This window comes from Oryctolagus cuniculus, chromosome X (genome assembly GCF_964237555.1).
Source record: "Oryctolagus cuniculus chromosome X, mOryCun1.1, whole genome shotgun sequence".
NCBI lineage: Eukaryota > Metazoa > Chordata > Mammalia > Lagomorpha > Leporidae > Oryctolagus > Oryctolagus cuniculus.
In genome coordinates, this window is record NC_091453.1 from 90069008 (window position 1) to 90134919 (window position 65912).

Genomic DNA, 65912 nt, shown 5'->3' on the forward strand with positions numbered 1-65912 from the left:
CACTGCTTTCCCAGGCCATAGCAGAGAGCTGGATCAGAAGTGGAGCAGTCAGGACACAAACTAGCACTCACATGAGATGCTGGCATTGCAAGTGGTGACTTTACCTACTACATTACAATGCTATCCCCGCAATGACATTTTTTTAAAGAAAAATTATTTTATTTATTTGAGAGGCAGAGCTTCAATGGCCAGGGCTGGGCCAGGCTGAATCCAGGAGCCCAAAACTCTATCGCAGTCTCCCATATGGGTGGCAGGGACCCAAGCACTTGAGGCATCCACTGTTGGTTTCCCAGGTGATTAGCATGGAGCTGGATTAGAAGTGGAATAGCCAGGACTTGGACCAACACTCCGATGCCTTAACCTGCTATACCACAACTCCGGCTGAGGAAATCACTTTTTGAGAGACTAATTACACAATGTTACAATAATTTTATAGACTGAATTTAGGGAATAATCCCTTTCTTGCAGGGTTCCTTTGGAAAATGTAAGTTAAAGTTTCTAAATAAGTAGAGTTATTGCCAATTTTATGTTATCTGAAGTACATCTAGGCACTAGAATTCTAAGTAAACATTTATTAAGTACTTACTATATGTTAATTGCTTTACAAATTAATAAAATATAATGAAGAAATATAACATTGTCTTTACTTTGAAATGCAAAATGTAGAAAGTCCAGTTAGGAAATAATGTTTAACATGTATACATACGTATATGTACACATATTAGTCTTCATATATATATCAACATATATATTAGTCTTATAAAGCACATATATGGATATGTATATATGAGTGTGCATTGATTTATATATGTATATGCATATATAAATTCCCACACACACATACACAATGTAATTTAGCCTTACAAAGCATTTTTTATGTATGTTACAGGAAGGAACAGATTGACAGCAGAAGACTATATTCCCTTACATCTGTTCCTGTGTCACTTTTTTGCAATTTTCTCGTCCCCTGAAAGACTTCTGAACCAGTAAGGCAGGTCTTGCAGGAGCTCTCAGGCACAGATCATCTCACTAGTGGAAAAACCTTATTTCCTAGGTGTAAAGCAGCGACTCTGACTAGAGTTATGATGTTTTTTACTCAAATTTGAATTCCAGTCCAACTCCCAAATGAGTCATGTCTGACTTCTATGGGGAGAGAGGGTCTTGTGATTGAAAATACAGGGGGCTGCTTTACTAAAGCCTGTGCAAGACATGTGACCCAAGCTATCCTAGGACAGTCCCACCTGTGTTAAGTGTCACCATCAAGCAGAGACAGGCTTTCAGAGTGGGACTTCAACCCACCGGGAACTCCAGGAAACTCAGTGGGGTCTTGGCACTCAAGGCCTCAAATGTGATGGTGGAGGCAGTGGGAGTGGTGGTGGTAGTAGGAGAGGGAGTGGTGGTGATGGGAGGAGGAGATGGCAGAGGGCAAAGGACCCAGAAGAAGAAGCAGATGTGCCCATTAGGCATGGCAGGACCCAGGAGAGGAGACAGGGAAGGGCTCAGCAGCTGAGGATTGGCATAAAAGTTCCCACCTCTGCTCCGAGACTTGTTCCTGAGCACAGGGTGAGTCATGCCAGGGCAGATTGGGTTTCTATATGCACAGGCAGGAACAAGATCCGATCAAGCACAGCTCAGAGTTACTGTCTCATTTCTTTCCAATAACAGCCCTCTGTGCCAAATATTTTCCCCATGAAAAGATTGAGTCTTAAACGTTTGTGTATCTTATAATAACTGCCAGTTTATTCCCCTGGCTAAGCGATCCAGAGGCAATTTGAAATTTACATTTCTTTCTTATATTTCTGCTATTAAGAGTTGATTGTTTCACTGCCTTCCAAAAAGTGATTGACAAATTCTTCCATTGTGTCTATTTTAGTTTTGTTTGTGTCAAAAGTAATATACACACAGAGATGTATTCATCTTTTTTTTTCTTGGAAAATGAGAAGATGCAGGTAGGCAAAAAAGAAATGAAATACTGATCACACAGATTCACTGTTCACCTTTGGTGTATAATAATGCCATGCAAATGAATGAGATTTTTTGCTTTGCATTGTCATTATAAATATACATATATGGCATACACACACACACACACACACACATATATATATGCAACGTATTTTCACTTTACACTATACAATGTGCATCTTCCCATGCAAATGAGACTCCTTATTAAATGGGGTTGGGTCAAAAGATGAGATGTTGAGAAGAGTCATATGTAAATTAAGCAGCGCTGAAGGATCAGAACAAAATGACAGGAAATACCTAGCAAGAAAATGCAGACAGAAAGAAAGCAGTGGCAATGTTAATAACAGAAAAGAACTGTTTCAGGGGAGAATGCATTAAATGGGGTAAGGACGGTCTCCAGAATGCCTATGGTTAGAATGCAGAGCCCTGAATTTCTTTCTCAGACCTCTTATCTCTTCCAAACACCTTTCCATTTCATCTGCCTCTCTTGTCATTTCTTCATCCTTAAAATGCCTATAATCTATATCCTCCTTAAATTCTTCAAGAGATTGAAGCAGCCTCTGTCTAAAATTCCCTTCCGTTTGCTGGCGTTCAAATTCTCCATAGGGGCGTTCTTCCTCTCTCTTTGGTACTCTGCACTTGGGCTTTCCGTCATTTTCTTTGCAGGGTTTTTGCATGATGTTCTTTCCTGCTTTACTCCAGGGAGAAAATGTAGAGAGGGATAGCTTAGTTACTTTCGAATCCGGATTGTCAGTTCCTCTTTGCGACAAGATATTCACCCAGTCTCCTAACCGTGCCCGACAGGTCCCAGCCCTCAGCAGTTGGACATGCAGCTGCTTCTTCCACCCTTTCCTTTCCACACTCCGTCCCCATCTGCTTCCCCTCCTCCCCGACCCACCATTTCCCCCAGCAGGAGGCTCCTGGCCTCTCCAACCGGTGGGAGAAGGGGAGCAGATGCGGAGGTGGACGGTGAAGCCACAAACTGCAGTCAGCTTTCTCTCTTGCCAACTCCCGACCTCAGAACTCTCAGTCTAAGTGCCTCCCTCACACTGACCTGTGCTGATGCGAGGTAGTTTCCTGCTCTTTTTTTGCCTTGAGAACACAAGAGTGCTGGATCTGCAAGCAGAGAGGAAGACGGCGGGGAGGAGGGGGTTCTCTGTGAATCAACCAGCTCTACAGACAAGACACACACGATTGTCTTGAATCTGGGCACCTCATCGCTATCGTCACCCCACATTTGCTACTACCTAGTTCGTTTCCTGGCTTCCCTTCGGCCAGTATTTCTGTCCCCACCACCCACGGCAGGCCCCTTCCATACGCCCCACCCCCCACCAACCCCGGCCCCGCCTCGCCTCGCCCCGCCCCACCTTGGCCCGCAGGCACTGAGGCGAACTCCTTACAAATTATCTCTAAATCTCTCTTGCCCTCAGTTTAGGCTTTCAGCATTCATCACCCTCCAGCCCACACCCCTGGCCTACCGTTGTCTCCAAGGAATTGGAGAAAGGGAGAAGAATAAAGAGAAAGCTTTCCAGATGCAAGAAACTGATTATCTCTAAAGTATCACCAAATCTCAGAGTGGCCCTCAGCAGACTTCCACCTACCCCGCCAGCTTTCCCCCTTCAAAAGATGTAAATTTCTTCAACGAATTAGCGGGGGTCTGGGGAAACAATCCTGGACCCCTTGCAGTCCCTGGGTTGAGCCACTACCGCCCCAGGGATCCCAGCGGCTCCTTCACACCAACCTGCTGGGATTTCCGGAATTTACCTCTTCCTTCCCTTGGCCACAGGCAGGCAGGTCTGCAGGTCAGTGAGAAGCTGCTACCCAGAGGAGAAAGAAGCCCGGGAATATAAGGACTTCGGTTCTCTTCAGTTCTTGATCACGTGAGGATTATGTCATCCTCCAACTCTGGTCGTTACTTCTCCCTCCCACCAGCAGTGCCGCAGAAGTGGACGGGCTTCCGACCTCCCACCTCCTACCCCCTCCCAGCACACCAGGCTCTGTCACTCATGTTTGTCATTGCTAATTCCAGAGGTCAAAAGTGGCCCCTTCTCCTGGTAGTTGGTATTTGCCTTTCTCTGATTACCAGGGAGGGGCTGCATCTTTCCAAAATTATAGTGACCACTGTTATTGTTTCATAGTTGTGTGTGAGAGGATTTCTAGTCTTTCTCTAGGTTACAAGAACCGAAAAATAGAGGGCTTTCCTCCATCCGCCCTCCTCTCAGCCACTAAGAGCCACCATTCCGCTTGAAGTCCAATCCTTGAAACCAAATTGCAGAGATCGGGGTGAGTTAGGAAAGAAGATAATGACTTGACTTGTGGTTTTCACTTTTGCCCCGATAATTTGCTTTTTTCACATTTCCTATAAATTAATTATGCCTCTATTAATAAAAAATACAATTTTTTAAATGCACATTTGGAAAACCATTCAAGATAGAAGGATAAAGAGACCCAGCCACCTGTTTGTGCTGCTGAAGTCATTATATATATTTAGAACCTTCATGCAGATACATTTTTGGAAGGTTAAAATTTACAGGACAGCTGGCACTTACCCTTGAGAGGGGCTCCTGGGCATGTGAAATTCTTCCATTAGGTAACCCACTGAAGCTGCAGTCCCACGGCCTCTTGCTCTTCGATTTTCAAGTCTCAAAAAGTCAGTCACACATCTTTCCCAGTTTGATCTCAGTATCATGCCCTTTCCCTCCCAGTGTGTATCATGCCCATATCCTTTCATTCTCTTCATGGTGTCCCCAAAGTTCCAGCTTTTCTCAACACCCTTACTCAGAATCACATAAGTTTTCATTTCTCCCACACATCTCCATGTTATTTATGTTTTCTTAGACCTTATTAAGCCGTACTGTGGAATTAGAAGTTACTTACAGCACTAGCAGAAACTGGCAAATTTACAGCACACCAAGCTTTTTGATGGCAAGGATTCTGGTAATCATCTAAAGTGGATTTGTTACCTTGAAGAACATGCAATGCAGAGGAGATATGCAAAGTGTATAAAACTGTCCTTACGAAGATAGTGATGCATTATGGATGTTGTCACTAATCAGTTTTATGTAAATGATTCCAGGATAAAGTTAAATGATCCAAAAGAAAAAGAAGTCTTTTAAAAAAAGTGTAGGCCGGCGCCGCGGCTCACTAGGCTAATCCTCCACCTAGCGGCGCCGGCACACCGGGTTCTAGTCCCGGTCAGGGCGCCGGATTCTGTCCCGGTTGCCCCTCTTCCAGGCCAGCTCTCTGCTGTGGCCAGGGAGTGCAGTGGAGGATGGCCCAAGTGCTTGGGCCCTGCACCCCATGGGAGACCAGGAAAAGCACCTGGCTCCTGGCTCCTGCCATCGGATCAGCGCGGTGCGCCGGCCGCAGCGCGCCGGCCGCGGCGGCCATTGGAGGGTGAACCAACGGCAAAGGAAGACCTTTCTCTGTGTCTCTCTCTCTCACTGTCCACTCTGCCTGTCAAAAAATAAAAATAAAAAAAAAATAATAAAAAAAGTGTAGCATTGTTGCCACAGTTCCTAAGGAATGATTGGAGGGTGAACCAACGGCAAAGGAAGACCTTTCTCTCTGTCTCTCTCTCTCACTGTCCACTCTGCCTGTCAAAAAAAAAAAAAAAAAGGAATGATTAACTGTGGTACATGCAAAAGATTCGTGGGTGAGGTGAAGAATTTCTAAATCCTTTGTGAACAGTGTTTCGTGCAGATGTTATGCTCACAGTGACCAAGTGACTGGAAGGATCCAGATGATGAAGACTTGCATCTTAGTAAGAAGCATGGCAATGGACAACTCCTAGTTTGAATTTATTAAATTATATATTGCATAGCCTTGGATGTTAAGCCTGGGTAACTAAAACTTCTCTGTGTCTTATCTACAAAATGTGCACAATATTTTTAAGTATATCACAGAGTTATTATAATAACTAAATGACAGGCCTGTGCCGCGGCTCACTAGGCTAATCCTCCACCTGCAGCGCCGGCACCCCGGGTTCTAGCCCCGGTTGGGGCACCGGATTCTGTCCCGGTTGTTCCTCTTCCAGTCCAGCTCTCTGCTGTGGTTCCGGGGAAGGCAGTGGAGGATGGCCCAAGTACTTGGGCCCTGCACCTGCATGGGAGACCAGGAGGAGGTGCCTGGCTCCTGGCTTCAGATCGGCACAGCAAGCCGGCTGTAGCGGCCATTTGGGGAGTGAACCAACAGAAGGAGGACCTTTCTCACTGTCTCTCTCTCTCTCTCTCTCGCTGACTAACTCTGTCTGTAAAAAAAAATAACCAAATGACAGAAGTGCTTAGTACATGACTGACAAATTCCCTGTACTCCCATCAGAAAAAAGTACATCCTTCTTTGATGGTCCCTTTTTTCCACTGGGTATCACTCACAGAGATCCTTCATGTAGAATATTTTTTGCCACAGTGTCTTGGCTTTTCATGCCTGAAATGCTTTCGTGAGCTTTTCAGCCAGATCTGAATGCCTTAAGGGCTGATTCTGAGGTCAGAGTGTTGTTTAAGGCATTTGTCTTTCTATGAGTCTGTTGTGTGGACTGCTTCCTATATTCTCTCCTTTTTAACTCTATCTATTCATATTACCAGACAGTCTTATTTATGTGATCCCTTGACACTTAATCCTATCTATAGGATCAGTTACACACTTAATGTGATACTTTGACAGTAAGATGGCATTAGTACCACCCTGGACATTGCCTTCTTAACTGCTAGGCTGAATGCTCACTTCTAAGTCATCTTTTTTTAATCCATTCATCCACTTTATGTCCTTTGGCTGGAGAATTTAATAAATTTAAGTGGAGGGTAATTATTGATAGATAATTATTTACTACTGCCGTTTTGTTCATTGTTTTCTGGTTGTTTTGTAGAGCCTTTGTTACTTTCCTTCTGTCTTGCTGTATATCTTTGTGATAAGATCAATTTCTCCAGTGGTGTGCTTTCACACCTGTAATAGTATAACACTGGATTTAATGTGGAGAAGCCAGGATTTGAACTAGCACTATGATAGTGGGATGCAGACATTCCAAGCAAGAGGTTAACACACTGCACTCCAATGCCTGTACCTCCTTAGAATGTCTTGTAAGACCAATCTGGGGGGGGGGGCAGTGCTATGGCGCAGCAGGTTAAACTGCTGCCTGCAGCACTCAGCACTGGCATCCCATATGGGTGCTGGTTCAATTCCCAGGTGCCCCACTTCTGATCCAACTCCTTGCTAAAGCACCTAGGAAAGTAGCAGAGGATGGCCCAAGTCCTTGGGCCCCTGCTACCCACATAGGAGACCCAGATGAAGCACCTGGCTGCTGGCTTTGGCCTGGCCCAGCCCCAGCTGATTGGACCATTTGGAGAGTTAATTGGTAGATGGAAGGTTCTCTCTCTCAGTCTCTGTCTCTCCCTCTCTTTCTGTAACCCTGCCTTTCGAATAAAATAAATAAATCTTTATATTTTTAAAAGACCAATCTGGTGGTGATAAACTCCTTCAGCTTTTATTTGGGAAAGTCCTTATCTTTCCTTTATTTTTGAAGGACAGCTTTGCCTGGTAACGTGTTCTTCATTGACAGGTTCTTTTCCCTTCAGCACTTTTTCTTTCCTGGCCTGGAAGGTTTGTGTTGAGAAATCCACTGCTAGCCTTATTGAAACTACTTTATATTTTATTTTATTTTCTCCTACTATTGTTATTTTATTTTAAACATTTATTTATTTATTTATTTGAAAGGCACAGTTAAAGAGAAAGAGGGAAAGACACACACACACACACACACACAGAGATTTTTCCATCCACTGGTTTATCCCCCAATTGGCCACAACAGCTATGCCTGAGCCAGGTGGAAGCCAGGAGCCTGGAACTCAATTCCTGTCTCCTACTTGGGAAGCAGGGGCCCAAGCCCTTAGGCTATCTTCTGCTGCTTTCCCAGGCACATTCGCAGGGAACAGGATCAGAAATAGTGCAGCTTGGACTCAGAAACTCAAACCCACACTCATATGGGATGCCAGCATTGCAGGCCTTGGTCTAATCTTCAGTGCCACAATGCTCTCCTACTGCTTATAGAATTTTCTGTTTGTACTTGATTTTTGACAGTTTGATTATAATAAGTCCTAGTATATATAGCCCTGTTTGGATTTACTCCTTTTTTTAAGATTTATTTATTTGAAAGGCAGAGTTACAGAGAGGCAGAGGCACAGAGAGAGTGATCTCCCATCATCTAGTTCATTCCCCAAATGCCCACAATGACCGGATCTGAGCCGATCTGAAGCTAGGAGCCAGGAGCTTCTTCCTGGTCTCCCGTATGGGTGCAGGGCCCCAAGCACTTGGACTATCTTTTGCTGCTTTCCCAGGCTGTAGCAGAGAGCTGGATTGGAGTGGAGCAGCCTGGATATGAACCTGTGCCCATATGGGATGACGGCACTACAGGCGGCGGCTTTACCCACTATGCCACAGAGCTGGCCCCTGGATTTAGTCCTATTGGAGACATTTGACTTTCCTATACTCAGATATTTGTATCTTGCCCACATTTGGACACTTTTCTTATTTATTTAAATATGCTTTCTATTATTTGTCCTTTGTATTCTCCTTCATGACATCTTAACATTTGTTCTTTTGATTCTGTTCTTGAACATCATGTACTTTTTTTCTTTCCTTTCTATTCTTTTTCTTTTTCTCCTCTGGCTGAATATATTCAAATAATCTGTCTTCAAGTTCAGATTCTTTCTTCTTCTTGATTAATTCTGGTGCTGATTCTTTCTATTATATTTTCATTTCATTCATTGTACTCATCAGCTGCAGAATTAAAAAGATAATTATCTCTGCTAAATTTTCATTTTGATAATTTATGTTTCTGCATTTTGGTGAATATTTTCTGTGCATTTTCTTCTTTTTTAAAGATTTATTTTATTTGAGAGAGTGATGAGATAGAGAGAGAGGGAGAGAGAATATCTTTCATCCACTGGGTCACCCCCAGAATGGCCACAATAGCTGGGGCTGACACAGGTTAAAGCCTGGATCTGAAACTCCATCCAGGTCTCTCATGTGGGTGACAGGGCCCAAGCTCTTGGGCATCTTCCACTGCTTTTCCAGGAGCATTAACAGGAAGCTGGGTCACAACTAGAGCAGTCAGGACTTGAACTGGCACTCTGATATGGGATGCTGGTGTTTTAGGTGGTGGCTTAATCCACTGCACCGCAACACTGGCCTTTGCATTTTCTTGAAGTTTGCTGAGCTTCCTTAAGGCAATTGTTTTGATTTTTTTTGCCAGGAAATTCATAAATCTACATTTCTATAGGTTTGACTATTGATACTTTATTATTTTTCCCTTTAGTGGCATCACTTTTCCCTGTTTTTCTTGATCCTTCTTACTGTGTACTGGTACCTATACTATTGAAGTTGGATCTTATTTTATTCTTTATAGACTTTTCAGGCTTACCCCTGATAACCAAGGATCCACCGTGCCCCAGGTGCCAAGACAGCAAGCCCTCCAGGCTTGCCCAAGTGGATCCATGTGTCAGTCCATCCCAGTGCCTACTCATCCCCTGTAGACTAAAGCTGAAGACCGATCCCAGCACCAGGTCAGTCCTTATAGACATAGATTTCAGGCTGACCCTGTGGATGAAGAATCCAGGCCCACCATTGTGGACTAAGATCCCAAGTACATTCTCCATAGACCCAGTCAACAAGTCCAGCCTAATGGATCCAGCTTCTGAGCATACCCCTGTGGACCCAGAAGTCAGGCCTAATCACATGCTGACACAGCCACAAGGCCAGCCTACCTTCAAATTCCAGCATCAAGCTAGCCAATGCACCATGCCATTGTGGGTGATGGTCTAGAATCTTAGGTCTTCTGGGGCAGGCCTGGAGCCTATGACTGCAGTATCTAGTCTAGGCTTGGAGGCTCAGTCTTCAGGTAGTAGCAGTGGGGGTTTACCCAGTACTTAGTGTTACTGAGGTGGGCCCAGTGTTGAAGTGCAAGGCAATCTAATGCTCACTTCAGTCTCCTTCCCCCAGATAGATGATTCTCCTTTTCTGCTATGCTGTCTGGTATTGGGAAGGGGTGACATAGGTAATATGAAACTCTGCTTTCCCCCTTTTCATTATGTCTTTTCTTACTTTTCTTATTTCTGTGCTGTACCCAAGTGTTGTAATCCCTTGCCCGTTTTCCTTAGCCCATGTGAAGTTATTGTCATTTGTGGGTATTTGATCAAATTGATGTTTCTGTGGGGGACAAATACTGGAAAGTACTGCACTGCCTTCTCATTAACAACCAACTCCTCACACGTTAATTAATTTTAAAAAGGCAGATAAAGAAGGGGGTAAAAAGGAAATGAAAATTTGATACATGAAAGCAAATATCAAGATACAAGGTCTAAACTAATTTATATTACTAATTACATCAAGCATTCCTTTCTTAAGCAAGCCAAGTAAAAAGAAGACTGTGATCATTGATTCTGGAAGTCAATTTGACTGGATCCAGGGCTACCTATATAGCTGGTAAGGCATTCTTCATGCTCAATGCTTTAATAGCACTGAGCCCACCCTTCATCTGCTGAAAGGAAAACCAGGTAGTTTTTTTTTTTTAAATAAAATGATTTGGCTGCCCGGGGTGTCTGTGAGAATGTTTCCAGGGGCGATTGGCAGGTGATTTGTTGAACTGAGTGGGCAAGATCTGTCGTTAATATGGGCATGCACCATCCAATCCTCTGGAGGCCAGGATAAAACAAAAAAAAAAAAAAAAGGAGGAAGAAAGTCAAATTCTTGCCATCTCTTTTCTGGAGGTAGGATATCTCTTGCAACAACAAAATTCCAGGTTCTCCAGTCTTTGGACTAAGGGGCTCTCGCAATAGCCTCATAGGCTCTCAGATCTTTGGCCCAAAACTGAGAATAGCACTAACTGCTTCATTGGCTCTGAGACCTTCAGATTTTTACTGATCCACAATACTGGTTTTCCTTAATCTCTAGCTTGCAGAGGACCTATCATGGGACCTCTCAGACCCATAATTAAGTGATTCAATTCCTCTTAAAAATCTCTTTTCCTTTATTTATCATCTACTTATCTACACATCTATCTTTTTTATCTACCTCTTCCCAGTTCTGTATCTCTGGAGAACCCTGACTAAAATAGGGAGATTTACAGGTTAGACAAAAATGCTAAACCACTTATGTCCTTTCTATGAGGAATTTACTGTAAATCTAAAGGCGTAGATTGGTTAATAGTAAAAGAATGAAAAGAGGAAATAGTATGTAAACACTAAATTCATGTTTCAGGACAAGAAATACCCTTAGATAGATTAATGTGGTATACACACCAATGGGGGAGGGAATTTTAAAAAAGAATTAAATTCTGATACATAATACAATATGGAGGAATCTTGAAACACTATGCTAAGTGAAATAAACCAGACACAAAAGGACAGATAGAGCATGTTTTCATATATATACATATACAAATGATATATATGTGATACAATTTAAAAGTATATATGATACAATTTAAGTCATATATATACTATATGTGTGTGTGTGTGTGTGTGTGTGTATAGTACCTAGAATACTTAAACTCATAGACAGGAAGTAGAATAATGGTTTCCAGAGGTTGAAGAAAATAGGAAATGTGGTTAATGTTTAATGGGTACAGAATTTCAATTTGGAAACATCAAAGAGTTCTGAAGATGGGTGTTGGCAATGGTTGCACAACAATGTGAATGTACTTAATGCCACTGAACTGTACACTTAAAATGGTTACAATGATATAATTTAAGTTATATATATTTTACCTTAATAAAATATATTTTGAAATATGAATGAGAAACCTTTGGGTTAAAAGCTATTTAAGAGATATATCAAGAAAATCTATGATGTTACTGGATCCTCATTCAAGCAATTGGAAAATGAAAATATATTATACTCATAGGACAAATTAAAACTTTAACCCTAAATAGATTTTTAAAATTAAAGAGCTATTTTGAAATATAATAAAGATACTGTAATTAGGTTAAAATATTTTATCTTTTACATATACATACTGGCATATCAACAAATGAAATTATATGTTATCTGCATAATTAGTTAGCTTTTTGTCACTATAATAAACCACTTGAGGCAGGCTGCATTACAAAGAAAAATAATTTATTCTGGCTCACAGTACTAGGGGTGCAAGGTCTAGGGGCCTAATCTGGTGATGGCTTTCTTTCTGGCAAGGTCCAAGGCAGTGTGGAGCATCATGTGACAAGAGATAGGGAGTGAGTGTATGTTTCTATCTGTGTCTGCATGATCTCTTGCTCCCACCTTAAAAAGCCACCAGGACTCATAGGGGTTCCCCCCTTATGATCTAATCCAATGTAATCACTTCCCAAATGTCCAGCCTCTAAATACCACATCAGATTAGGTTTCCATTGTCTTAATGTTATCAACATAAGCTTTTGTGTATTAAATTCATGTATAAGTTTGAGGAGGACAGTCAAACTATAGCATTGGAATTTGCTTCAAAACAGTGTGGTAGGAAAGGAGTAGGTGGGGGATACAAACAGACTGACCATAAATTGAAAAGTATTATATGTAGTGGGGATATCTGAGATTTAATTTTTATTTTTCCAATTTACTTTTAATATATTTGAAATACTGCACAATAAGAAGTTCTTAAATACCCTGATACTATTTAAAAGTCAAGCCATATAATCAGTGAGGTATTTGCCACATATAAAACTCACAAAGAACAAGAACTGGGGCTGGCGTTGTGGTGTAGTGGGTAAAGTCATGGCCTGCATTGTGGGCATCCAATATGGGTGCTGGTTCAAGTCCAAACTGCTCCATTTCTGATTCAGCTCTCTACTAACAGCCTGGGAAGAGCAGCAGAACATGGCCCAAGTGTTTGGGCCCCTGCTATCCTATGTGGGAGACTCAGGTGAAGTTCCTAGCTCCTGGTTCCTGGCTATGACCTGGGCAGCTGGGGAGCAAACCAGAAGATGAAAGATCTTTCTCTGTCTCTCCCTCTTTCTCTGTAACTCTGACTTTCAAATAAATAAATCTTTTTTTTAAAAAAGAACAAAGGCCGGTGCCGTGGCTCAATAGGCTAATCCTCCGCCTTGCGGCGCTGGCACACCAGGTTCTACTCCCGGTCAGGGTGCCGGATTCTGTCCTGGTTGCCCCTCTTCCAGGCCAGCCCTCTGCTGTGGCCCGGGAGTGCAGTGGAGGATGGCCTAAGTACTTGGGCCCTGAACCTCATGGGAGACCAGGAGAAGTACCTGGCTCCTGGCTTCGGATCAGCGCGGTGCGCCGGCCACAGCGCGCTGGCCGCGGTGGCCACTGGAGGGTGAACCAAGGGCAAAGGAAGACCTTCTCTCCGTCTTTCTCTCTCACTGTCCACTCTGCCTGTCAAAAAAAAAAAAAAAAAAGAACAAAATGTAGCATTTAGAAAAAATTATAAAGGAAGTATAAATGATGCATCCTTTTCAAAAATATTTTGATACAATCGGTTAAAGATGAAGATATGGATGTCCATGACCCAGGAATTCCACTCATAATATATACTGATTAGATATTTACAAGGATGATGTTAATAGAAACACATTTTTGTAAATAGACAAAAATTGGGAAAATTTTCCAAGAAGATGAAAATTAATATGCTATATTCCTGCAATAAGATAAAATATTTCATACCTGCAATAAAATCCAAACATGGATGGAGTTAGCTAACTTGTACAAGCAAGACCAAATGAGTAAAATCAGTATGATTACATTTATATAAAGTTAAACTTCAGGCAAAAGTAAATAGTTAGAGTGCCCATATAGGTGATAAAACTCTGAAAAGAAGCAAGGAAATAGTAACTGTAAAATTTAAGATAGTGTTTATTTCTGGGAATAAGGTAGGTTTTTTTATAAATATTTATTTTATTTATTTGAATGGCAGAGTTACAGAAAGAGACAGGGAGAGACAGAGAGAGATAGATCTTCCATTCGCTGGTTCACCCCCAAAATGGAAAACAGTGGCCAGGGCTGGGCCAGGCCGATGCCAGGAGCCAGGAGCTTCATCTGGTCTTCCACTTGGGTGCAGGGGCCCAAGGACTTGGGCCATTTTCTGCTGCTTTTCCAGGTGCATTATCAAGGAGCTAGACCAGAAGTGGAGCAGCTAGGACTCGAATTGGCGCCCACATGGGATACTGGCATTGCAGGTGGCAGCTTAAACCATTATATCACAACACTGGCAGGATCTTATGATTGGTAAAAAAAAAAAAAATCACCCAAGGGAATATAGGTGTTGCAAAGTTCTATTTCTTGACCTGAGTGGTTTCATTCTATAATGTAAAAGAAAGAAATGTTATTGAGTTAATGGTTAATATTTCAGGATAATATTAATATTATTATTAATATCAATTATTATTAATAGTTATGGTAATATTAATTTTTAAACTTAACAAAAGCCAAATGGATAAAGTGTTTACATGTAAACAAGTAAAACAATAAAAGTGTAGTATTAACTTGTGTATTAAGGAAAATATTTAATAACACATCAATAAAGACTGATAGGACAGGGCTAGTGCTGTGGTACAGTGGGTTAAAGCCCTGGCCTGCAGCACCGGCATCCCATATAGGTGCTGGTTTGAAGTCCCTGCTACTCCACTTCTAATCTAACTCTCTGCTATGGCCTGAGAAAGCAGTAGAAGGTGGCCTTCTGGGGAGTGAACCAGCGGATGGAAGACCTCTCTCTCTCTCTCTCTCTGTAACTCTGCCTTTCAAATAAACAAATAAATCTGTAAAAATAAAAGTATATTCACTGTGTTCCTAAATTTGTAAAAAAAAAAAGAAATAACATTACATAAAGTCTTTTAAAAATTAGAAGGCACAAAAAACTACAATTCATTTTATTGTTTAGTAAGATTTATTTATTTATTTAAAAGGCAGAGTGACTGAGAGGGAGGGAGGGAGACAGAGAGTGATCTTCCATCTGCTATTTCACTCCCCAAATGGCTTACAATGACCAGGGCTGGGCCAAGGCAAATCCAGGATCCTGGAACTCCTTCCTGGTCTCCCCCATGAGTGACAGGGTCCCAGTTACTTGGGCCATGTTCTGCTGCTTTCCCAGACACATTAGCAGGGAGCTGGATCAGAAACAGAGCACTTGGGGCAAGACTTCTGATAAGCGATGCTGGCATTGCAGGCGGCGGCTTAACCCACTGTGCCAAAACGCTGGCTCCCAGAAATTTACTCTCCATATGTTTATAGTTTATTGTATATAAATCGCGTCTGTTACAGTTATTCAAAAAATCAAAACAAGTTGAGCCAAATGCCTCTGTAAAGCAAAAAACCACTTTAGATTTTGAAAAGTTAAACAGAAATCCCTCCATTGTCATAATTCTGTAGTTTATTCTAGATGAACATCCCCTGTTGACTGAGTTAAAACTGGAATGAAAGCTTGAATGACTGCATGTACCTGAAGAAAAAGAACTGCAGGACTAGTTATTATCAACCAGGAAGTCACTGAGCTAATCCAAATGATAGAATTTTTACCAACTCTGCTCTTATTTATTATGGAGGCCCTGAGGTCTCACTATCACTGCCTATGCTATCAGGTTATGATTCTTAAAAAGGTGTCTTAGGGCTGGCGCCCCGGCTCATTAGGCTAATCCTCTGCCTTGCGGCACCGGCACACCAGGTTCCAGTCCCGGTCGGGGCGCCGGATTCTGTCCTGGTTGCCCCTCTTCCAGGCCAGCTCTCTGCTATGGCCCGGGAGTGCAGTGGAGGATGGCCCAAGTCCTTGGGCCCTGCACCCCATGGGAGACCAGGATAAGTACCTGGCTCCTACCATCGGATCAGCGCGGTGCGTCTGCCGCAGCGCGCCTGCCGTGGCAGCCATTGGAGGGTGAACCAACGGCAAAGGAAGACCTTTCTCTCTGTCTCTCTCTCTCTCTCACTGTCCACTCTGCCTGTCAAAAAAAAAAAAGGTATCTTAGATCACAATCATTTTTAAAGATTTCTTTATTTATTTGAAAGGCAGAGTTACAGAGAGAAAGAGGTCTTCCGCCCACTGGTTCACTCCGCAAATGGCCACAATGGCTGGAGCTGTGCCAATCCAAAGCCAAGAGCCAGGAGCTTCATCTGGGTCTCCCACATAGGTGCAGGGGTCCAAGGACTTGGGCCATCTTCCATTGCTTTCCCAGGCTACAGCAGAAAGCTGGATTGGAAGTGGAATAGCCGGGACTTGAACCAGCACCAATATGGGATGCCAGCACCACAGGTGCCAGCCAAGTAAACATTTTTAAAAATTTGAATTTCTTTTTTTTTCTGCCAGGCAGAGTTAGACAGTGAGAGAGAGAGAGAGAGAGAGAGACAGAGAGAGAGTTATAGACAGAGAGAGAGACAGAGAGAAAGGTCTTCCTTCCGTTGGTTCACTTACCTAATGGCCATTACGGCTGGCACTGTGCTGATCTGAAGCTAGGAGCCGGGTACTTCCTCCTGGTCTCCCATGCGGGTGCAGGGACCCAAGCACTTAGGCCATCCTTCTCTGCCCTCCCGGGCCACCGCAGAGAGCTGGACTGGAAGAGGAGCAACCGGGACTAGTACCCAGCACCCAGACCGGGACTAGAACCCGGGGTGCCAGCATGGCAGGTGGAGGATTAGCCAAGTGAGCAACAGCACCGGCCTAAAAATTTGAATTTTACAAAGTATGAGGAGAGGGGCTCACTAAGTGGTTGCTGGAGACAGCCACACTACAGTTTGTTAAGCACATTGAAGTTATAGGCCTTCCTTCTATAGCATTAAGCATCAATGTTTAATCACACCCAAAAAGAGCAAAGCCCAGGTGTCATTATGTGCCTCTTTATAATAGAAAACAACAGTGCCTCTGATCCAAAGGGATGAAACAAAAATCTCATCGACCCCCTGGATGTGGTTGCCAATTTTTAGGAAATAGTGGAAAGACCATCAGGTTGACCTACACTATAATGCAGGCAGTCAGCAAAACCCAGTCTGTAGGAAACTCTACAAGTCAAACAGCCCAGGTTCTTCCACAAGTAGGTGTAAGGAAAAAGAAAAATATGACTTGAAAACCTGTATATAAGTAGCAACTTTAAATACATATAAAATTTTAATGGGGCCAGCACTGTGGCATAGCGGGTAAAGTCGCTGCCTGAAGTGCCAGCTTCGCATATGGGCATATGGAGGCAGTGGTGATGACTTAAGTGCTTGTATCCCTGCCACTCATGAGGGAGTCCCAGATTGAGTTCCTGGCTCCTGGCTTTGGCTTGGCCCAGCCCTGGCTGTTGTGGGCATTGGCGGGGCGGGGGGTGGGGTGGGGTGGAGTTAATCATCAGATGGAAGATCTCTCTTTCTCTCTCTCTTTCAAATTAAAGAAAAATAATTAAATAAATAAGTTTTTAAATGCACTAAAGTATAGTGTCCAGCTATGCACACTAGAGAGATAAAACCACACACACACGCAAATGAAAGAATAAGATTACTAAAAAAATCAGAATAATTTGGTGGAAAAGAAGAGACTTCAATAAGAATAAAGTATGTGGAAGGGTTTCTGGAGTGGCTGAAAAGTTCTATTGTTTGATCTGGGTAATAATCACAAGAGTATTCATTTTATTCTATTTCACAAACTTACCCTTTTTTTTAATGCTTATGGGTTATACTTTATAAGACTGCTTTAAAACTTTGTTTTCTTAAAAACCCTGAGTATGGGGGATGGCACTGTGGTGTAGCGGGTAAAGCGGCTCCCTGCAGCGCCAGCATCCCACCCCAAATGACAACAATAGCCAGGGCTTGGCCAGGCTGAATCCACTATCCTGAAACTCCATCCAGGTCTCCCAGTAGGTGCTAGGGTCCCAAGCACATGACACATCATCTGCTGCCTCCTAAGGGTGAGCTTTAGCAGGAAGCTGAACCAGAAACAAAGTAAGTGGGACTCAAACCCGCACTCCTATGTGGGATGATGATTTTCCAAGCGGCAGCTCAACCTGCTGTGTACGACATCTGCCCCCAATTTAGGCTTTATAACTTCATAATTATGAAAGACTTACTTTTAAAACTATATTTATGGCCGGCACCGCGGCTCACTAGACTAATCCTCTGCCTTGCGGCACCGGCACACCAGGTTCCAGTCCCGGTCGGGGTGCCGGATTCTGTCCCGGTTGCCCCTCTTCCAGGCCAGCTCTCTGCTGTGGCCAGGGAGTGCAGTGGAGGATGGCCCAGGTGCTTGGACCCTGCACCCCATGGGAGACCAGAATAAGTACCTGGCTCCTGCCTTCGGATCAGCGCAGTGCGCCGGCCGTAGCACGCTGGCCGTGGCGGCCATTGGAGGGTGAACCAACAGCAAAAGGAAGACCTTTCTCTCTGTCTCTCTCTCTCACTGTCCACTCTGCCTGTCACAAAAAAACACTATATTTATATATACATACACATATGTATCCATATGTCCATATAAGTGCTAACATTTATTTATACACACATGCATGTATACACACATATAATTTTTAAACTGTGATACACATGCAGAGATAACAATGTAAAAGGATTTAAATATTGACTACAACAATGAGTTTGCCCTTGTCCAGTTGATATCATTTGCTAATTACTGGTCTATGGAACTAATTTTACTTTTTAGTTCTCTGATACTATTTTACATCTTTGAATGTGGTCTTACGACCTTAACATTAATTAACCCAACCAGCCTTATTAATTTTTCTGAGCACACTGTCTTGAAGTCTCAGAGTCTTCCATAACCAGCAAGACCCTGTCTTTCTACACTGTGACAGCTGGATCTATCACTGTTCTGGCTTAAGCCCTTATCATCTTACATTTGAACTATTAGGGCAGGCCACTCTCTGGTGTCCCTCCCTCCATTCTCTCCTTCTTCTCTTCAGAGAGGTTTCAGTAAAATGTCCAAGGTTCCATAGCTGATTAGCGCCAAGCCTGGGAACTAATCCAAGTTTTAGAACGAGGACTGTCTCAATAGGACTTTATGTTCTCTGCCATCTTGTCCATTCAACTTTTTTCCCTCTATTCACTGAAGAGTCAATAGTTACTCTGGGGGCTCTCCTGATTGCCCAGGACTTCCTATGTGTTTTGAGTGAAAAGGACTGCATCTCTGAGAAAGGAACTACATTAGTGAGAAATGTACTCTCTCTGGGTAGGTCAAATACCCCTTCACATGAGGTCATTCGGAGTAAAAACTAAAAGGAGGTGAGGACTGTCAGGCCAAAAGTTTTCAGGGGAAGGCAATGGCTAAGTTGGCCAGAAAGAGAGAAAACCTCGAGGAAGAAAATTACTTTGACCTAGGTCTTGGAGGATGGGTAGGATGTAGAATTAAGATGGAAAGGAGAAAGGAGAACTTTCTGAAAGAACTCAGGCCCCGTGTCCTTACCACTAATTACCCTGGCCTTTCTCATGCTGCTTTATGTGTAGAAGTCCACTTGCTCCTTTTTTTTAAGATTTATTTATTTACTATTTATTTATTTATTAAGCAGAGTTACAGAGAGAGGGAGAGACAGAAAGAGAGAGAGAGAGGGAGATATCTTCCATCCACGGGTTCACTCCCCAAATGGCTGTACAGCTGAAGCTGGGCCAATCCAAAGCCAGGAGCCAGGAGCTTCTTCCGGGTCTCCCACGTGAGTGCAGGGGCCCAAGGACTTGGGCCATCTTCTGCTGCTTTTGCAGGTGCATTTGCAAGGAGCTACATCAGAAGTGGAACAGCTGAGACTCGAACCTTCGCCCATTTGGGATGCTAGTTGTGCAGGCGGAAGCTTAACCTACAACCCCACAGCACCGGCCCCAAATTGTTCCTTCTTTAGAGATGTCAATCAGTATGTCTACTGACTGAAAGTAGTTTAGTGTAAGCACTGTATGACACAAACTCAGGAAATTTGTGCTCAGCAGTTATAAAAACTTTCTTGCTTATTTCCAGCCATGGACTCTGGATATGTCAAACTTTCTGTACAGACAGAGCTTAGATAGTTGCGTTAAAATATGCATCCCCCTTGAGCTCTCAAACCCATTCCTAGACATCCACAATAATGAAATAATCAATGACACAAAAATGTAACCATGACAGAATTATAGTAAATACAGATGATACATATCACTTTAAAATTATTTTTATTTGAGAGAGAGAGAGATCTTCTATCCACTCCATAATTTCTTGAAACAGCCAAGGCTGGGTCAGACCAAAGCAGGAGCTGCGAACTCAATCAGGTGGGCAGGGACTGAAGCACTTAAGCCTTCACATGCTACCTCCCAGTGTGTGCATTAGCAAGAAGTTGGGATCAGCAGCTGAGCTGATACGGAAATCTATGCACTCTCAAGTGGGATGCAGGCATCCCAAGCCATGTCTTAACCTCTTTGCCAAATGCCTGTGCTGCTCCAGTTCACTTTGCTTTTCTTTTAGATTTATTTATTTGAAAGGCAGAATTACAGAGAGGGAAGGAGACACACACACACACACACACACACACACAGAGAGAGAGAGAGAGAGAGAGAGAGAGAGAGAGAGAAGAAAGAGGTATCTTCCATCTGCTGGTTCACTTGCAGTCTAGTATATCTAGTATATCTGTGTCCAAATAAGTTTCATTGGAATGGGAGCAGATGTGGAGTATGTAAGCTCTATGTTATTTTCTTGAAAAGGGAATTCTTTGCTTTCCACTTTCTTTTTCCTCCTTGCTGTGTTCTAGAATTCAGATGTAGTGTAAGAACAACAGCCTAGAAAGTGATGGAGCAACAAGGTAGAAGACACCTGACCCAACATAGCAGACAAGTTCCTTTGTCTAAAGCTCCCTTCCTACCTTTGGACTATTTTGTGTGATAGAAATATACTCGTGTTTGAGAAAGGAAATTCTCTTCTATTTGAGCCATCATATTTTTGGGATCTCTGAATTAGAGTAGCTTACATTTTATCCTAAATACACTTGTGTTCAAGGAAGTGATAGGAATTGATCATCAGAAAGTGATCATCACTTTTTTTTCCAACATGGAAAAATGAGATTAAAATGAACATATAATATATGTTGTGCATGGTTTTCCTAGTTTTATTTGCTTGCATTTATATTTCTGGTGTTTTTTTTGTATAGAAATCATTTTATTATCTAATTACATAGGTGTTTATTACATTTTATTTATTACTTTCCATGCTTATACTTTACATGCATATATATTAGAATTTCATTGAACATGTTGATACTTTTTTAAAAAATGCTTCTTTTTTGAAACTACTTATTTATTTATATGAAAGACAGAGAATGTTCCCTTGCATCCCCTCATGCAAGAGAGAGAGAGAGAGAAAGAGAGAGAAAAAAATAATTTTCCATTTGCTCTTTCACCTGCTAAATGCCAGCAACAACCGGAATTGAGCCAGGCCAAGCCAGGAGCCTGGTACTCTATCTGGTCTTCCATGTGGGTAGCAAGGACCCAAGCACGTGGGCCATCAGGATACATCCCAGGGTGTACATTAGCAGGAAGCTGGATTAGAAGCAAAGAAGTCAGATCTTAAAGCAGGCATTCCAATTTGTGATGTGGGAGACCCAAGTGGTGGCTTAACCATTGTTCCACAATACCTATCCCAGAGCATGTCATGTTATTTCTCATACATTTTCCATTTTTAAAAGTATAAATCACAAAACGTTTGCTTTATCATAAAATACTCCTTTGTAGTATGTTTTTATTGTTTTATACAAATCAATTATATGAATATGCAATAATTCATTTAATCTGCATAATGTGTATTTGAGTTTTGCTTTCTCAATTATTTCACTTATTTTTGTCTTACTACCATAATTATCTTTATGCATAAATCTTTCTACATATTTGCATTTTTTTCTGTAGAATAGAATGCAAAAAGTTAAATAGCTAATTCAAGTACTGTGAATTTTCTTAGAATTTTAACTTTTACTATCACATTGCCCTCTAGAAACAAGGTATCAAATTATATACCCACAAATAGTATGAGATTTTTTTTTTTAAAAAAAGATTTATTTCTTTATTTGAGAGGCAGAGTTACAAAGAGAGGGAGAGACAGAGAGAGAGATCTTCCATCCACTGGTTCACTCCCCAAATGGCCACAACTGCTTGAGCTGGGCCCATCCGAAGTCAGGAGCCAGGAGCCTCTTCCTGGTCCCCGACATAGGTGCAAGGTCCCAAGGACTTGGGCCATCTTTTGCTGCTTTCCCAAGTGCACCAGCAGGGAGCTGGATTGGAAGTGGAGCAGCCGGGACCTGAACCCACTCCCACATGGGATGCTGGCCAGCCCCAAGATGTTTTTAATTTTGATAAGTCCAATTGCTATTCTTTTGCATTCTATGGAATCTTTATCTTCCCTCTGATTGTAAATTTTGTACATGTCTTATTCTTTAAGTTTTATAATTTGGGTGTTTTCATTTAAATATATGATCCATTTTGAATTAATTTTCATGTGGTATAAAGTAAAAGGCAAAGGTTTTTTTTCTGTAAGGATTTCCAGTTGTTTAAACACCATTTGTCTAAAGGAGAATACTTTCCACACTGAATTTCCTTAACATCTTTGCCACAAAGTAATTATTAATATATGCGTGGAACTGTTTCTGGACTCTGTTGTAATGATTTGCTTGTACTTACTCTACTAGTACACCATGCTTATTACTACATCTTAAATCTTGAAATCATATGATGCAAGCCTCCAGATTTGTGCTTTTTTTCAAAACTATTTTATGTATTATAGGTCTGCATTTTCACATAAACTTGGGGGTAAATTTGTGAATTTACAGAAAAATGCCTTGTAGGATTTTGATTTTGACTGTATTGATTTTATAGAGCAATTTGGAGAGAATTGATATCTTAACACTATTGAATCTCCTGATGTTGATCATGATATGCCTTCAGATTTATTTCAGTCTTCAGTTTCCTTCACCAGTGTTTTGTGGTTTTCAATGTATCAGTTCACTATATATTAGAATGTTTTTCCTAAATGTATCTTGGAAGCTACCCAAGTGGTATATTTTTACATTTCAATTTCTAATTGTACATTACTAACATATAGGAATAAAATTGAATTTTGTGTATTTATCATGTAACTGCAACCTTCCTATATTCAATGCTTAGTCTTACAGTAGATTTATAGTAGACTTCTTAATATTTTCTAAATATATGATAATTTGATCTGCAAATACAAACATTTCTGTTTGAACCAGAAATGACTGGAGTTTTGCTGGTTTCAGTTCTGAAAATTCAGCAAGATTCTTGGACTACACATTCATTGGCTCACATCATGGAAGAGCCGCATGTGCCTGGGAGGCCCTCACGAGAGGAGCCATCAGCTGCCCTGTCCTTTTCCAAGTTCTAAAAATGCAACTGCCTGTACAGTCTATATTTATATAATGACTTAACAGAAGAGACAGGTGGTTGGGATTTTTTTACCCAACTTAATCCTGGTTTTCAAATAAAAAATAGCTTTTTTTTTTAGCTTTTAAAGAAAGTGTGCTGACTTTTCTACTTTTATTACATAGGAACAATACAGAAAAGTATTAAGAATTAGAAAAATCCACTCTCGGGCCCTTTTCTTGGTGCACCCCGTCTATCGCATTTTGCTAGAAGGAAAACGGAGAGCATCGGCAGCAGAGCGCAGCAAGCAGGAGGAAGTGTATCCTGGGAACAGAAGCGAGGGAGAGGAAGTCCTCCAGGAAGTGGGAATGGCCAACAGCCCCTGAGAAGATACTGCCCTTCCCTGGCCAGCAGAGAAAGGCACAAGAAGACACAATGAAGGGAAAGTGACAGGGCACGGGCTGGTGACGTTAAAAGACACTTGAGATGAGGGTGGGTGGGCGGAAGGCGGGCCGGCCGACAAGCCCGGCCCACTCCGGGCGTCAGGGAGGAGGATAGAGATAGGGGCGCGGCCGTTGGCTGTGACAGCAAGCCCGACGTCACTGACCAAAGCTGAGTCATTCGTCTAAGAGCAGCGTCAGAAGCGACAGTGGTTCTCCTATTTCTCGGCGCTACCTGTTCCCGGGGGCCCTCAGGGCTTGCGGTCCAGGGGCAGCCGGGGAGAGCAGGAGGCTGCAGGGCGGCAGGTGAGGGGCCCGAGCGGGGTCCCTAGGGTTGGTGAGGGAGAGCTGCCTGGTGCCACCGCCTACCTCGGGCATGGGCGCCCCGAAGCGGAGCAACAGAGAGCACCTGCGGGTGGCAACTGAGGGGCCCGCAGGTGGGCGCCCCGGGGGCGATGGCTGACCTGCCCCTGCCCCCCCCCCCGGCTACGGCCCCCCCGGGATACCTGCTCCGCTGCGCGGCGCCAGCTTCTCCGCACCCCCGGCCCGCCCCCTAGCTCCTGGTGGTCGGCGGGGGATGCGGCGGCTGAGGGCCAGGACCCGGGTGCAGGGGAGGGCAGCGGGAAGGGGTCGATGCAGGACGGCGGGGCGGCGGGGCGGCGGGGCGGGACCGGTGGGGGCGTCGAGGCAGCGCGGAACCCTGGGCTGCAGCCGCCCGCTCTCCCCGACCCCGCCGTCTGCAGGTCTGCAGGTCTGAGGCGCTGAGTGTCGCCGCGGGGCGCCGGCGGCGAGAATCGGGAGGAGGAGGAGACCGCAAGGATAGGCCCAGGTCTGTGAGACAGACTGGGGTGGGGGCGGCGGGGAGGAGCGTGCGGAAACCCCATCTGGGACCCCAGACCCCTCCTCGGGCCGTGCCTCCCCCTCCTCATTCTGCCCGCCCCGGTCCTCCGCGGTCCTCCCCGCCATTCTCCATTTTTGTGCCTACTGAGGCCTGGAGATGGACCTGCAGGGAAAATGGTGGTCTTCGGGGGAGGGAGGGGCTCGGAGTGGGGCCCCTGGAGGACGCAGGGGGCCTCTCAGGGTCGGAGAGTGACGTTTGCCAGCGGCCTGGGCATCTGGAAAGGTGCATAGTAGGGCCTCTGTCCTCGGTGCTGATCCGTCCACCAGGGATTCAGGCTCTCTCTGTCTTTTGTCTCCTAGGAGAAATGGAGTCCAAAGAGGAACAAGCAGTGAAAAACCTCAGCGCGGAAACTGCCAACCAGGAAAACGAAGCAAAAGATGAAAAGGAACAAGAAAATAAAAGGGAGCCCATGGCCCTCCCTTTGGAAGCTGGAGAATACTTGGTGCCTAGAGGAAACCGTAGGCGGTTCCGCACTAGGCAGCCCATTGTGCATTACAGATGGGGCATGATACATAGGCTTGGAGGGCCGCAAGCAAGAGTGGGAGAAGAAAATATGGAAAGGTTTGGGGAGGAGTTGAGACAGCTGATGCAGAAGCTGCAGGAAAAGCAGTTGAGTCACAGTTTGCGGGCTGTCAGTACTGACCCCCCTCACCATGACCACCATGATGAGTTCTGCCTTATGCCCTGAATCCTGAGGTGGCTCCCTGCTTTCTAAACTTAGACATTTTTGTCAGCCTTATGTATTGGTGTAAACCTTTTGACGTTACATATTTCTTGTGGGTCTTCTATTACCAACTTCTAATTGAATATTATGTCTTTGACCCAGTTTGTAAGTTTTTGTCAGCAGGGGAGTTTTACCTATTGCATGGGAACATGCTCATTACATATTGTGCAGTTAATAAAGTAAATTAAAAAGCAATCTGTGTTCTTTTAACTTCAGTTATATATGAACATAAATATTCATGTGCATAGTCTATTTCTTCATGGTAGAACTATGAGGGATTTTTGTTACTGATTATTTTATGATTTTCAAACTTGAACAAATTAATAAAAGAGCTTGACCACATTATAAAAACAATATGAGTGGCTGGCATTGTGGGAGAGCAGGATAAGCTGCCACCTGCAATGCTGGCATCCCATATGAGCATTGGTTTGTGCCCTGCTAATGTACCTAAGAGAAAAGCAGGGGAAGGTGCAAGTGTTTGGGCCCCTGAACCCATGTGGGAGATCCAAATAAAACTCCTAGCTCCTGGCTTTGGCCTGGCTGGGCCAGGCCACTATGGCCATTTGGGGAGTGGATGAGTGGATGGAAGATTCTCTAAATCTCTCTCCCTCTCTCTAACTCTATCTTTGAAATAAAATCTTAAAAAAATTAAAAATTCAACCTATAGAAAAGTGTTTAACAATTTACAAAAAGCAATGTGAGAACTCACTAAACACTTGTGAGAGAATCTCCATTTTAGCTTGCCTCTAGGATCTCTTATTTAGAAATACTTGTATAATATAATGATAAGAGACAAAGGTTTTTTTTTTTTTTTGACAAGCAGAGTTAGACAGTGAGAGAGAGAGAGACAGAGAGAAAGGTCTGCCTTCCGTTGGTTCACCCCCCAAATGGCCACCACGGCTGGCACGCTGAGCCAATCCGAAGCCAGGAGCCAGGTGCTTCCTCTTGGTCTCTCATGCGGGTGCAGGGCCCAAGCACTTGAGCCATCCTCCACTGCCTTCCCGGGCCACAGCAGAGAGCTGGACTGGAAGAGGAGCAACTGGGATAGAACTGGTCCCCAACCGGGACTAGAACCTGGAGTGCCGGCACCACAGGCGGAGGATTAGCCTAGTGAGCCACGGGGCTAGCTGAGACAAAGGTTTTTAACATGAAGATAAATACCTCCCTAGGACTGCTGTGTGGACTAGATGAAGTAAGTTCTTGAGCTTTCTTTAAGTTCTCACTCCAACTGATATGTACATGATCTAACTTTCTATATATTCCCTTCAGTTACTAGGGAATGGTTATAAAGCAAGTGCTTCCTTATAATCACAAGTCCAGTGAGTTAAGTGGTAGGTACTTGATTCCTCTGCTGCTATACTGATTCCCAACCTCTTCCTTGGGTATTGCTCTATTTTTCACATCTTGCTTCCTATACTAGTCCCTGCCACTACAAATATTCAGGAATCCTCAAGGTGAGAAAGTCCTGCTGATCTCTCTGGAACTCTAAATGGATTGATGGATTGAGCCTTCACTTGCTCTAGAAAAACATGGATAAGTCCCCTCTTCTTGTTTAGTTTTCTGGAATGACCTAGTCTAGTTCTTCCTTAGGGGTAGTTCTCCCCCAGGAAACTTTCCCTGATTCAGCAGACTTCATAAGATGTGCAAGAACACAGTTCATTTTTTATCACTCATACCAGTCCACATCCACCTGAAACCTACAAATGTATAGAATTTGTTATCCTAGATTGAGTTGGACACAAGGAGATCATGCCAGTGGATCAGTGGGTATCCAAGCATGAGGATTTTTATCAGAAGCCCATAGGAGTACTATTGGGGTTAAGTGTCTCAATAGAACTCAGAAAACAAATTGTCTCCCACCCCTAGAGTATGTTTATCAGCTGAAATACTTTTTATGTATGAATAGCTTCATCCATAGAACAGGAATTGGCAAACAGTTCATAGGTAAAATCTGGCCCATGGCCTATTTTTGTCCTATAAGAATGATTTTTACATCTAAAAATATTTTAGTATTTATTTATTTTAAAGCATTACATAAAAGATGAAGATACATAGAGTGATTCCATCTGCTGCTTCACTCACCAAATGGCCACAACTACTTGGGCTGGCCCAGGCTGAAGCCAGGAACCTGGAACTCCAACCAGGTCTCCCAGATGAGTGCAGGGCCCCATGCCCTTGGGCCATCTTCCACTGACTTCCAGGCGCAATTGCAGTGAGTTCTGGGTGAGAAGTGGAGCAAATGTGACTCAAACCAGTGGCCAAAGCAGATGCCGGCATCACAGGCAGTGGCTTAACCTGCTGTGGCACAACACTGGTCCTTGAGTTCTACATTTCCTTGTGGTTAAAAAAATTAGACATACTAGTCAATGAAAGTGATATATAAAATTAAAATTTGGTATCCATAGTCTTACACACAAGCATGCTGATTCATATTTCCTATGGTTGTTTTTGTATGACAGAAGCAGAGTTGAGTAGTTGTGGAAGGGACAGCATGGCTTGCCTACAAAGACTAAATATTATTATCTGGGTCTAACAGAAAAGACTCACCACATCCTGCCATAAACTATAACATCACAATAGCACTTGTGAAACCAAAGACCTGTCTCCCCTCGCAGGCACATGAGGAACAAGACACACTCATGAAAGACAGAAGTTAATAGAAAGAAATCTATAGTTGATTTTTTAAATTGTATTTATTTTTATTCTTTTGAAAGGCAGAGAAAGAGAGTGTACTTCCCTTTGCTAGCTCTCTCCCCAAATGCTGAGCCAGGCTGAAGTTGAGAGTTCGGAACTCCATCTGGGTCTCAGATAGATGGCAAGAACTTAGCTACTTGATCCATTATGTGCTGCCTCCCAGAGTGCATATTAGCAGGAATCTAGATCAGAAACAGAACTGGGACTTGAACCCAGGTATTCCAATGTGGGATGTGGGTATCCCAAGTAGTGTCTTAACCCCTGGGCAGAATGCCTGCCCCAGGATTGAGTTTAAAGGGACGGAAAGCAGATGAACAGAGAGGTTTGTGTCCTACCAGAACTTCCACTACAGATTGCCAATGTTGATACCAGTTTCAGTGGAAAAAAAAAGTGTTTTCAGCCTACGGCTGTTTAGGAATTCCTTCGTGAAGAAAAAATAAAGCTCACATGTGAACTGGTGGTATGTCTGTGATAGAGGGAAAGACATACACATGCCTAACAACACTGTGTATCTAGCAACACTGTGTATCTCTTCTGTGTCTAGGCAGATCTAGGTTGCCTGTCACACTCTCAGAGGAGGATGGATTTAGAATTCTAATCTTTAGAGAGAGTTCTTTGCCAATCAGTTTCCCTTGGCTTTTAATAAAGTGTGTAGATCTAAAGAATCATCTGAGGGCGTAGCCTGTGAGTGGTTAAGCTCCATGTAAACAAAGCAAGCAACAACCACTAGCAGAAAGTAAACAAAAGGCAACAAAGGAGTAGGGCAGTTGTTCCTTTGAGAGAAGGAGCCATGTCTAGGATCTGGATGCATCTGTGGATATATCATTTCTATGTGTTATATGGTGAGCCTTTTCTCATTTAGAGAATGAGAAAAGTGAAAGTGATAAGACAAATTCTTCCCACAGAAGCCTCAGAATTCTGGTAAAGAGCAGTCAATAGATTAGGGATTATGTGCTGGTTTTCAGAGAAAAGGGATGTTTAAAAAGGAGGTTTGAAATATAGACGTTATTTTTTAAATATTTATTTGTTTGAAAGGCAGAGTGGGAGGGAGGGAGGGAGGAAGGAAGGGAGGGAGAGAGAGAGAGAGAAAGACTTCTATCTGCAAGTTCTCTTTCCAAATGCCTGCAGCTAGAGCTGGGCCAGGCTAAAGCCTGAAGCTGGGAACTCAATATAGGTCTTCCACACGGGTGGCAGAGACTCAACTACTTGGGCCATCACCTGCTGCCTCCCACATTGCACATTAGCAGCAAGCTGGAATGGAGAGCCAAGCTGGAATTTAAACCCAGGCACTCTGATACAGGATGTGGTTGTTCAAAACACTCACTTCTGATATGTTTTAATAATGAAATATGCTAGGACCAGTGTTGTGGTGTAGCAGGTTAAGCTGCTGCCTGCCATGCTGGCATATCATATGGGTGTTTCTTTGTGCCCTGGCTGTTACACTTCCAGTCCAGCTCCTTGTTAACAGCCTGGGAAGGCAGCAGATGATGGCCCAAGTACTTGGGCCCCTGCCACCCGTATGGGAGACCTCAGTGAAGCTCCTGGTTTCTGGCTTCAGCCTGGCCCAGCCATGACCATTGTGGCCATTTGAGGGAGTGAGCCAGCAGATGGAAGATGAAATATGTCTATGTCTGGATTTCCCTTGTGCAGTACAGGAGTTCTTATTAGATTACCAGCATATATTTTGCTAAGTTAATTGATAAACACATTTGTGTACTGTATAGTCATACTTCAAAACTACTGTGCATTACTTTCAACATAAAAAGAAAATAAATAGAATGAAGTCAGTGTAAATGGCAGAGTATGGAGCTCTAAGGACAAGGAATAATTATGAGAATGAACTTTGTTAGAAACATAGAAGTAGTCAAAGATTTACTGTGGAAAAAGTCAATATGGAATAAAGAAAATGGCAATTTGACCATGATAGGAGAGCTTTGTGCCATTTTAACATAGTCTTAAATTACCCCATTTGGCACAGTGAGTCTTGAATATAGGTGCCTGGGTCCTAGTGTAGGTACTTGCACCCACAAGGGACAGAGAGACTTTATTCGAATGTTTTGACCTATTTGGGGGGTTACTTGAAGGACTGAAGTAAGGTTTGTTTTGAAAAGCTAATGAGTAATTTCTTTTGGTGAATATGGGCCTTGAACATATTCTGTGTATAAGAGGGAATTTAGAAAGTCACATACATATCCAGGGCAGGATTCATGTTCACAATAAATTTGAGAAAACCCTAAACTTTCACCTCTGGCTTATCTTAATGCTCAGGATGAGCAGGAAAGTGAAGTTTAAGGCAGAGTTGTAAACAGACTGATTAAATCTTGTGCCTAACACAGCCAATCTGAGAGATACAGATTGAGAGACAATTCCTTTCCTATGTCTCTCTCTTTTTGCATTTAAGGAAAGCTCTGTCAAGCCACTATCTGATCACAAGCTAAAAGGAAGGAGATCTCAGAGACCATATAACAAAGTGTGTAGTCTTTAAGAAATAGTTTATATAAGTCATTGAACAAACAACAAGCTATAATCCACAGAAAACAACAAGAGCAGGATTAATCTCATGTCCAGCGTTACTGTATTTATACTATTTAAAATGTCTACTTTGACAAAAAAATTAAGGAATATAAAGAAACAAGAAATTATAGCTTATTCATGGGTAAAATAAAAATGAACACAAATTGTTCCTGGATAAGCTCAGATGTTGCCCTTACTAGTTTAAAAACCAAATCAATTGTTTCAAATATGCTCAAAGGGCTAAAACATGAACTGAAAGAAACAAGGAAGACAAAATACCACCAAATAGAAAATAGCAATAAAGATAGGAAATAGCAATAAAAATATAAATTGTAAAAATAGGAATCGGGAATGGGTGTTTGGTCTAGCAGTTAAAATGCCTTCATCCTATATTAGAGTGCCTAGTTTCAATTTCTGGCTCTGGGTCTTAACTCCAGCTTCCCATCAATGCAGATTCTGGGAGGCAATGGTGATGGTTAAAGTAACCGCGTTCTTACCATTCATAGACTGAGTTCCTGACCCCTGGGTTCAACCATAGTCCAACCCTAGCTGTTGCAGCCATTTAGGGGTGTGAACCAGTATATGGGAATGTTCTCTCTCATAAATACAAAATAATTTTTAAAACAAATAAATAGAAATCTATTACTTAAAAATAAAAATAAACTGAAAGGAAAATTTCTTCTGTTTTTTAAAGTTTTATTCAGTTATTTAAAAGAGTTAGAGAGAAAAGGAGAGGCAGAGAGAGAGAGAGAGAGAGAGAGAGAGAGAGAGAGAGTCTTCCATCTGCTGGTTCACTCCCCAATTGGCCTCAACAGCCGGAACTGCGTCAACCTGAAGCCAGGAGCCAGGAGCTTCTTCCAGGTCTCCCATGCGGGTGCAAGGGCCCAAAGCCCTGATTTCTCAGGCCATAGCAGAGAGCTGGATTGGAAGTGGAGCAGCTGATACTCGAACCAGCACCCATATGGGATGCTGGCACTGCAGGTGATGGCTTTACCCGCTGTGCCACAGCTCTGGCCCCGAAAGGAAAATTTCACTGAAGCATTTCAAACACAAATTTGATAAGGAATAAGGAAGAATCAGTAAATTTGAAGACAGGGCAGTTGACACAATCCATTCTGAGCAGCAGATAAAAAACATGAGAGGAAACAAATGGATTTCTAAGGTTTCATCAAGTATACCAACGTATGCATAATATGAATTCTAGAAGGAGAGAAGAGAAAGGGCAAAAATAATACTTGAAGAAATAATGGGGGTCAGCTCTGTGGCATAGCAGATTAAGCCACTGCCTGCAAAATTGGTATTCCATATGGGTGCCCTTTGGATTCCCAGCTGCTCCACTTCTGATCCAGCAGCTGAAGATGCATCCCATATCAGAATGCCTGGATTTGAGTCCTGTCTCTGGTTCCAATTCCAGCTCCATACTGCCTGGGAGGAAATAGGTGATGGTTCAAGTACTTGGGTCCCTGACATCCATGTGGTACATCTGGACTGAGTTTCCAGTCTTCTGGTTTCAGCCTGGACCAGCCATGGTTGTGACAGACCTTTGGGAAGTGAATTAGCAGATGGAAGGCATGCTCTCTGTCTCGGTCTCTGTCTCTTTGTCTCTCTGCCTTTCAAATAAAGAGAAATAAGTAGTTTTAGAAGTAAATTACCTGCTTTTTAAAATTTTTTCTGAGGAATAAATTTAGGCAAGGAGGTGGAATCCTTATACACCTTCACTGGACTTCCCATGAAGTACGTCAATAGCTTTGTCATAGCACACAGTCTTTTTTAAAAATTTTGTTATTATTTATTTGAAAGTCAGAGTTACAAACAGAGAGAAGGAAATGGAGATGGAGAGAGAGAGAGAGAGAGAGAGAGAGAGAGAGAGAGAGAGAGACAGGTCTTCCATCCACTGGTTCACTCTCCAATTGGCCACAATGGCCAGGGCTGTGCCAATCTGAAGCCAAGAGCCAGGAGCCTCCTCCAGGTCTCCCAAGAGGGTGCAGAGGCCCAAAGACTTGGGCCATCTTCCACTGTTTTCCCAGGCCATAGCAGAGAGCTGGATTGGAAGTGGAGCCGGGGGCCTGTGCTGTGGCGCAATGGGTTAATCCTCTGCCAGCGGCATCCAATGTGGGCACCAGTTCTAGTTCCACCTGCCCCTCTTCCAATCCAGCTCTCTGCTGTGGCCTGGGAAGGCAGTGGAGGATGGTCCAAGTCCTTGGGCCCCTGTACCCACATGGGAGACCAGGAAGAAGCTCCTGGCTCCTGGCTTCAGGTCAGCGTAGCTCTGGCCATTGAGGCCATCTGGGGAGTGAACCAACGGAAGGAAGACCTTTCTCTCTGTCTCTCCCTCTCACTGTCTGTAACTCTACCTCTCAAATAAATAAATAAAATCTTTAAAAAAAAACAAAGAAAAAAATTAATATAGTGGAGCCACTGGGACTTGAAACAGCACCCACATGGGATGCCAGCACTGCAGGTGGTTGCTTTACGCACTACACTACAGTGCCAGCCCCAGCACACAGTCTACAGAAAATATCCTAAACGGCATGCACCATGTTCCAAGAGGATAGGTATGCCATTTTATTAAAACATCTTCCTCCAAGGAGATTCATTTAACACACTCATTAAGGACATACAAATCCTCCTTTAGTCTTCTGGTGTTCTGAAAGCAACATAGTCCTCGTTCACAAATTTGACTTAATCTCACTGATGCTGTTACTTACAAAGCATCTTAACAACAAAAGGCTCTAAAATCTGTCCAAATTAAAGTCAATAGACACTCCTGTTGGTGTCTTCAGTGACCCCTTCATTGTAGAGACCTGTGCAACTACCTCTCAGGCCACCTATGTCTCCAAATCACCTATCATTGCTATATGTTGCCCATCAATTTCTTTTTTTTTCTTTTTTCTTTTTTTAACTTTTATTTAAGCCCATCAATTTCTGATGTTAAAAACTGCCCCCTTTAAGCTCCATCCATGATATTCACCATTAGAGTGAAAATCACTGGCCTCCAGTGCCAGCATCCCATATGGGCGCTGGTTTTAGTCCTGGCTGCTCCACTTCTGACCCAGCTCTCTGCTATGGCCTGGGGAAGCAGCAGAAGATGGCCCAAGTCCTTGGGCCTTGCACCTGTGTGGGGGACCCGGAAGAAGATCCTGGCTCTTGGCTTCGGATCAGCGCAGCTCCAACTGTTGCAGACAATTGGGGAGTGAACCAGTGGATGGAAGACCTCTCTCTCTCTCTCTCTCTCTCTCTCTCTCTCTCTCCCCCCCCTCCCTCTCTTTCTCTCTCTGTGTAACAATGACTTTCAAATAAATAAATAAATAAATCTTTTTTAAAAAAGAATCTTAAAATCATTTTTATTAAAATACGGAGTTTACTTAACATGTATATTTTTGTCTTGCCACCACTTCTGAGCACCGCTACTAATGTGACCTATCATTTCATTCCATAGATATTTAAAACCAAGCAAAAGGTGGAATCCATATTTAAAACTAATCAGGCATTTTGGACAACACATTCTTGGCAATGGAAACTGGGCAACATTTATCAAACATGATAGGAAAAGTTCTTACTCTGAATTCTAAAAAGGAATGTAGATACAAATTGTTATAGAAATGAAACAAATATGGAAAATGTTAACAAATAGTCCAAACTATTTTCTTAAAGAGACTTCCTTCAGTGCCAAAGATCTTGACTAGCCTTCTTGTCAGTCATCTGGAAGCAATTCTTCACATGATTGATGAACTTGGTTTCTGCTTTGGGAAGAAAACCACCTTTTCCTATACTTGCTTGAAGTTTTGCTTTAATGTCTTCTACAGAACTAGGTCCTTTTAGTGTTTTAGGAGTTTTTTTTTTTTTCTTTCTTCTTTTTTTTTTGTAGGATTATTGACCTTTTGATCTCCATGTTGATGATTTCGAGTCTGTCCCATTCTGGTCTGATTTTTTATGCATTTTTTTTTTTTGCTGGGACATCTCATAGAGGTTTCTTCACTGGAGCATTTTCTTCAGTTTCTGCACCACCATTATTATCATTTTCTTCATCATCATCTTATCAGCAGCAATTTTTACTTTTTTTAATGGTACCTTGCTACCACTTCCAGGGGCAAATTGCTTTCCAGATATACTTCACAGTTTTATGTCCTCCTCTTCTTAATCTTCTGACTCTGCATCTTCCTCCACAGCTACTAAGTGCTGTCCATCAATATGTTCAGACCCTGAACCTTAAAAACACAGGTGGCATTATGTTAAAGTCCCCAAGGGAAACCATTGGCTGTACAGGCATTTTCAAAGTTGCCAGTATTACTTTAACTGAACTGCCTTCATAATTCATTGCCTCTGCTTCAACAATGTGTATTTCATCCTTTGCACTGACTATTCTTAAGGACAACTAGTGCTCATTTCTTTTTGTCATTGTCCACTTTAAAGTGATAATCTTCGTCAGCCTTTGGTTCACGACTGAAAAGATAGTTCTGAGACCTCAGAGGGCTCATGCCCATGTCCATAATATCTTCCATAGAGTTTTGGTTTGTGCTTAGGTGGGAGAGAAGGTGGAGGACAGAGATAGAAGAGTACTGCTACAAAGAACAGCTGTATAGGGTGGAATCAAGCCCAAGAAACTTAAAATCTTATAAAGTGCCCTTGGATCACATCCATACACAAAAAAAATTAACTCAAAATGGATCAAAGACCTAAATGTAAAAGCTAAAACTATAAAAGTCTTAGAAGAAGAGGGTAAAGGGTTTAAATCTTTGTGACATTGGATTTAGTGGTGGATTTTCAGATATGACACAAAAATTACGTGCAACAAGATAAAAAAATATATAAATTGAAATTCATCAAAATGAAAACTTTCTTTTGTCAAAGGACATTATCAAGAAAGTGAAAAGATAGCCTACAGAATAGAAGGAAATATTTGCAGATCATGTATCTGATAAGGGGTTAATGTTCAGAATATATAAAGAATTTTTATAATGAAACAACAAAAAGACAACCATGTTTTAAAAATGGGCAGAGAACTTGGATAGTTCTCCAAAGAAGATATACAAATATCCAAGAAGTACATGAAAAGATGCTCAACATAATTACTCATTAGGAAAATCCAAATAAAAACTACTTCTCACTCAGTAGAATGGTAAATAAAGAAAATGGAAGTTAATTATTTTTGTAATATGGTATGGTGAAATTGAAACTCTTCTAGCTTGCTGGTAGGAATGCAAAATGTCGCAGCTGCCATGGAATACAATTTAGTGATTTCTTAAAAGTTTAAGCATAGAATTATCATATGATCCAGTAATTCTACTTTTAGGTAATTACCCAATAGAAATAAACACATATATCCATACAAAAACTTATACAGGGATGTTTATTGCATCAATATTCACAATAGTCAAAAGGAAGAAACAACCCAAATATCCACTAATGAATTGATCAACAAAATGGGGTATGTGCATACAATTACATTTTTAAAAAGATTTGTTTATTTATTTGAAAGGCAGAGTTGCAAAGAGAGAGGGAGAGACAGAGATTGAGAGAGATCTTACATCTGCTGGTTCACTCCCTCAATGGCCACAACAGCCAGGGCTGGGCCGGTCCTAAGCCAGGAGCCAGGAGCTAGGAGCTTTTTCTGAGTTTCTCACATGAGTGCAGGGGCCCAAAGTCCTGGGCCATCCTCTGCTGCTTTCCCAGGCACATTAGCAGGGAACTGGATCAGAAGTGGAGCAGCTGGGACTCAAATCAGTGCCCATATGGAATTCTGATGTCACAAGTGGTGGCTTTACCCACTACACCACAATGCTGGCCCCAATACAATCAAATATTATTCATTCATAAAAGGAAACTAAATATTGTGTATGCTACAATGTAGATGAACCTTGAAAATATGCTAAATGAAAGAAGCCAGACACAATGTATCTCACATTCTATAATTCTATTTATATGAAGTGTCAAGCATAATATAAATATCAAGGTAAATATAAGACAGAGAGATTAATCACTGGTAGGAACTGAGGAGTAGGTGGAATTGTGGGTACAGAGTTTTCTTTTGGGTTGATGAAACTCTTTTGGAAGTAGAATGGCAGTTGATCACCTTGAATGTACTATATGGCACTGAATTGCACATTTTAAAATTGTTTGTTTTATGTTCTGTGAATTTATCCTTAAAAGAGAGAATCATGATAGCTCTGTTTGAAAAATATATGTGTTCGGGGGCCAGCACTGTGGTGTAGTAGGTTAAGCCACCGCCTGCAGTGCCCGTATCCCATATGGGCGCCGGTTCAAGACCCGGCTGCTCCACTTCCTATCCAGTTCTCTGCTATGGCTTGGGAAAGCAGTAGAAGATGGCCCAAGTCCTTCAGCCCCTGCACCCGCATGGGAGACCCGGAAAAAGCTCCTGGTTCCTGTCTTCGGATCAGCACAGCTCCGGCTGTGTGGCCAATTGGGGAGTGAACCAGTGGATGGAAGACCTCTCTTTTTCTTTCTCTCTCTCTGCTCTCTCTGTGCAACTCTGACTTTCAAATAAATAAATAAATCTTTTAAAAAACATATGTGCTCAAAAGTTTGTTTTCTGGGCCACTGGCCTTCACCTTCTTATATTACATATTCCTTTGAACATCTAATGAGAGCAGTAGACCCTATTCTCAGCAAATACACACATCAAGTACAATTTATATATTCTATCCACCTCCCCACCACACACAGAAGCATGAACACGATTTTGAACATGATTCTAGTGAATTCATAGTGTAGTAATGCCTGAACCCAAGGAGTAGGTAAGCTCCTTTAATAAGGCTCAGTGACTGCTTGGCTCTTCCACTTGCCATTTTATTTCCAAGTAGCTGCTGCTTCTCCTTTCTGTGTATTTCTGCCTCAAAATGCCTGCTGCTCATTATGTCAGCCTACTTGTATAACAGCATTTAGCAGCTTCCTAGGGTACAGATCTTCTTCTCACAAAAGTGTATATACTACACTACTTTCTAAACATATGCAACCTGGCAGACCATTGCAGGGGGTCCCACAGATTTTTGTCAGTTGAGAACACCTAGTCTAGGCCAATCACTATGGTCAGCACATCAGCATTCTTCAGGCGTGGGCCAAAATTCGGTGGAGGGGGCATCTTGTGCATAGCCAGGCTCCTCCTAGGTGCCTAAAAGATGAAGGTAGCAGAGTTGAGAGACCTAGTAGGCCACACCTCCTGAGTGAGATGGGAGATAGCAGACAGGGGCCATGGAAGATTCTACTTGGACACCATGAATAATGGAAGAGACCAGCCTGGTCTAGGGGCTCTCCCCATAGCAACCATTTCCAAACTTCACGGAAATCCTCAGCTCAGAGCTCTAGAGGGATTGTTCTGACTTCCAGTGAAAGGAATACTATTCCCCTTTCTGTTGGGGGACTTACCACTTTGGAAATGTGGGGGAGGGAGCAGGAAAGGAGCCTAAGGCATTTACTCAGGTCAAGCCCATGGTCATCTGTGCATGTAGGTTTTAGAGTGATCAACAGAGTGAGGTGCCTGAATGCAGGGGCTGAGAGGCTCTGGTATATTGGTGGAGGAGGTGGACAGCATGTTTCTCCCACCTCTTGATAGGATACTTGGGATGGGGCCACCTCTGCATCCCTCACACCTTCAGTCACCTGTGTAACAGCTCTTCTCTCTGCCCAGAGCTAAGCGTGCAAATATTCCAAACTGACCTGTGTCAACCGTCAGATTCCAGCAAGTCTACTGATCACTCAGCAATTGTTTGAGAACACTAACACTGTTTTTAAAGATAAAATAAACATGACAGAACTAGATATTTATGAAAAGTTTAAAAACATGTTTTTGCATGCAGCCAAGTACATCCAATTTCTATATGGGGAAAGTTAATATTTTGAACTTAATTTGGTCTGAGTAAAAAATTTTCAAATCTTGTCACATATCTTTTCTATCTTACAGACTTTCTTCTAAATGAAAAAGGCTTATTTAATTTTGTGGTAATATATGAATATTCCATGCTGAAGGGAGTCAATTAAATAAAACTGAAAAAAAAAGAAAACCTCTGTTTCAACTACTTACTTTCCTACTTGACAATCCACCCTGTATTCACAGTGTGAAGGTCTCACGAGTGAACACCAGTGGCTGAGTGGAAAAGTAGACAGAAATAGGACGTTGGGAGAAAAGAAGGGAAAATATTCCTGAGAGCTCTTCTCAATGGCTGGTAGTCCCAGAAGATGCAGCCCCTCCCTGATCATCACAGAATAAATACATACCCCCCGGGGGGGGGGCGGGGAAGGGGCCACATTCAACCTCTGCCATTAGCAAAGGCCAAAATGAACCGCAGGGCTCTACGCGGGAGACTGTCAGGGCGAGGGTGCAGGGGTGCGGGGGTGCGGGGTGGGGGAGGACTGGCTCCTGACGCACTTTCTGCCGCGGGGAGGGGAACTAGGGACCCGAGCCCACTGGTGACGTTTCAACCACGTGATCAGGAGCCGACGTGTGCAGAAGTCCCTCTGCTCCAGGTAGCAGCTCCCTGTTTCCGTAGAGGAAGGCAGACTTCAGACTGAGGGACAGAGGGGGCAGTTGCTCTTGCAGGTCGGTACCAGCCCGGGCCCCCCTGAGGTGGGGATGGTAACTGACAGCGGCGACGGAGGATCAGTCTGCTTTCCGGATCTCCCTATCCCCTCCCCCTTCAGCCTCATTCATTTTGGCGCAGAAAATTGTGTGAGTGTTGGGGGAGAGGTGTGAGTACCAGTGTCTTATTTCCCTGGAGAAGTGTGGGATTCTGGCAGAAAGAAATGTAAGGAGTCATCTCTCTCCCCGGGTGGCTACAAATCACGGCCCGTTGACCCATGGGGTCCGAGTGACAGAGGGCAAAGATCAGAGCAAGTGCACGACTGGATGCTCTCCACTCCTTTTCCGAAGCCTATTCGTTTGGTGCAGGCTTGGTGTGTGTGTGGGGGGGGGGGGGGACTCGAGAGGGATTAGGGGTTTTTAGAATGGGTACCAGTGGCATCTCCTACGAAGCCAGCGATCCCGCGACATCTGATGGAGGAGGAGGGAGGGGGCAGGGGACAGAGAGGATACAGTCTGATTCCCTTCAGGGCACTGGGAGGTGGGGCATAGTCCAGGACCCCAGGATATGGAGGGCGGACCCCACAACGGGTTCAGGCCTGAGTTCTCTGTATCTCTTTTCTCCTCTCCATCCATTTTGGAGCCGGAAATGGTGGGCTTCGGGGGAGTGGGGGGTGGTGAGCAGGTGCTATAGAAAAAGGGGACAGAGAGGAGGAACTGCTTCTGTCCTAGGGAAAGCTGAGAGATTATAGCATGAACAAAATGCCTAGAATATGTAAATAACGTCTATCCTGCGTTACAGGAAAATGTGGCTTTTCTGTGAATGTGGGAACTGAAGGGGTGGCAGGAGTGTTCTGGGCATTTCTGTCCTTCCCGCTGCCTCTGTCATCACCATTTTCAGAGCAGTGGTGCACTTTGTACCATCTGGTTGCCCTTGGGTGGGGGATTTGAAATGCAGAGATCTGAGTGCCACAGCATCTCCCTTCTGAACATCACTGTCTCGAACCTCACTCATTCTAGTGCAAGAAAAGACGGGATGGAAATTTGGGAGGAGGATTCAGACACAGGAACACCGTGGAGATAATCTTTCTTTCCCACTGACCAGTGATAGAAAAGCTATACCAGGGCAATCAGAGAAAGCAGAGGAAAGGGCCACAGGGTGGAAGGAGTAGCAAAAGTTTTGATAAATGGGATCTGAAAAGAGCCAGTGTCCCAGTGGCCAGTTACTTTCTCCATCCCTCATTCACCATCTGTCGCCATCCCTCTGCAGGTCTTCAGGTCTGTGGTTGTGGACACCACCCCCAGACAAGGATAGGAAACACTTGCCGTGTAAGTGCAGGTCTGTGGGAGAAGGTCACCAGGGCCCCTGGGGAAAAAGAGTGATTTAAGCTGGAGCAGAAGTTGGGGGGAGGTTAGTACGGGCAACCTCTCCTCCAATCCTCCCTCTTGTCATTTCAGGATAAATGATCACTGTCAGGACCCCGAGGGAATCCGATGTCTTTTGGCTGGAGAGAAGAGAGGGTAGAATCCAGAAGTGAGAGAGAGAAGGGAGGTGTGGCATCTGTGATATGAGAGTAGCCCTGAAATCTGAGAACCTGCCATGGTTCTGTTATGTCTCCAGTTTTGTAAGTTTTACAACTGCAGGCAAGAGGAAAAAGAAAATCACCCAGGATTCCTGCAAGGAATACTCAGTTAAACTTGGTGTGACCATAGCCAGGCCAGAGCCAAGTTGAGGGACCAATGGGCTCCTTACATTTCTCAGCGCATCCCTTCCCCCTTAAATGTAGGACAAGTACCTGTGGAAGTTTCTGCAGGGTTGGCTTATGTGGACATGGGGGGGGGGGCGGGGTGTGGAGCAGGACTGGAAGATAGGATAGGATTGGAGGAACCGTAAGTCTGCAAGAGTAAGTATTAACAGGACCTGTGCTCCATCCATCAACTCCCTTAGCGTCCTGTCTTTGTCTCCTGGCACAGGCAAAGGAGGGAAAGTTTCAACATGGAAAAGTTCTACAAAGAAAAGGAAGGAAAGCCAGAAAACAAAGGAAACCTAGAGAATGAGGAAAATCCTGAAGATGAAGGAAGTACGGAAGACGAAGGAAATGCAGACGAGGAAAAGCTGAACTTGGAGAAGGGCGAAGGCCAAGGCCAGCTGGCGGAGGAGGGCGGGCCGGGCGCGGAGGGGCCAGCGGCCGAGGCGGCCAAGCCCCCCGCCGAGGGCCCGCCCGCAGCCCCAGCGCCGCCGCTGGAGAGCGAGCCCCGCACCGCCGAGAAGCGCCCGGCCGAAGACTATGTGCCCCGGAAAGCCAAAAGGAAAACGGACCGGGGCACGGACGACTCCCCCAGGGACTCGCACGAGGACTTCCAGGACCGGCACATGGGCAGCGAGGAGACGCTGCGGGAGTGCGCCGACGCGGCCAGGGCTCAGGAGGAGCTGAGGAAGAAGCAGAAGACGGGCGGTTTCCACTGGATGCAGAGAGAGGCTCAGGATCCGTTCGCCCCGAGGGGCCAGCGGGGTGTCAGGGGGGTCCGGGGCGGCGGGAGGGGCCAGAAGGACTTAGAAGATGTTCCATATGTTTAATGGCTTTGGCCTTCGATTCTGATTTCTTTGACGAGAATACTGCCGGCCCGTGCTTGCCCTGGCAGGCGTTTGCCGGGGCTGTGTGCTTCAACCTTAAACGCTGATAACTTTCCTTTAGGTGTCACTCTCGTTACCAGCAGCCTTTTGACCCACCTACAGTGCCCTGTCTTTTGGTAGAGGATTCCCACCCATGCGCATGGAGGAGATGTTCATGGCACATTGTAAAATTAGAATAAAAAACAGTTTTCAGAACCACAAATACAGTATCAGCCCATTTTTGAAAAAAAAAATAGATAGTACATCCATGCACAGGGAAAACTATGCTACTGGGTAGACCCAAGACAAATGGTTTTCTCTGCATGGTGGGGCTGTAAGAGATCATTCTTTTGTTTCTCATTTGTGCTTCTTCCCCTACAATCACGGGTTACTTCCATCATTAGAGAATAATAGAAGATAAACAAAATAGGAAAGCAATACATACTAGGCAACCAAACTATTCAATGAGCTTATGAAGACAGTTGGAGACACTTAAACTTCTTGTCACAACACAAGACTGTGCTACTTGAGGAATCAACCTGTCAGTCACTGCAGATGCATTACTGCAAGGGACAGCCTTGTCATCTGTGAAATGGAGATAAAACTTACCTCCCACAAGGGTAAATCAGATCAGATGGGGCACTGAGAACTGGCACTATGCTGGGCTGGCTCCTGCCCTTGGGGGAGGGCTGAGAAAGATCTCACTTGTACGCAGAGGTCAGAGGTCCAGGTAGCTGGGAGTTGAGTGTCTACTCTCCATGATCTGGGCAGTGCCACATCTGTTGGGTGGTATGCCCCCTCTCGGGGGTCCTGCACTCTCCTATGACCCCTGCTGCCATTGGTGGGCCACAGTCCTCAAAGGAATAAAGTCCCTTTGATTCTCCTGGAGTTCCTGGTAAGTTGCATCCCTACTATGTTCCCTTCTAAACTTTGGAGAATGTCCCTCTTCTCACTTTATAGTTGTGGTAACTCTGACATGAAATGTGGAAACATGCTTTGCAAATCTTATGTTGAGCATTATAATTACCCCCTGTATATTTTCTCTTTATTTTTCTTTTTTCCCAAAGAAGCATTTTATTTAAGGAATATAAATTCATGCATTTCATAAGTACAGCTTTAGGAATACAATGATTCTGTCCACCATACCTGCTCTCCCACCCACACTCCCACCCCCCTCTTCCTCCCTCTCCCATTCCCAGTCCCATTCGCCACTAAGATCTATTTTCAATTAAATTTATATACAGAAGACCAACTCTATATTAAGTAAAGAGTTCAACAATTTGCACACACACACACACAAACTGTTACTCAACATTCCAGAGAAGGGCTGTTCAAAGTCATTGCATCTCAAAATTAATTTCATTTTTTTAGAAACTTAATAACTTTAAAGAAGCACCTAAGAATGATACATCTTTTTGCAAGCACTTAGAGCTATAACTTAAGAAACATAAGAATATCCTCCATTTAATACATTAAAAGAAAATAATTCCTTGAGAACAAGTTTTACCATTAATTAAGGAAGCACCTAAGAAAACAAGAAATGGAGTTGGACACTTAGGCATAACTAAAACTTATGAGACATAAGAATATCCTCCACTTAATACACTAAAATAAATCTTTGAGAACAAGTATCACAGTTAACTCTCATAATCCAATACTTTGAGGACAGATGTCCTGCATGAGAAGTTAGTGCATAGTGACTTCTGCTGTTAATTTAACAATTAAATGCTCTTATGTATGACATCAGGATCACCCGAGGCTCTTGACTTGAGCTGCCTAGTCTGTGGAAGCCTTTTGAATCCACAAACTCTGTCAGTATTTAGACAAGGCAATAAGCAAAGTGGAAGTTCTCTCCTCCCTTCAGAGAAAAGTACCTCCTTCTTTGATGAATACTCTTTTTAAAGTAAAGGATTATCTTACTCATTTTGGCACCCCACAACACATAATAGATTATTTAAAAATACATACATTAATTACTGAGTCATAAGGCCTTAATTCTAGGCTCAGTTCTATGATTGAATACATAGCCGTGAGCATGGGATTTCATTCTTCAGCAACTGAAACTTGCCACTTCAAAAAGAACACAGCAGGAGAGGGATTATGCCACAATTCATTGCTCAATGTTTGTGCCATTGGATATAGTAGTGTTTTTCAAAGTTTGCTAGCTCCTGGTAGATCACCTGCATCAAAATCACCTATCCTGTTGAAAATGCAGAATCCAGGCTCCCACCTCAGAGCAATACTTCACAGTGATTTAGCTTCACAACACATGTGTTACCTGTGTGTGTGTACATAATTTGCTTTACTTCATTTTGACTTTTATCAAATGATACATGCGTGAAATTTTAAAAACTCCAGTATTCAAAAAGTTTGTTATCAGAAACTGAAGTCTGCCTTTCCATTCCACATTCCCACTCACCAGAGGCAACTGTCATAAACATTTTTGGTTTCTTCTGGTATTTACCTCCATATTTCTAAATAATATGTACATGCTGCTATTTCCTTTATTAGCTTTATTGAAATATAATTCATATACTATAAAATTAACCCTCTTAAAACATGTACAGTTCAGTGGTTTTTAGTAGATTAGCAGAGTTCTGAAACCCTCACCACTATCTAGTTCCAGGATATTTTCATTATCCTGAAAAGAACCCGCACACTCAATAGCACACAACATTGTGCCAATCCTTTGTGCCTGGAACACCTGGAAAGCAATAACATCATTTTATATCTCCATGGATTTGCCTGTTCTGAACATTTCATAGAAGTGGGAACATAGACCATGTGGCCTTTTGTGTCTGACTTCCTTAACTTTCCATTATATTTTCAAGGCTTATCCACCTCACAGTATATGTCATTGCTAAACATTTGTGTATAAGTTTTTGTGTATTAAGATGTTCCCAATTATCTTGTGTATGTATGAAGCTAGGAGTGGATTGCTGAGTCATATGATAATTCTGTTTAGCTTTTTGAGGAATAACCAAACTAGTTTTCTAAAGCAATAGTGACATTTAACAATCCCACCAGCAATGAGTTTTCCAATTTTTTCATACCCTCACCAACACTTGTTATTGCCTGTATTTTTTGCGAAAGCAGTCTTAGTGGGCATGAAGTGGAATCTTACCATGGATTTTATTTGTATTTTTCTAATGACTAATGAGATGCAGCGTGTTTTTATGTGCTTGTTGACCATGTGTATGTCTTCTTTGGAGAAATGTGTATCCAAATTTTTTGCTCATTTTTAACTTGGACTGATTTTCTCTTTATTGTTGAGCTGTGTTCTTTGTTTGCTCTGGCTACATGTCTGTTATCATATATATAAGTTTTGATTACTATTTCTTGCATATTAATTCCAATTTTTATCTATTAACTCTCTGATATGATAATACAGTAATTCTTTCTTGCCATAGGAATCCTCACTATGTATTGCCTGCTCCCCCCACCCAAATAGCTTTACCACATATAATATGTCAGGCAAATGTGATAACCACTACACTACGGAAACCACATATAATGTGTATTCTAACTAGCATCTCATGACTCTGTTACTAAACTTTGAGGATCATCTGTGTGTTTGTAGTGTTAGACAAAGCTTATGCTGAGGTAGCTAGCAACTCCACAACTGCAGTGACTTAACACAACAAAGGTTTATTTTTTTTTCAAGCTTCTTGAATGTTGGAGAGACGCTCTGCTCCCCATAGTCTTTCAGGTATCCAGATTAACTGTGATATCACTGAAGCAGAGGAAAATACTGCATGGAGATTTCATACTCATTTTTCTACAGCATGGCTTGAGACTTGACGTAAGTTGCCATTATTCACAGTCCGCTTCTTCCTATTTCTAGTTCTTTTAATTCTGACCAGCAAATGTGAGAGAGGTGTTATTATTCCCTGTATATAGGTGACTGAACCTAGGCTCAAAGAGGATAAGTCACTTGTGCAATGTCACATACCAGTGAAGGGAAGAGCCCAGATTAGGACCTAGGTTCATCTGGTTCTGATGCAAGGATTTGAATTTTATCTTCACCTTGTCCAACCAGTTCTTTAGAATGTCGCAAAAGTGGTAATGTTTTCTCAGATGACATACCTAAACAGAAAACCCCATAATGACATTTATTATTCCACTGTCAGTGCCTTAAAAAGGCACTTTCCCCCCAAGTCACAACATGACTGAACTGATCCCCAACTCATGAGCCGCATCTCCATGAATATGGGTGTTCAGAAAGGTGAAAGCACCCTTTTCTCTTGATTTGTAGGACTGCAAGCTCCCTTAGCTTGGCGTCTCTTATACTTTGGGGCCTGGACTAACTTGAATAACAGATACAGACCTGAAGTCACCACAAAGACTCCAAAACAGGTCCAAGTACAACCATGGCCATTCTAGGATCTGAGCAAGGTGGCTGCAGAGGGGGTTATTTTCCCATATATATGCCCACCTCAGTTGTTCGGCTGACTGCTTCATTGGACACTGAGAGAAGGATTCAACCCTCCTACCTTAAATCCAAGTTATCTGGCCAAACCCAGATTGAAGCAACCATTGACAAAACCAGGAATTTTAAATTGCATGCCAAGGAGTTTTGTTCCCACCCCTACAAAAGTCTTCTACACATCCCAAATGGAAAGAGGAATGGTAAAATGCAAAGATTTATGACTGAAAATGAGAAGAGTTCTTGTCACTGGAGACTATTGAATCTCTTCCTTTTTTTATTTGACAGGTAGAGTCATAGAGAGTGAGAGAGAGACAGAAAGGTCTTCCTTCCATTGGTTCACTCCCCAAATGGCCGCTATGGCCAGTGTGCTGCGCCGATCCAAAGGCAGGAGCCAGGTGCTTCCTCCTGGTCTCCCATGCGGGTGCAGGGCCCAAGCACTTGGGCCATCCTCCACTGCCTTCCCGGGCCACAGTAGAGAGCTGGACTGGAAGAGGAGCAGCTGTGACTAGAACCCGGTGCCCATATGGGATGCCAGTGCTGCAGGCGGAGGATTAACCAAGTGAGCCACGGCGCCGGCCCAACTATTCAATCTTTTCATCCATCCATGTTGAGCCAATAGGCCATGGTCAATATTGCTAAGCATGACCATATAATAAGGGATATCTACTTTATTCTCACACATACAGGGAACCTTAAATTGAATATAATATTTAAATTATAAAATAAACAAGGCACTGTCCAGTTTCAGCTCCGAATAGAAAGCTGAAAAAAGTTACAGATTCAGAAAAAGGGAAAAGTAAAATAAACTGCAAACATGCATTTTCTTAAAACCATCAGAGGACTGAGCTCACAGGCAAACCATTATCCCAATATCTAAAGAAAAACACATAGAGGGAAAAATAATACCCCAGTATGTATTTACCCAGAATAGATACTATCAAATACCATGTAGGCCACTAAGAAAACTGAACTAGAAATGACTAATGGACTGCCGGAGGGCTAGCATGCAAGTGGTTGAAGTCCCTGAGCGCCCCAGGTGTCAATGGTCTTTCACTGTCTTTCAGGCTTTACTCCAGAAACACCACTAAGTGTTCCCAGGGAATATCAGTGAGAACCTTAGAGAGCAGGCCTCAGTTTTCAATAAGAGAGGAAAATAGCAGTCACTGCGAAAAATTCAACTAGACTTAGCCCCCTAGTAAAAAGAAGTCCTAATATGGAGAAAGGATGACAAAATTCACACCCTGAAGTTACTGGAAGAAACCCACTGTCACTGGGGAAAGGAAACAGAAAAAAACCCAAGGCTCTATGAGGGGAAGGGGTCAGGTATGTGTGCTAATCCCAGCTTTACCCTGGGGGAGAGGCATGAACACATGCAATGGCTACACCACCTAAACTTAGATAATGAGTTCCTGCTAAGATGAAGACTTGATCAGCTCATCAAAGAATGCCCTTTCTGCTTCCGCAATGATGCTAACGAACACTGAGTAAAACTCCCAGTGGAGTTCAGTAAGAGACAGATTCTTTCTGAGAAGCATCACAGAGGGAAAATGCAAAGCCGGGTAAGAAGACTCAGTGCCCAATGGCAGGAAAACATCAAAGTTCACCTAACTTCTGACTAGATTAAAGCGAATCTCCACACTTAAAAACTTAGCGGAGGGAAAGACATGGACATACCCAGGAATAAAATCTACTTCAGTAGTTATTACCTTATAAGCATCCCGCTTGCAAGTAAACATAATGTGAAATACAAAACACAAGAAAATACAACATTCTGAACAGAAAGGCAATCGTCAGGATCAGAATCAGATATGATACAGATCTTGGAACTATCTGGTGGAGACGTTAAAATGACGACAATCCACTCCCCAGTGAAATAGGTGAAAGTTATCTTTTATGAAAAAAAAATACAATAACTTAAAAATCTTTGTAAATGGTCCTAAACACACACAGCAAATGAAGAAACATTTCTTCAAGAAAGTCTAAAGCTTAATAAGAACAAAGAGAACATGAGGCATTTGAGCCAAGATTCTCTCCTTCCCCACCCACAAGATCAGCATGATGAAAACACTCCAGAGTGGTGTGATCAAGAGCACAGGTGTATCTTCCCCACAAGCTCATACTTGGAGAGTCTCAAACTCTTTCTAGTAGAGACAGAACTTCTCATCGTGCCTTGAGCTCTCTGTTGCAGAGGCTAAGTTCTGGGTAAGAGCGGCTAAAAGGTGAAGCCTCCTTTCTGTCCAGCCTGTGCCCATTAGAAAGAGTTCTGAGAATACTGAGGCACCTATTGTCTGGGAGAGGCAAGCTGAAAAGATCTAAAAAGGTAATGCCCACCCTTACTCAAGAGTCCAGTTCCCAAAGCAGGAGTGTCACTCAGGCAGAACTGTGCTACCATTCATTGTCCTAAAGGATCCTTGAAAGATTCTAGAACTAGTAAGTAAGTTCACTGAGGTCTCAGGATAAAAGGTTAATTCCTCAATTGTATTCCAATATACCAAAAATGATTAATTGGATTTTTTAATTATTTATTTTATTTGAGAGGTAGAGTTACAGACAGTGAGAGGGAGAGACAGAGAGAAGGGTCTTCCTTCCTTCCTTTGGTTCACTCCCCAAATGGCCACAATAGCCGGAACTGTGTCGATCGGAAGCCAGGAGCCAGGGGCTTCTTCAGGGTCTCCCATGCAGGTGCAGGGGCCCAAGGACTTGGGCCATCTTCTACTGCTCCCCCAGGCCATAGCAGAGAGCTGGATTGGAAGAGGAGCAACCAGGACTAGAACCGGCGCCCATATGGGATGCCGGCTCTGCAGGAGGAGGATTAATCTACTGCGCCACAGCACTGGCCACACGATTGGAATTTGAAATTCAAAAAATAACTTTACAATAGCACCAACGAATGGATCACTTAGGTGTGACTCTAACAAAATATGAGCAAGATTTATTTGCTTAAAGCAGTAAAACTCATAAAAAGAAATGAAAGAAGACATTTTAAAAGGGAAATATGTTTCGTATTCATGGACTGGAAGAGCCAACATTGTTAAGAATTCAGTACCCTTTAGTTTTATGATCATCACCGCGATAATGATCAGATGAAGATGTTTTTGTTCATTTTTGTAAAGAGCAACAAGCTAATTTTAAATAAAAAGTCAAAGAAGCCAGAGTGGGACCAGCATTGTGGTGCAGTGGGTTTAGTTGCCGCTTGTGACTCTAGCATCTCACATGGGATACTGGTTTGATTCCTGGCTGCTCTGCTTTTGATGTAGCTCCTTGCTAATGTGCCTGAGAAAGCAGCAGAACATGATCCAAAGACTTGGGCCCTTCCTTCCCATGTGGGAGGCCAGGATGGAGTTCCTGGCTCCTCCTGACTTCTCCTTGGCCCAGTCCTGGCTGTTGTGGACATTTTGGAATCAGAAGAGATAAGATCTCTATGTCTGTCTGTCTCTCTCTCCCTCTCTCTCCCTTGCTGTGCCTTTCAAATCTTTTTTTTTTTTTTAGAAAAAGAAACTAGAATAACTAAAATATTCTAAATAAAGAAGGGCAAAGTTAGAGGACACACACTATCAAATTTCAAGACTACATTAACCAAGACAGTGTGATAACATAAAAATAATCAATCAAAGATCAATGGAACAGATAAGAGAGCTCAAAAATACACCAACACAAATATAGTCTACTGATGTTTGATAAATACACAAAGGTAATTCAATGGAGAAAGAATGTTCTTTTCAACAAATGGTAGTGGAACAAGTAGAAATCCATCTGCAACAAAAGTGAACCTTAATCCCATATTTAATGTCCTATGCAAAATAATTCAAATATGTCATAAATCTGCATGTCAAACAATAACATTTATAGAAGAAAACAAGAGAAACATCTATATTACCATTTGTCTTCATGATGAATTTGTAGATATAATACTAAAAGCTAACAGCTTGAAAACTTAGACATCATAAACATTAATTGGTTTCATTCTATGGGAGACACTGTTATAGGAAGGGAAATGCAAGCCACAGAGAGGAAGGAAATATTTGCAAGTGACATATCTGATAAAGGGGCTTTATACAGAAGAAATACATGACTCTTAGAAAGGAAAGGAAGAGTGATGGAGAAAGAGGTAGAGGGAGAGAAAGATTGATTTCTCATCTGTTTGTTCACTCCCCACATAGCCCCAATGACCAGGGCTGGACAAGGCTGAATCCAGGAACTAGGAACTCCATCTGGGACTCCCACATGGGTGGTAGGGGCTCAAGTACTTGGGCCACTTTCTAATATCTCCCAGGTGCATTAGCAGGGAGCTGGATCCATAGCAGAGCAACTGGGACTGTAACTGGCACTCTGATTTGGGGTGCTGGCATTGAAGACAGTGGCTTAACCTCCTGAACCACAACACCAGTCCCAGGAGGAATAAATGACTCTTGAAATTCAGGAAGAGAAAAGCAATCCCCAGGAAAGGATAATGAGGAGGAAAGACATGAACAGAAATTTTATCCAAGAATGTATGCAGCTGACAATGCACACATGAAAACATGTCTAGCATACTTAGTAATGAGGGAAAGACACAATAAAACCACAATTAGATAATACTGAGCTCTTATTAGAATGGCATAAAATGAACAAACAAAAAATGCAAAATGAAACAATAGCAAATGCTGGTGAAAACATGGGCCAAAAAGAATTTTCATTCATTGCTGGTGGAAATGCAAAATTTTGCAGCCAGCTCAAAGAACGTCTTGGCAATTTCCTACAAAGTTAAACAAAGAATTACTACTCAGTCCAACCAATCCCACTAGATGTTTACCCAAGAGAATTTAAAACTTATGTTCTCACATAAACAGAAATGTTCATAGCAGTTTTATTCATAATTGACAAAAAGCTGGGAATACACCAGGTATTCTATAGTGAAAACTAAACAAAAAATGATATCTGAACAATGTGCTACTCTTCACTCATTGAAAAAAAAGCCTATTGATTCATTTTATGCTGCTCAATGTATTTTGCTAAGTAAAAGAAGCCAGACTCAAAGGATGTACATTACATCACTCTATTTATATGATGTTGTGAAATGACTGATCTATAGGGATAGAAAATGTAGGTTGTCAGGGGGTAAGGATAGGGAAAGTAGTTGATTTCAAATAAGTCACACAGGAAATGTTTTAAGGTGACAAAACCCTTGTGTATAATACTTTGGTGATTGATATATGAGTGCATCAAATTCCATAGAACTGCATAACACAATGGGTGACTCTTGACCTATATCAGCTAAAAAAATATGTGGCAGTTTGTAAGGGAAACTAAAATGGAAAATGTAGTATAGAGAAAAAATCACTATATTACAAATGTATGACATAATTACACTGGAAATGGTGGGGGGGAATGAGCTGCATCTAGGTTGTTTTGGAAAACATTGTTTTGACTGGATACTCTAAGACTCGTGAGAGAACTGTACATAAATGCTATACTCTGGTTGAGAAGTTTGTTTCTCAGAGGATACATAATAGCTATTTGTAAGCTATTTTACCTATATACTAGGACAAAATAAACTGGAGTTAAGAACTAGGTTTCTCACTGTCAGAGAGAGAAGTGAAAAAAAAAATAAGCAAGAGGTAGGAAACCTAAACGGATAGGGCTATAATTTGAATGTTTGTCCCACAGAATTCATATATTGGAAAACTTAATCCCCAAAGTCCTACGTTAATTAGGAAGTTGGTCCTTTAGGAGGTGATTGGGTCATGGGGGCTCTGCCCTCATGAGTGGATTAGTCCATTCACAGATTAATGCATTTTAGAGGGAATGAGCGAGTTATCACGTGAATGGGCCAGTTATAAAAGCCTTTTTGGGGGCTGGCGCTGTGACTCACTTGGTTAACCCTCCACCTGTGGCGCCAGCATCTCACATAGGCATCAGGTTCTAGTCCCAGCTGCTCCTTTTCCAGTACAGCTCTCTGCTGTGGCCCGGGAGGGCAGTGGAGGATGGCCCAAGTGCTTGGGCCCCTGCACCTGTATGAGAGACCAGGAGGAAGCACCTGGCTCCTGGCTTCGGATCGGTGCAGCGCTGGCCATAGCAGGCATTTGGGGAGTGAACCAACAGAAGGAAGACCTTTCTCTCTGTCTCTCTATCACTGTCTATAACTCTACCTGTCAAAAAAAAAAAGCGCCTTTTTGACCATCTCTCACGGGCCCCCTTGCTGTGTGATGTCTTGTACCATCTCAGAACTGTACCTACAGTAGCAAGAAGACCCTCATTAATTGTGGTCCCTTGACTTGGATTTCCCAGATTCTAGACCCATGAGTTAAATAAGACTTTATTATTTATAAATTACCCAGTCTTGAGCATTCAGTTATAGCCACTGAAAACAGACTAAGACAGGTATCTGTGATAATGGCATAAACTCAATATGTCAGTATGAACTTAGGTATGTGTATACAGAAAAATAAATGCAGGTATGTGTGTATATAGTTCAGTATACACATTATCTCCTTGCTCTATCAGAAGAGATATAGAACCCAAGATACCTCAGGAACAACCAGTGCACCCAGAACCCAGATTTAATTACTAAATATAATAATCCAATAGAAGCCAGGATTCCCAAGAGAAACGGTTGATCAGTGGTTGGGAAAAGGAAACTACAAAATGAACCTGGGACATCTTAAAGTGCCAGAAAGCAAAGAAACAAAAAAGAACAGCAGTATGGCAACCTGAAAGAGCTCTCAAAGGCTGAGGCTAGAGTAGTGTAAGCAACACCAGCAAATAATGACAGTACTGAATTATAGCCCAAAGAATTTAAAATCCGTGAATCATATCGATGAAAACAAACAAATGTGAGTGATGAAGGATAAAAACTTTCTTACAAAGTAATTTGAAATGCTAAATGTAGAAAGAATGAGAAGTATAAAAAGATCACCATCAGGCCGGTGCTGAGGCTCAATAGGCTAATCCTCCGCCTGCGGTTCTAGTCCTGGTCGGGGCGCCAGATTCTGTCCCGGTTGCCCCTCTTCCAGGCCAGCTCTCTGCTATGGCCCGGGAAGGCAGTGGAGGATGGCCCAAGTGCTTGGGCCCTGCACCCGCATGGGAGACCAGGAGAAGCACCTGGCTCCTGGCTTTGGAGGGTGAACCAATGGCAAAAGGAAGACCTTTCTCTCTCTCTCGCTCTCTCTCTCTCTCTCTCACTGTCCACTCTGCCTGTAAAAAAAAAAAAAAAAAAAAAAAAAAAAAGATCACCATCAGGTCAATTGTTAAATCAACAGCAGCACTTGCTCCCCGTATAGGACCTCTGTCCTTAATGTGTTGTACTATGAGAATTAATGGTAAAACTAATCTTCAAACAGTACTTTATACTTTGTGTGTCTGTGTGGGTGCAAACTGTTGAAATCTGTACTTAGTATAGAGTTGATCTTCTGTATATAAAGATAATTAAAATGAATATTAATGAAGAATGGGAGAGGGAGTAGGAGATGGGATGGTTTGTGGGTGGGAGGGAGGTTATGGGGGGAAAACCGCTATAATCCAAAAGTTGTACTCTCAAAATTTATATTTATTAAATAAAAGTTTTCTACAAAAAAAGATCACCATCAGAAAACCACAGTAGTAACTGCTGCGGCAAAATCCACAGGATATTTGCATAGTTTGAAATTATCTTCCCACAAATATTTATTCATTACTGTGGTTGTGTTCAGACACATATCCACAAATTGTTTGATAGTACTTCCTCCAGGAGGTAGAGTTGCTTATAGCAAACAGGGTATGAAAAGGGAAAAATAGCAGACAACACATCCAAGTTAACACCACCAGTGATAAGTTGTGCCAATGCACCTGGGAAAGCAATGGAGGATAGCCCAAGTACATGGGCCCCTGCCACCTACACGGGAGACCTGGATGGAGTTCCTGGCTCCTGACTATGTCTAGCACAGATACGGCTGTTGGGCTATTGGGGCCACTTGGGAGGTGAACCAGGAGTTGAAAGATTTTCTCTCTCTCTCTCCTTCACCCCCTCCTTTTAAATAAATGAATAAGTATTTTATTTTGAAAAGAATCTCCTTGCCACAATCATCCACAATGTGTGCAGTATTTAGCTGGAAGCTCAGTCAGTGGGTAGAATTATGCAGAAGAGCCAGTTAAGTATAGAAGGTATGCTTCAAGTTAAATTCATTTATCTGGATGTAGATATTAGCAGACATTTGCTTGGAGTGTTATCAAATAGCTTCAAGTGGGAGTTGTTCAGAGGGAAACTTTAGCTATTTGTGATAAGTTAAGGAGATAGTGGGAAGGTATAATTCCCTATGATTTTTGTGGCTAAGGTCAGGGACTCGATTAAGATGCAGAAAAGAGGGAGTAGGAGAGACTTTCCAGCTTCCAATGTACATCCAAGATGTAGAAAAGGGGGAGCAGAAGGGCCCTTCCTGCTCAAGCAGCATACATCCTATGTTCAAAAATCTCACAAGGACTGGCTTCTTGCAATTTTGCTTGTTTGTGCCCTTAGTCTGGTTACCTTTGAGTACAATGTTACAAAATCCACTTTCTCAGAATAGTCCATGAAAAACAAGCTGAAGCATGTAAACTGTTTCAGCTTTTCTGTGCTTGTTCCTGTACCTAATTGCGACACTATTGGTTATGTAGCCAATGGCTACACCAAAGAGTTTGCAAGATTTGTGAAATTTACCAACATGAAATTTGCAGAACACACTGTTGTGTCATTTGATAGGAGCGATGGTCAAAGAGTTTATTATTTCTTGAGCAGAAAAAAAATCTAACTAGAAATCAGCCAGGCTCTATGTTTACCACTTGCACCAAAATGTGGGTAAGATACCCTCAGTTGTGCAAAGTGATAGACTGTTCTGAATCAGCTGGTGCCCCAAAGGGGTAAATCATCTCAGATGGAAGCTGCCTGATTCCAAACTATGTAGTTAAACCTTCGGATTCGAAACAGATTTTGCCATGCTAGGAAGGATGTTTTCAAGCCATAGAGTGTGTTAGAGAAGAATAGTCAACTCAAGTTTTACCTGATGAGATTCATGCAGGAGGAGTTGCTGAATATAGAATCTCAGAACATAAGACTATGCAAGTGACTTATAAAGAGAACATAAAAGGCACTCTTGTGGATGGCACAGTCTTGTAGAAGAGGTTCCTGGATAGTCCAGAATGGTAAAGTGCTGCCTCCTTTCTTCTCTTACATAACCTGGAGAATTTTGGTCTTCAGAACTATCTTCAGTGCCTTGGTGCACAACAACAGGACATTGACTGGTTCAGAGCTACAGAGTGGCTACTCTTCAAAAGTCATTGTTAAAATTAATGCATGCACCTTTCTCTTTCTTTTGTCTTTTTTTTTTTATAGAGTTTTTACTTCAATAGAAGTGAACTACTTGTGTTTAAAATTTGGTGTGATTGACTTAACTTCAAAGATAGCTGAGTGTTACTCTGATGCACTGAACTTTCCCCAGAGCAAAGGTGAGGATGAAAGTTTGTAAGATGACTTCATCTCTCTCATGAGTATTTAGGAAAACAGGGTCCATATCCTTTATCAATAGCTCCATAAAAGCAGTAAGAGTTGCTGAGACTACATGTAAGCAGCATAAGCATAAACAGAAGAAGGGACAATGTGTAGTCAGAAAGAAGGATTGTCTTGGAGCCAATTGGCAAAGAGCTCTCCCCGAGTCTCAAATGTTTATGAGCGATACACATTGAACATTGAAGAATCGTGAAAGAAGCACAAGAGCTGGAGCCTGATCCTTTATCCTCATTCCCACTCTATAGCTATCATTTATCTGGTTAGATACAACCTTCTCCCCACCCCCGACACTTACACACACACACACACACACACACACACACAAAAGAGGGAAGGTACAAGATACACTACATGAGAGGTGAAGATCTTACGTGCAGCAATAACAGAGGAGGGAGAGATAACTTCCGGCTGGGGTGGCTTCAGAAGCAGGGTGATGAGGGTCACACTTTTTCTTTATTTAAAAGGCAGAGTTACACACAGGGGGAGGGGGAGAGAGAGAGGGGGGGGGAGAGAGAGAGAGAGAAAGTTCTTCCATCCACTGGTTCACTTCCCTGAATGTGCACAACAGCCTGAGCTGGACTGGTCTGAGGCTAGGTGCCAGGAGCCAGGAGCTTCTTCTGGGTCTCCCACATGGGTTCAGGGGTCCAAGCACCAACGCCATCTTCTACTGCTTTCCCAGGCCATAGTAGAGAGCTGGATCAGAAGAGGAGTAGCTGGGACATGAACCAGCACCCATATGAGATGCCTGTGCCGTAGGCAGAGGCTTAGCCTACTATGCCACAGCACCAGCCCGGGACACACTTCTAAGATTGAGTGGGATCAAGGTATAGGAGGAAGAAGGACATAATCAGGAGGACTAAATGAGGAGCAAGGACAGAGGGAAAAAAATGCAGCATACTGTGCCTCAAGTGCAAGTGCGTTTTGGATGAAGCAGAGAAGTGTATGAGAAGACTGGGAATGTGTGTCCTGAGGCTCCATTACAATGAAGGGAGATGTAGTGATTAGGAGTATGGGATTTATTTCATTTGTGATGGGGACGCCATTCAGGGTCTCGGAACAACAGAACGAGAGTTGAAAGCCGTGAAGAGGGGCTGGCACTGTGGCACAGCGGGTTAAAGCCCTGGCCTGAAGTGCCAGCATCCCATATGGGCGCCAGTTCTAGTCGCAGTTGCTCCTCTTCCATTCCAGCTCTCGGCTATGGCCTGGGAAAGCAGTAGAAGATGGCCCAAGTCCTTGAGCCCCTGCACCCACGTGGGAGACCCGGAAGAAGCTCCTGGCTCCTGGCTTTGGATCGGCACAACTGCAGCCATTGTGGCCATCTGGGGAGAGAACCAGCGGATGGAGGACCTCTCTCTCTCTCTCTGTCTCTACCTCTCTCTGTAATTGTCTTTCAAATAAATAAAATAAATGTTATTAAAAAAAAAAAGAAAGCAGTGAAGAGTGAAGTTCAGCTTGATGGCCATGTGAAAGTGGATTACAGGGGCCGAGAGATGTGTTGAAGGCAGGGGCAGGTAGTCTAGATATGAAGCAATAAGGGCCTAAATCTGTGCATATGTGTTCACAGCAGCTCTCTTTACAATTGCTACAAACTGGGGCTGGTGCTGTGGTGGAGTAGTAGGCAGCACTCAAGTCCTTATTCCTTGAGGACAAGTAGAACACAATGTGAGAGAAAGTGCCCTCCCTCTCCACTCTGTCATCAGAAGCCCTTTCCTCACAAGCAGGCACAACCACCTCTATCTTTTCCATAAACTTAAGTGTTCATAAAGAATGTCTGAAGAGGGGCCGGCATTGTGGCGTAGTGGATAAAGCCACCACTTGCGGCACCAGCATCCCATATGAGCACTGGTTCAAGTCCCGGTTGCTCTGATTCTGATCCAGCTCTCTGCTTCTGGTTTGGGAAAGTGGCAGAAGATGGCCCAAGTGCTTGGGCCCCTATGCCAATGTTGGAGACCTGGAACAAGCTCCTGGATTCTGGCTTCAGATCGGTGCAGCTCTGGCCATTGCAGCCATCTGGGAAGTGAACCAGGAGATGGAAGAGATGGAAGACCTTTCTCTCTGTCTCTCCCTGTCTCTATGACTCTCAAATAAATAAATATTATATATATTTAAAAATTGTCCTCAACTAGGAATAACTCAAATGTTTCTCAGCAGCTGACTGGATAAATAGATTGTGGAATAGTTATATTCCAAGTAATGGAATATAACTCAGCAAAAGAGAAAAAACTACTGAAATATGAAATAACTCAAATGGACATAATGTTTAGGACATTATGTTGAGTGAAAGGAATCAGTTTCAGAACTATGGGAATGGGGACTAGATCAACAATTGCCAGAGTTTAGAGAAGTGGGGTAGGATATGACTACACAACAGAAGCAGCATAAAAGAGTTTTTCAGGGTGATTGAATTGTATTCTAATTGTGGTGGTTCTTAAAGAAATCTATAGAACCTGGTAGAACCGTACACACACAGAGAGTCAATTGTGCTATTAATAATATATATATATATATTGAAAGATCAGAGTTGTTCCCCACTATATGATAACATCCGAAGGAGTGGAAACATCTAGTTGGAGACAATGATTAAATCTTTATAACTTCCTAGCTATATTTGTATTAAAACATGTAAATAATAGAAAATTTATTCAACAGTGCAATAAATTCTTCATACTTAAATATAAATTATAAAACATTAAGGCAGTAAAAATAATTTTCCTATCCTTCCTGCTCCCTGGTGAGCTCTATTTTTGGCTGAAGCGTCCTATTGTGACCCCCTGGACAACAGACAGCAGCTGGTTCCACTGGTCAGATTGCCATTCCAGGCACCACCACATCTCCAAGTACTAGTGGATTCTGGGTTGCAGAGACATCACTTTCTGCTTTTTTTTTTTTTTAAGATTTAGTTATTTATTTGAAAGTCCGAATTACACATAGAGAGAAGGAGAGGACTTTCTATTTTTTTAAAGATTTATTTATTTATTTGAAAGTCAGAATTACACATAGAGAGAAGGAGAGGACTTTCTATTTTTTTTTTTTTATTTTTGACAGGCAGAGTGGACAATGAGAGAGAGAGAGACAGAGAGAAAGGTCTTCCTTTTGCTGTTGGTTCATCCTCCAATGACCGCCGCGGCTGGTGCGCTGTGCTGATCCGAAGGCAGGAGCCAGGTGCTTTTCCTGGTCTCCCATGGGGTGCAGGGCCCAAGCACTTGGGCCATCTTCCATCGCACTCCCTGGCCACAGCAGAGAGCTGGCCTGGAAGAGGGGCAACTGGGACAGAATCTGGCGCCCCCACCGGGACTAGAACCGGGTGTGCTGGCGCCGCAAGGCGGAGGATTAGCCTTTTGAGCCACGGCGCCGGCCGGACTTTCTATTTTTTTAAAGATTTATTTATTTATTTGAAAGTCAGAATTACACAGAGAAAGAAGAAGAGGGAGAGAGAGAGAGAGAGAGAGAGAGAGAGAGAGAGAGAGAGAGAGAGAAAGGTCTTCCATCTGCTGGTTCACTCCCCAATTGGCTGCAATGTGCTGATTCAAAGCCAGAAGCCAGGAGCCTCTTCTGGATCTGTCACATGGGTGCAGGGGCCCAAGCACTTGGGGCATCTTCTTCTGCTTTCCCAGGCCATAGCAGAGAGCTGGATTGGAAGAGGAGCAGCTGGGACTTGAATTGGTGCCCACATGGGATGCCAGCACTGCAGACAGTGGCTTTACCTGCTCTGCCACAGCACCGGCCCTATCACTTTTTATTTTAAACTAATTTTTTACAGCAATGATGTTCTCTGTGCTTTATGATCATGATAATTATGCACATCGATAGTTCTTTTTTTAATGTAACACAAAGATACCAGAATATCTGAAAAGCTCCATGAAAGAATGAAAATTCCACGTGCTAAAAAAATGAAACAATCAATGGTGAGATACAGGAAACTCTCTCCTCTCTGAGTGTTTCATTAGAAGAGTTAATTCTCTACAAATGTATCTTTTTCACAACAGCAAAATGCTTCCTTACAAAGTATATCTTTGAGTCTCCCAGAAAAAGTTCACTCTGTGAGAAGCATGCTTTTGGACTTAGCTGATTTAGCAAGGCACTAGAACCTACAGAAGACATGAGGGGAGGGAGTCAGTCTGTAGCCTTCTTTTGAAATCCAAGTGGAAGCCACCAGCAATCATCAATGGAAAGATAAGACATCTAACACTTGATAACCTGAATTCAGCCAGAGAGAGTAGTGGATTACTTAAACAAAATTGCTAGCAACAGAAAACCTGGCCTCCTTCCACAGCTATATTCAGGAGTCAATTTTTAAAGGTGTCTTAATAAGATTTGAAAAAATGTGAACCCATCATTATGTTGTAAATAGTCATTTCATTTGTAGTCACCAGAAAACTTAATTTCTTAGAAATTAATGTAATTCATTTGTCCTGTATATACCTTACGAGGCATCCCGTTTTAAAACATCATTCTTTAAAAGTACTACAGAAAACTACTCAACGAGACTAGAAAATCACTCTCTCACCCTTTTCCAGCACCCCCCCCCCCATTCGCCTGGATCTAACTACCTTTCCCCATTTTAATGATGTGTAGGATTCCAGGGGAATTGGTGGACTTTGGGGCCTTGGAGAGGGCGATGTGGACGTTTGGGAAGCAGGAGAAAGAGATGATTCTGCAAAGCAGGAGAAATGGCCAATTATCCCTGAAACTGTGATCCTCCCTGGTAATCTGAGAAAGGTAAATAGATACCCCAGGGCAAAGATACCGGTTTTATTGTCTCTCATTGGCAAATACGGAAAAAGATTGACACCATCAAGTGGAGGGAATGCAGGGGCGGGGCGGCAGTGGTGATGGGAGTGGTAACTGAGGAGTGCAGCTCATTGATGACGCGACGCTCACGTGACCAGGAGTCGACGTGTGCAGAAGTCCTTCTAGTCCAAGGGCCTGTTTCCCTGTAACACCTCCCTATTGCTGGAGAAGGAGGAAAGTGCTCCAGGTCCTTTCAGGTCAGTGTAAAGGTGGGCGCTGACCTGGAGACCCTGGGGGCCCATTTGGCAGAGAGCGGAAAAGGAGCGGGGCCGCCTGGCCGTGCTTTCCCTACACGACTGTTCTGCCAAACACCCGTTTTCTGCAAGGATTTGGGATTGTTTGTTGGGGGATGGCGGGTGGCGAGGTAGAAGGAAAGCTAACTGCGGGTCCGGAGGGTCGTGGAAACAATGTGGGCAAAACTTGCCTCTCCCATTCCCTGCTGGCCGGCTAACGGCGGGCAAGGAGAGGGCGGGGTTGCCATAAAAGGAGAGAGAGGATGGGGACGTGGGAAACTTTAGATCCACGAGACCGAGAATCGTGAAAGGGAGTCTTGATCCCAGCACTGGCCTTTTCATTAAGCACTCCTGTCTGTTTGCAGGACTGTGGTCTTTTGGGCGCGCCAGAAATCGAGGTGAGGGAAGCGGGAGGAGAATCCGCTGGATCCCTGCAGGTCAGTGGAAGGGTGCAAATACTTCAGCTCCCTTTGGGTGAGGGTGGAAGTCCGGATGACATCAAAGTACGTCCCAGGGCACCCGCAGCCTCCCCCCCCCCCCTTCGGGAGTAAGCGCCGCCGCCGCCGGAGGCCTGTGCCGACTCGGCAGCGGAAACGGGGCGGAGGAAGGGGAGGCTGAAGACACGGGGCGGGGTGGGGGTAAGGAACGAGGGGAAAGCCACAGACTGGAGCCGCCTTCTCAGCTGAGAGGCTGGAGGTTAGGGTGGCTTGAGAAAGCTTGAAAGGGCGGGAGTGTTAGAGATCAGAAGCGAGGGAAGGGTTAATTGCTTCTATGCTGCTCCCATTTCAGCGCTGGGAGAGGCTTGTAGCAGGGCCTGCTGGGAAAATGGTGGGCTGGAGCGGGAGGAGAGAAGATGGAGCAGGAGGGAGAGGGGGAGGGAAGGGAGGCGGAGGAAGGGGTGGAGTCCGGGAGTTCTGCGCCTGAGGATCTAGCCTTGTCTAGTTGGAAAACTTTCCACCATCAGGGACCAGATACAGAAAAGGCCTGTGGTTCTGGGAACCCATGCTCTGGCAGCTTGTCTGTTTGCGTGGCACCTAGTCCTGTTGTCTTCTTGATTTCCAGGATTAACTCATTCAAAAAGGAAATAGTCCAAAAACACTCAACATGCAAAAGTCTTGTGAAGAAAATGAAGGAAAACCACAGAACATGCCAAAGGCTGAGGAAGACCACCCTGCACGAGAGGTACCACGGGAGGCAGAAGGAAATCCCGCACCTTCCCAAGAAGTAAGCCAGGAGGCCGAAGGAACCCTTGGAGGAGGGCCCACTCAGCCCGGCCCAGGATTTAAAGAGGACACTCCCGTTAGGCATTTGGACCCTGAAGAAATGATAAGAGGAGGAGATGAGTTGGAAAGGCTTAGGGAAGAGATAAGAAGAGTAAGAAACAAATTTGTGATGATGCATTGGAAGCAAAGACATTCACGCAGCCGTCCTTATCCTGTGTGCTTTAGGCCTTGAATTCTTTCTCGTCTGATACTAAAATCTGGCCCCTGCTTTCATTTTGTTAGCATTTTCTGATGTGTCTTTGACCTCCATTTTACTTTTAGTTATCTGAGGATATGTTGTTTTAGGTAATTTCCTTGTTACCAGCATCTCATTGGATTTTGATCCATCTTCCAGTCTGTTTTCCAATTGGGAAGTTTCGCACATATGCATGGAAATACATTCATTCCATATTGTAAAGTCAAATATAACAGGTTACAAAGCAACATATTAAGTATTAGCTCACACATGTAGGATAAAATTCCAAATTGTGTGTGTATATGTGTGTGTGTGTATACATACAATCATATATCAAAAACTTAACTGCTTCTTTCTGTGTGGTATGAAGTTTTGTTTGTTTTGCTTTTTGCTTATGTGTATTTTTTAATGAAACTCTGTCTCACACACACACACAAAGTAATAGGAATTTTTTTTATATATAAGTAAGAGTTAAATAATTTTGCAACCAGCTTCTACGGGCAATGGGGCAACCTAAACTCTTGAAAGAACTATACAAAAGAAATGTAAACCTCAAATCACCTCTGGATCTCTTAGCCAGAGGAATAAAACTGGCAGTTATGGCAGATACATTTGCTTAAGCCTTGGTCTTTTAACGGGGAATATATTTGCCTCATAAGTCTGCTGTGGGGGAAGAAATGAGGTAGTAACTGAGCTGTGCTTGGTGGGATTTTGTTCCTGCCTGTTTGTATGGAGCCTCAATCTGCTACAGAATCATCAGTTACTTGAGGGAGGCCCTGGCATGACTCACTCTATGCAGAACATGTCTCAGAGCAGACATGTCAGTCCTCTGCTGCTGAGCCCTTCCCTGTGGCCACTCCTGGCTCCTGCCATGCCTGATGGGCATGGCTGGCTATTCTAGTGAGTCCTGCTCTCTGCTGTCCACCCCACCAGCACCACTGCTGCATTTGAGGCCTTGAGTGTCAGTACCCTGCTGGAGTTCCCGGGGGGTGGGAGGGGAGTTGAATTCCCACTCTCTTCGAAAGCCTGCGGCTCACCAGGCTAATCCTCTGCCTGTGGCGCCAGCACCCCAGGTTCTAGTCCTGGTTGGGGCACCAGATTCTGTCCCAGTTGCTCCTCTTCCAGTCCAGCTCTCTGCTGTGGCCCGGGAAGGCAGTGGAGGATGGCCCAAGTGCTTGGGCCCTGCGCCTGCATGGGAGACCAGGAGGAAGCACCTGCTCCTGGCTTTGGATCAGCGCAGTGCGCCAGCCATGGCGGCCATTTGGGGGGTGACCAACAGAAGGAAGACCTTTGTCTCTCTCTCTCTCTCACTGTCTAACTCTGCCTGTCAAAAAAAAAAAGTGCCTCTGCTTAATGGTGACACTTAACACAGGTAGGACTGTCCTAGGATAGCTTGGGTCACATGTGTTGCACAGGCTTTAGTAAAGCAATCCCCTGTATTTTCAATCACAAGACCCCCTCTCCCCATAGAAGTCAGACATGACTCATTTGGGAGTTGGACTGGAATTCAAATTTTGAGGGAAAGACATCATAACTCTAGTCAGAGTCGCTGCTTTACACCTAGGAAGTAAGGTTTGAAGATGATCTGTGCCTGAGAGCTCCTGCACGACCTGCCTTACTGGTTCGGAAGTCTTTCAGGGGACGAGAAAATTGCACAAGAAGCTAAAGGAACAGATCTGAAGATCAGTGTCCATCCATCCCACCCCTGCTAAACTGTGAAAAAACTTGCAAAGGCACATTACATAGGTACTTTAATGAATGGGGTACAGAATGGTTACTATATAAATGTTGGAGCTTATATTTTCTTTATAGAACAGAGACTTTTTCCTCCTGATATCCTCATATACTTATGTTTAACTGACATATAGTTTTCTAATATTTATTTGTTTATTTTTTGCTGGAGGACCAGTTTATTACTAAGGAGTCAGTAGATTTGTCCAAATTGTTGTTGACTGAATAACCTTTGGCAAGGTTTTTTTTTGTATTTTTTTAAACTCACTTGTTCAAGGGCTGAAAATCCAAAAAATAAAAAATAAAAATCCTCATCCAGGCATGGTTCCACTGGGGCTTGAACCCAGGACCTTCTGCGTGTAAAGCAGATGTGATAACCACTACACCATGGAACCCCTGTGGCTCTTGATGTTGCTCTCGAGTTATGATAAGCAGTTATGAAAAGAAACAGAACAAGGAATGCCGTGTACTCCAAATGTTCTATCAAAGTATCTCACGTAATGGCTTGCCTCAGATTCAGTGGCAGAACGTTTTGAAAATTCTGATTTCTGAGCCCCACATAAGAGTCACTGAGCCACACTCTGGGAGCATCTTGCAAAAGAAACATAGCTAACGAGCTTCTCTGGGTGATCATAATACACCTTGAAGCATGAGGTCCACGGTATGCTTTCCATTATTACAAATACAAACCATAAAGTATTTAGAAAAACTATTGGTGACTGCTTACTGACATTCGGGAACTAGAAGGCCTGTACCAGCATATGTTTTGTTGTTGTTAATTTTTTTAAATTTTATTTGCATGCATTTTATAAATACATACGGAAACACAGGAGACCCCAAATAGCTAAAGCAATCTTATCCAAGAAAAACAAAGCCGGAGGCATCACAAAACCAGATTTCAAGACATACTACAGGGCAATTATAATCAAAACAGCCTGGTTACTGGTACAAAAACAAATGGATAGAACAGTGGAACAGAATAGAAACATCAAAAAGCCTATATTTTTAACTATGAATTTTAATGTAAACAATTGACAAATCTTTTATATATAAAATGTAAATGATTCCTGTTAACAAAGAAGGACAAGATAAAAAATAACAGGAGAGGAATATAATATAAAATGCACTTTTTTTGACTAAACACTGTTCAGCCATGCATTCTTTGCTTCTAATAAGAGTTAAATATATCAAATAAATTCCAAATCCTCTTTCTGTGATTAGTCCAAAAAACAAGTCAGCCCTATGCCCTTGGCTTTGTTTTTGTTTCATATTTTATTTGTTTTGTATTTTTCACTATTGTTTTGGGAGCTCTTCATGTCCCCAGACCATGCCTCAAGGTTCTGGCAGCCTGAACTTCCGGCTGCAGTGAGACAAGATCCAGGAGGGAGTGCTGGTTTCACAAGACAGGACAACCCCATCCCCCCGGCGCTCAGGCGGGCTGTGGGTGAGCTCACCCAGCCACACTGCTCTGCAGGGTGGGTCTGCCTTCAGCTTCTCTGCCCCAGCCTGCAGCAGGCACCCAGCCCTCCTAGGCTGTCCTGGACACACACCTGGAGGACGACAGTCCGTGGCAGGACACAGCACTTTACCTGCTCCTCCCTTTCCTTTTCTCTTTCGGAGAACGTTCTGTAGGGAAGGGGATGCTAAAGCCCCACAGCTTCCCAAGTGGACACACTGGTGCGGGAAGTCTGAGCAAGCGAAGGGCTGACCGGGTCAGCCCAGGTAGCTCAGGGTTGAAGCACAAGGGGTGGACTCTTCTCTGGGTCCAGTGGAGTGGCTGCCCAAACAGCTGGGGCACGAATGGGGCTGGGCAGCAGACAAGACTGCCCCTTCCTTCGCCTGCTCACCGTGCTCAGACTCCCAGAAGGCCCTCAGGGGTGCTGTGGCCCGTTAGGGGGGTTCCCTAGCCCTAGGGCTGCCTGGTGCAGTGCAGTGCAGTACAGCTGATGTCTGAGTCAGCCCAGGCCCAGCACTACAGGAGATGCCAGGTAGAGGGAGCTTGCAAAGGCATGTGGTCCCATGGCTCAGGAGAAAAGGCGTGTTACCTCCTGTCGGAACACCCACACGCACTGTGGGTCCCGTCCACCGCTCAGGTCCAGGAGAGTCAAGCTGTGAACTGGTGTGA

At 43.3% G+C, this 65912-nt stretch overlaps 4 protein-coding genes, 1 non-coding gene and 1 pseudogene across 18 annotated transcripts; 3 read left to right on the plus strand and 3 right to left on the minus strand.

Annotated features, from left to right (window-relative positions):
- Positions 1 to 1718: 1718 nt before the first annotated feature.
- Positions 1719 to 3912, minus strand: TCEAL7 (transcription elongation factor A like 7). Of its 6 annotated transcripts, none has more exons than XM_008273066.4 (3): positions 3730 to 3912; positions 3020 to 3081; positions 1719 to 2653 (listed from the first exon to the last, which is right to left on the minus strand). In XM_008273066.4, the coding sequence occupies exon 3, from the start codon at positions 2640 to 2642 to the stop codon at positions 2340 to 2342; it is 303 nt and encodes a 100-aa protein (XP_008271288.1). In that variant the 5' UTR covers positions 2643 to 2653; positions 3020 to 3081; positions 3730 to 3912; the 3' UTR covers positions 1719 to 2339. The 6 variants fall into 6 exon arrangements, with proteins under 6 accessions (XP_008271288.1, XP_008271285.1, XP_017205134.1 ...); XM_008273063.4 differs by having other exon boundaries at positions 1719 to 2656; positions 3730 to 3869; XM_017349645.3 differs by having other exon boundaries at positions 1719 to 2661; positions 3730 to 3869.
- Positions 3913 to 23596: 19684 nt separating this feature from the next.
- On the plus strand, positions 23597 to 25489 carry LOC100338527 (protein BEX1). Of its 4 annotated transcripts, none has more exons than XM_008273061.4 (3): positions 23597 to 23975; positions 24413 to 24498; positions 24870 to 25489. In XM_008273061.4, exon 3 carries the CDS (start codon positions 24875 to 24877, stop codon positions 25256 to 25258), a length of 384 nt encoding a protein of 127 aa, XP_008271283.2. In that variant the 5' UTR covers positions 23597 to 23975; positions 24413 to 24498; positions 24870 to 24874; the 3' UTR covers positions 25259 to 25489. The 4 variants fall into 4 exon arrangements, with proteins under 4 accessions (XP_008271283.2, XP_008271284.2, XP_069922539.1 ...); XM_070066438.1 differs by having other exon boundaries at positions 23841 to 23975; positions 24381 to 24498; XM_017349643.3 differs by having other exon boundaries at positions 23875 to 24106.
- Positions 25490 to 34150: 8661 nt separating this feature from the next.
- On the minus strand, positions 34151 to 35004 carry LOC100356328 (nucleophosmin-like; annotated as a pseudogene).
- Positions 35005 to 38862: 3858 nt separating this feature from the next.
- On the plus strand, positions 38863 to 42828 carry TCEAL5 (transcription elongation factor A like 5). Of its 5 annotated transcripts, none has more exons than XM_008273068.4 (3): positions 38954 to 39056; positions 40306 to 40364; positions 41010 to 42827. In XM_008273068.4, exon 3 carries the CDS (start codon positions 41032 to 41034, stop codon positions 41611 to 41613), a length of 582 nt encoding a protein of 193 aa, XP_008271290.1. In that variant the 5' UTR covers positions 38954 to 39056; positions 40306 to 40364; positions 41010 to 41031; the 3' UTR covers positions 41614 to 42827. The 5 variants fall into 5 exon arrangements, with proteins under 5 accessions (XP_051683392.1, XP_008271291.1, XP_008271290.1 ...); XM_008273071.4 differs by lacking the exon at positions 38954 to 39056 and adding an exon at positions 39074 to 39185; XM_051827432.2 differs by lacking the exon at positions 40306 to 40364 and having other exon boundaries at positions 38863 to 38983; positions 41010 to 42828.
- Positions 42829 to 60426: 17598 nt separating this feature from the next.
- TCEAL8 (transcription elongation factor A like 8) lies at positions 60427 to 62665 on the plus strand. 2 transcript variants are annotated; one of them, XM_008273074.3, is made up of 3 exons: positions 60427 to 60562; positions 60964 to 61035; positions 61661 to 62665. In XM_008273074.3, the coding sequence occupies exon 3, from the start codon at positions 61703 to 61705 to the stop codon at positions 62051 to 62053; it is 351 nt and encodes a 116-aa protein (XP_008271296.2). In that variant the 5' UTR covers positions 60427 to 60562; positions 60964 to 61035; positions 61661 to 61702; the 3' UTR covers positions 62054 to 62665. The 2 variants fall into 2 exon arrangements, with proteins under 2 accessions (XP_008271296.2, XP_002720380.2); XM_002720334.5 differs by lacking the exon at positions 60964 to 61035 and having other exon boundaries at positions 60439 to 60562.
- A 1444-nt stretch (positions 62666 to 64109) lies between these two features.
- TRNAV-UAC (transfer RNA valine (anticodon UAC)) lies at positions 64110 to 64182 on the minus strand. Its single transcript has one exon. It is a non-coding gene; the product is annotated as a tRNA-Val (tRNA).
- Between the last annotated feature and the right edge of the window lie 1730 nt (positions 64183 to 65912).

Excerpts from the sequence above, each read along its gene's own strand:
- TCEAL7 (XM_008273066.4), bottom strand. The coding sequence starts at position 2,642 with ATGCAAAAACCCTGCAAAGAAAATGACGGAAAGCCCAAGTGCAGAGTA.
- LOC100338527 (XM_008273061.4), top strand. The coding sequence starts at position 24,875 with ATGGAGTCCAAAGAGGAACAAGCAGTGAAAAACCTCAGCGCGGAAACT.
- TCEAL5 (XM_051827432.2), top strand. The coding sequence starts at position 41,032 with ATGGAAAAGTTCTACAAAGAAAAGGAAGGAAAGCCAGAAAACAAAGGA.
- TCEAL8 (XM_008273074.3), top strand. The coding sequence starts at position 61,703 with ATGCAAAAGTCTTGTGAAGAAAATGAAGGAAAACCACAGAACATGCCA.